The 72,089-nt window shown below is 41.0% G+C and overlaps 1 protein-coding gene across 1 annotated transcript; it reads right to left on the minus strand.

Annotated features, from left to right (window-relative positions):
• Positions 1–728: 728 nt before the first annotated feature.
• On the minus strand, positions 729–50,066 carry NDST1 (N-deacetylase and N-sulfotransferase 1). The gene is made up of 15 exons (XM_075210063.1): positions 49,914–50,066; positions 26,090–26,891; positions 21,768–22,250; positions 21,582–21,669; positions 19,732–19,886; positions 17,397–17,582; positions 16,057–16,185; positions 14,254–14,436; positions 12,593–12,689; positions 9,650–9,773; positions 8,871–9,045; positions 7,295–7,465; positions 6,014–6,123; positions 5,107–5,209; positions 729–3,135 (listed from the first exon to the last, which is right to left on the minus strand). The coding sequence occupies exons 2-15, from the start codon at positions 26,600–26,602 to the stop codon at positions 3,016–3,018; spliced, it is 2,637 nt and encodes an 878-aa protein (XP_075066164.1). The 5' UTR covers positions 26,603–26,891; positions 49,914–50,066; the 3' UTR covers positions 729–3,015.
• Positions 50,067–72,089: the final 22,023 nt, after the last annotated feature.

Consider the following 72,089-nt stretch of genomic DNA (forward strand, 5'->3'; position numbering starts at 1 on the left):
GTCCTTCTGGATTATGCCCAAAGACACTCACATCTCAAGATGTAGTGTAAACAAACAGAAAAACAAAAGCAAACATGTAATAGGTCATGATTATATCATCTGTTGACATTAGAAAATGGTGTTCATGCAAGTGGTAGTTTTCCAAAAGTCAATACCTGTGTCACTCCTACAGCCCCTCTAATGAGTTCCTCTAAAATGACTGTCCATTAATATAGGTATTATTGCTTAGGTCTAACCAAGTAGAAGGGGAAGAATATCCTTTTGTACAATTAAACCCGAAAATGATTGTGATTTGCTATAACATTTACCAACCTTTGCCATAATGCACCAATTTGAGCATTCCTGAACTCTTTCCCATAAGCATTACCAAATGCTTACAGCTGCAGAAACCATAGTTTGGAAACAAGGTGTCTTGAGTCATGTCCGTGCTTCATCAATAGGCACACAGGTCATTGTCAAGCTCACATGTGAGCTGGCCTATCAGATAAGATTCAGGGGCCTGATTCATTAAGGATCTTAACTTGAGAAACTTCTTATTTCAGTCTCCTGGACAAAACCATGTTACAATGCAAGGGGTGCAAATTCGTATTCTGTTTTGCACAGAAGTTAAATACTGACTGTTTTTTCATGGAGCACACAAATATCAACTTTTAATTTCAGTGTACAAATAGCTAATAAGTATTTGTGTGCTACATGAAAAAACAGTCAGTATTTAACTTATGTGCAAAACAGAATACGAATTTGCACCCCTTGCATTGTAACATGGTTTTGTCCAGGAGACTGAAATAATAAGTTTCTCAAGTTAAGATCCTTAATGAATCAGGCCCCAGATCTTTATCTCTTGTGTAACTAGATTAAGCAAAACCATTTCGTAAGGAGGATTCCTGAGGTACACATACACAAGGATTCCTGCCAGATTAAGCCATACCTGTACATACATGTGTAAGTCTGACAGATCGGGCAGAACATACGGATCAGATAAGACATCAATTAGCACACTTGCCTTAGCAATTGTTTTTACAATCAGATGTAGTCATTGTTCAACCCAACCAACATCTGATTCTGTCCTAATAGATTTTGATCTATATCTGTGGCTTTCTTGGGACTATACACACTGCAATATGCCCCCAATAAGCCACAATGGGCAAATTGGCTATTTAAACAAAACCAAAAAAAACTTGTATATATTGGCATCTCTACAGAAATCTAGACTCATTTAGTTCAACAACAACAAAGCAGGAGATGACAGCAAGGATTTAGCTCTCCCACTGCCGTCTACCTCTTGAAGCGGCCAACCGATACGGACTACAGGTGGAAAGTCAAACCAAAACAAATGTCATACATCAAGAGGATGCCAGGGGCGGGGATTCCATTAATGAATGAATTGCCCCCACCCTAAGTGGTTGAGTATCAATTTAGGGGTTTACATTTTTTTTTTTTTAAAAAGGTGCAGTTCCACTTAAATGGTAAAACAAGCTGATTTTACAAGATTCACTTAACCTTATAATGCCGATATAACAAAGTTAAAATGAAAAAAAAAAAATGGCAGGCGTTATAAAGTTGCCATCAATTTATGTTAAGCTAATGGCTACTATATTTTCAAAGCAACATGATCCATTCTGTGATATTCTTTATTAAATGATCCAGGACAAAAACAGAGATGAACATAGTATACGTGACCGAGCATATAGGCAACAACCTCGGCACGTACAGCGAAATGGAACTGCACCTTTTCAATCATTAGTGTTGGTCGTTAGTATTTGTGGGGCACAAGGAGCAGCATGTGATAGACCAGTGATGGCTAACCTGTGACACTCCAGGTGTTGTGAAACTACAAGCCCCAGCATGCTTTGCCAGTAGATAACTAGCTGATAGGTGGCAGAGCATGCTGGGACTTGTAGTTTCACAACACCTGGCATGTCACAGGTTAGCCATCACTGTGATAGACTCAATAGTAAAAAGGTTCACAGGGGGTATAGAGCAGGTTTAGGCAAACATCCAGACTTCAGCAGAGAATGCTGGGATTCTTACCATCTACTGTCACGAGGTCATCATTCTCGCCTTAAAGGCTTGCAAACTTTAATGTAAAAGTGACTTTTTTCGTCACAGAATCCCTGATTTTTTATTGCTACAGTGTACTCTAGTCAGATTTCCATAATGGTAGTCAGAAAATTGATATCCTGGCTCTTCGATTACTCCCCCCCCCCCCCCACCCCCCAACAGCAACGCTAAAAGGGCAAATGCTGCTGGATAATCTCCTTCAACCGTGCACAGGCCCTGAAAGCTTTTTTAAAAAGCCTCCGTACCTGCATCAATAATGTTTCCATAGAAGGCATGTTAATCAGTAAATAACTCAATACACTGGTAGCACCAAACTGTACACTAAATACAAAGATTCTGAGGACTGTATCTAACCAATCAAATGTGGTGGATTTAACCTCAGAATCTAACCTCAGGATTCCAAGAACCATCTTGGAAACGGCTGCAGTCTCTTCTTGGGAAGACCAGGAAATATTCTTGAAATACATGGTATTTCTTCGTTTTGTGGCACTTCCATCTATTGCAGAACAAGGTGTCTTTCATCCCACCAGCTCACATTTTCAGGCAGTTTCATTTGTTCAATTAATGTGTGGTGGTGGACCCTTTTCACACCTATCCAAAATTCACATATTGCCCATTTCATTTCAAATCATTGGGGCTTATTTCATAATACTTTATAAGTGGTTTAGTCCAAGAACAACAGTCAGACATGTGTGTAAGACCCTGTAGAGAAGAGGATCCTACATAAGATAAATGGGGCCTCTAAAACAGGCCATTCAGGATGCAACTAATGACTGTGCGATGCCTTCAGGAGTGAAGGGACCTTAGATGTACATCTCAAGGGTAGCTTTTCCATCAGTGACTGAACATCACTTGCCGAGTGGGAACGCCGTAGCTCCATGATGTCATCTCCACTTGGCTAAAACTGGAAAATTCTTAAGACCTTGTCCTCTTCCCAAAAGCAGCGGCCAACAGCTACCTCGTATTCTGCAGCTCCTCTCTTAGCCAGGTGGGCAGTGTTTGGCCCATCTTGTAGAGCAGTTTGGAGAGCTCGATGTTATGGTCCCTATAATAGTCCGTCAAGAAAGATCGGGACTGCAATGATAAAAAGTAGTAAAAGGTAGAGGTATTAAAGTGAACCCTTGCCAGTATTTTTAGACAAACTTAAAGTTGATCTAGGACATTTCCTACCCCAACTGTAAATCTGCCATCACATTTTAAATTTACCTCCCCCTACAATGCAACATTGCTTTGCCAAGGTGCTAATTTACTCCATTCTCTGTCTAACACACACACACACACACACACACACACACACACACACACACACACGGCGACATTTCTCTAGGTCTGAACCAAGTTTTATAAGAATGCAGCCTGGGAACAGTTGAAATTGGCCTTATGCATTTATTCATAAATCAAATCAAATAAAGTCTGTCAAACATCGCTTGAAATCAGACCTATAATAGAATATTTCACTTAATGATTGGTATCACGACAACAACAATATTCAAAACCCCAACTAGATTAAAGGCAAAACCAAAATATGGCAAAAAGCACCTGAGCAAAGTTTTATTCCAGTATGTAAAATATCTACACAACTGATTTCAATGAAAAGTTCATATGAACAGTGGAAGGAAAAAAAAACAAAAACATTTTATCTTAATCTGGGCAAATCAAATTTTATATACTGTATTTTGCAGTTTCTGCATTTCTAAAACATGAATTATTGAGCAATTGTAAAATCAGGAACTGTAAAATCTCCCACTAAGCACTTTTTACCTTTGCAATATGGCTGGACCAATATGTAGCACTTAACCTCATGTATCAAACTCCCATTGCCCAATAGATTGTAAGCTTGGGTGCAGGGCCTTCTTACCTCTGTATGCCTGTATTGCCCAGCATTGTTTATTACTGTGCTTGCCCCCAATTGTAAAGCACTACGGAAATTGGCGGCGCTATATAAATAAATTATCTATTTAGCACGGCTACATTTTCAAATGTGTGTATTAGACTTAGGTCTTCGTCAATATATCTCTGCTGCTCTGTAGGGCCACCTAGTGGATATTTCTGTTCTTATTCTTCACCAATATTCACTTCTGTTCTGTGGATATACACAATGGCCAAGGCTCTCTCCTCTTTTCGTTCATGGATTTCTTTATTAGAGAATTTGGGAGTCTCCACCATGTCCACTGCAAGTCTATAGTTGTGTATATCATTGTTATTGTAAGTTTCTATATAGAAGAAACCCTCTATTTGAAAGTGTTTTGCAGTGCACATTCATTGTTTTTACTTGTTACAATATATTGTGTCCTGAACATATTAATGAGAAAGAGAAGGTATTGAGCTTTCAATGAAATCTTAAGCGTATATTACTGATCTAAGCAAAATACAATAATAATATAACAAAAACGTATACTTTAATAAATCCATACATCATGCGATCTGTGATCTGTCCTATCGACAAGGGGATGGGACAGATCACAGACATGGGAACTTAAAGAGGACATCACGCAATGGGCCCGATTCATCAAGGAACGTAAATATCGATTTTGTGCGCATCATACGCAAAGTTATTCTGCGCACGTTCAGAACCAGGCCATATGCAGCTAAACGCAACAACGTTCAATTCATCTTCGTACGCAAAGGACACTTACTGCAGCCTATGAATTCTGGGAGGGAACGGGGTGTGGAGAGGTGGCGTTAGTCACTGTACAGTAGGGGCGTGTCAAACTCAAGAAACTCAAGTACACGCAGCCACCTCAGATTCAAACTTTGGGCATCTTAAAGTCACCTGGATTTCTGCCGTATCTCTTCCTCCAGCTACAGGGCTAGTCTAAGTCCTGAGTCTAGTTATGTCAGTCTCGTATGTATGCTATAATATGTTTTCAATCAGGAGCAACTGTAAAAATGGAGGGGGGGGGGGGGGGAAGAGTTGCGGGACCCTCCCACACACTTTTTTCAACTGTTTAGTCATTAATGCTTATATTATTAGCCTTTAGAATAATAATTGTCACATACAAACATAGCAAATGTACAATATAATAGTGTATAAAAATGACTTACATCTGAATCCATATCTGGGTACTTCCTCCCCTTGCTCTTGCCTAGGCATTTGGTTTTCCCACCATCCTGAAGTTGGCACCAAAAGCCCTTCTTGGCATCAAACCTGGAGAAAGAAATTAAACACAAATTGGCCTTTGCTGGTGTTATGGACTAATTGCACTAATCATACATCTTTTAAAATCTATTTTACAGAGTAATTAACAGTGTGAACTAAAGAAATGCTCGTGCCAGCATAATACGCCATTAAGACAAGCAACAAGAGCCTTAAATGATCTCATCTAGGCAATTTAGGTGCCCAGATGCCTTCCCAGCGCTTACGTGTAGGCGACAGATACTAGATAATGAGGAGTGGACAAAATAATTAAATAAAACACATTTTGAACATTTGACATGAATTTCTCACAAACCTGCAATCGGTGTATACAACTGTTCTGGTGCTTTAGAATCAAAATAAGGATTTGTTTAATTAAAAACAAAATTATTTCTGTAATGTGGTTTTGATTCCTTGTCTGAAAGCTCAAGTGGCACGAGCCATATGTTTGCTAAAACGGTTAGATAAGTCACTTGGTCTCACCAAAGGGCAGAATCTCAGCGACAATGGAGAGCATTATAAACAGATATGAAGCTAAATAGGCTCCAGCATCTATTTCAAGTTAAGTATATTTAAGGAGGATACAGGCACCATATACATGCCCAGCGTATGCTCACTGGTTCCTCAATCCAAGTCATGCAGACTCGCATTTGGCCAGACTTCAAATAGGAACCACACACACACACACACACACACAATGCAAATAACAGTCTACCCTGGTCCCCAAAAACATATAATTTGCAATATAGGCTTTTTTGTTTGTGTTTATTTTTTTTTTATTCTTTCTTTGTAAGAGCCGACAGATTGGATACTCACGCTAGAGCCTTATGGAAGTCCATTACATTCCCAACTCCTAAGAACTTCTGCACAGCTTCCATTACATTGGCGGGCTCAGTGCGCAGCAACTTGCCATCTAAAACCAGTATCTGGAATAACATAAAAGCACCAAGTGAGAATCTCTTCTAGAGACCAGTCTACTACATGTAACCTGTACCAATAGAATATAGACACCATATGCAATGTCAGTATCCATTTCTTTTCATCCTATAAGTTACTGTATTCAGCTTAAAAGGATGTGGACCAGGATTTTAGTTAGTCAGTGATGGGCAGCCTGAAAATCTTTGAGGGCTGCACATTATCCATAAAATCCGCGATAACTTAAGCCTATACATATTAATCAAACCTATCTGTAATAACATATCAGTTGGCATTTTAATGCAAGGTAAACAAGAGTTTCAGCTATTGTAAACAAATTCACTGGGACTTCTGGGTGACCGGACTTTCCACCAGCCTTTGAAAACTAGAAGAAAAAGTCAAAATGATTCCACAGAGGTTTCCATCGAGCGACCGATTACGGGACACTAGGGCACAGCAGAGCCTGCCTGGAAGCTCCTTATCATGCTGTAGTGGAGTAAACAGGAAACAGGCAACTCGGTCCCAAGAAAGAAGACCATGTGGTGCAGACTGTAGGTCCCTCCTCCTTTGGAATCAGCTGCGCCCCTGGCGCTGTGTGACCTCCCTGCATTGTGTCAAGGTCATGTGACGGGGAAGTTGGCTGCTCCGGGCAAATAATAAGATCAAGTTCAGTCGGAGGCCCACCTGTTGCCAGTCATTGGTCTCCCTTGTGGTTAAAGGGCTTGTCCACTGTAGGTGGACTGCAGACCACAGCACTGTACGAGAGCTAGAGATGGTGTATGTAACAAATACTGTGTATAGCGACTGGATAGGTGCCGTAGTCACCACACTCGGCTCCTTGTTCCTAGCTCTTCGGTGGTCCTGCAAGACCCTCCTCAGGCTTGAAATCAACAAACACCAAGAAAAGACAGAGACTAACAAGGGCAGCTCCTACAGTATTTAGAACGTACTGGGGGATAGTCTATGAAACAGGAGGGATTGACATTGACATGTTGCCTTCACTTTAGGACTGTCCATCTTTATATTCCATTTTTTCTGCCACTTGTGCCTCTACCTAGCTCCACAATCAAACATCATGTTTATAACATACAGGGATTTATTGTGTATGAATCCATTCTCTGAAAATAAATAAAATCTGCTTTCCTAAAACACTTTAGTTGTACTGTTTGAGTGTGCACTCACCTGGTTAGCGTGAAAGTGGTTTAGCCAGCGTTCTATATGAGTGGAATACCATCCTGGGACAAGGCACCTGTTCTGTAGAGCTCTTAGCTTCAGCGAGGTTTCAGGCCCAGCTCTTATGACTTCTTGGAAAGTGTATTTCAGAGCCACAGGGTCGTCATGGGCCCTCTGGTGCTAAAAACAAGATGGAAACAAAAAAATGAGGTCATATTACAGATGGTAAATACATGTTGTTCAACATCTGAATAAGTCAACAGTTCTTCTCAGCAGGTAGGAGGTTTTCCAGTAACTGAAAAAGTTCCCTGAAATATGGTGCAGAATAGAAACAAATGGTGAAGGTCTCAAGTACCTTGTTAATGTCGCTAGCTCTGTAAATTTAGAAGCTGCATTCCCATGTTGGGGGTGAACTCTTATGGACCCTCATATCCACGTTATCAGAGGCTTTCTTTATGGGGGGTATAGAAGGTGAAGAATGCAGTCCCCAGGGAAAGCTTTGGTCAACCTTGGAAGAGGTGGCCCACCACCAACTTGCTGTGAACGAAGGTCTGAAGACCCTGGCCTCCTGAGGGGCCTTATAGCTTCAGAGGTCAGGAAATAAACGTTCCTCTCCTAGCTGTGTTGGAGAGTCTGTAGACGCTCTTTTCCCTCTAAGCGCATTATGGCACCATGGGGTTAGGAGTACTAAGCCAGACATGAGTCCCACAACAACGGAGGTGCCAGACAGGCGCTTTCTACACCCAGGGGTAAATGTATCAAGCGGAGAGTTTTTCGGCAGGTTTGAAAAACCAATTAGATTCTAGCTGTCATTTATTTAGAACATTCTACAAAAATGAAAGCTAGCATCTGACTGGAAACAAAAGATGTTGCCTATAGCAACCAAACTCGCTGGAAAACTCTCAGCTTGATACATTTATCCCCCAGTGTGTATCTGCTCCAGGAATCCAGTGTCTATCCTATACTTCTACCTGGCCATTGCAGGCAGTGTAAACGTTCCTGTCACACTACCACAGATACAGTTTATGGAGTCTTCAGTATCCATAGCACATACATGCGATAGGGTAAAACGATTCCAGTGTTTATATTCCTTGTAAAGCTCAGCCAGACGTAGAGGACAGACACCAGGTCCGAAGCAGTTATACGCTGGGCACAGGAAGCGCCTGTCTGACACTACTCTAAACATATTCAGCTATTGTTTGCAGACTGTATAAAAATAGTGTACACTTAGTGAAATCTATTGAGAAATCTGAGGATTAACGGGAAGATAAACATAAAATATATTACTCGGACTCCTAAGCCTAAAAATGCAAGTTGACAATTATATTAGCAGCTTTCACAAAACTATACTAAGAATACTTTTACACATTTATGTTTACATTAGTCAAATACAACATTAAACTTAGGGTTAAAGAGCCTCTCAGAGTCCAAATTGGTTTACAAAAGAGGACACAGCTATGTAAGTGTACACACAACATGAAACATCTCAACTTCCATAAGGAAAAGGAACATGCAGATTTGTTCATGTTACACGATGGTTTGACCACCCACCCAAACAGAAGACGTGCACATAAATGAGAATTACCTGGTACCAGGAGTAAGCACGGTCTGCGGGATTAATGAGAATTGTAATGAGTTTGGCTTTGGGCAGAAGTGCTGCCACTCGCTGGGGAACTACTTCTGAATCAAAGTAATTGGCGCTCTTCTCGAAGTACAAGTCTGAAGTGGTGTTGGAGGGAATGGGGAAGTACTCCATGTACCTAGACAGCGTGGCAGAAAAGGATATATTCAGATACAAGCCATGCATTGTGCACCAATAAGCTCATCATTGAACAGAACTGTATTATTCTTTCCCTCTGAAGGTCTGACTGTATAATCAGGACGAACGTGAACTGTTGCAGCACAAAAAGAATTCCCTGCAATTACTTCCAGAGCGGTCTTTGAACAGCAGCATAATGCTTCTGCAGGGGCAAGGTAATGATTTCTAGGTGGAATTTCCAAATCATGTAGAAGATAAAAACGATCAGTGATAAATCAAGGAATTTTTATGGCCACCATTGCACTACTTTTGTCAAATGCTCCATACAATTTTTGATATATGCTCATGCATATAATATACACAAAAATACTGTATATAGCGTTAGTATGATACAGGATTTCTATAGCGCCTCCTGGTGGTAATGTGCTATAATGCAGGGTGTTATTTTTTTACACTTTACCATCCTTACGGTACATTTTGAGGCGTGGGTGGATTCCATGCCCCTGTAGTCCCCTCCCTCCGTAAACACACAATGTATGTATTACATGATAATAGGGTTGTGCCTATAAGCAACATCTACTGATAGGCATTGAGACACAACATACCAGTCAATCCCTCTGTGGTAATTCTGGCCATTAAAGAACTGGATCTCTTCAAAGGTCTCAGAGCTAGGGTAATTACTGCTCAAGTCCGGGTGCATCCCTAGGAAGAGATATAACGCAGTGGTTCCTGGGGAAACGGGACAAACGTTACGACTCTGCAGCATTCTGGGAACATTAAAGATCATTTACACCCAAAATGAACGATACCTTACATAAAATATCTACTAAGAATATTCAAACATATGTAAAATTTCCCACACGTTGATCAGACTTGGGAGGTTTCATATTGAAATACTACTGGCTGTGTTGTTGGGCACACGCCCTACTGTCACTCACTTGCTGCAAAAGAGACTGACTGTTGTGTCCTTCAACTGGGTTACTGACAGGATGTCTGCTATGCATAGGAAAAAAAACAACCTCCCCTTAACATAGTTTCAGTTCTGAGAAGCTTCTAAGTAATAAAGGTTATTAGTAGATCTTTTATAAAAGCCAGTATTTTAGGTTTAAATAAAATGTAGCCAGAATTAAGCTGATCCAGAACCCTAAAAAACTCTTTACTAGGTTAACATAAAAAAACAAACAAATCGCAAACTGTTGTAATAAAAAGTGTAACAATGTATCAACGTCTAAGAGAGCAAACATGTGACGTGACAGTGTTGATGCACAATGTATGGTGCACCATTAAATTGTACTTATTACACATAATATACCAGGGGTCGGCCCGGGGGTGGCACGCAGCCCCCTGAGTCCTGGCACGCCGGCCGTCCGACTGTTCTAAATGACAGCCGGAGAAGAGCTGAACTGCTCTCCGGCTGTCTTTCCTTCCCCGGCACTGAACTGCTGTGCAAGCGCAACAGTTCAGAACTTGTCCGGCTGTCATTGATTAAAAATGAGCCGGGGAAAAGCTGAACGGCTGCGCAGTTCCTCCTGGAAGAGGCAAGTATAAAATTATATAATTTTTTATTCATTTATTAGTGCCCTAAACATTTTTTTTATGCAATTCTGAGGCCATAAGAGTCATTGGGGGCATTACTGTGGCATACTATGTGTTTCTGGAGGCAACTGTGGCATACTATGTGTTTCTGGAGGCAACTGTGGCATACTATGTGTTTCTGGGGGCAACTGTGGCATACTATGTGTTTCTGGGGGCAACTGTGGCAAAGTATGAATTGGGGGCACAACTATGTGGCATAAGATGAACTGGGGGCACAATTATGAGGTATGATGTGAACTGGGGCACTACTGTGCGGCATAACATTTTTTTTGCTGGTCCCTTACTGTTAATATATTAGTCTCATAAAATGAGAAATATATATATATATATATATATGTGTATATATAATATATATAGCCGCCGAGAGGGGAAGGGGCGGCTACAAATTGCCTGGGCCTGCTTGGTGGCCCGAGTCCCCTCTGCAGACCTAATTTTGAAAAAAAAAAATTTTTTAAAAGTACTTTTTTTTATTGAGTGCAGGGGGATCGATAGTGGCTAAATCCCCTTCAGCTCAGGTACCTTCAGACGCCAGGTCATGTGACTGCAGCGGTCACATGGTACTCTGCGGGCAGCTGGATATCTTCCCATGCTGTGCAGTGGAGAATAAGGTAAGAAGAAGGTGTGTTGGCGAGGGTGCATTTGTGACGAAAGGTGATGGAGAGGGGCATGTGTCACTAAAGGTGCTGGGCAGAGGGGGGGGGGGCAAGTGTGATTAAAGCATGTGGGCAGAGGGGACATATGTGAGCAATGCATTTTTCTGTAAGAGGGTGGTCTGGTGCTTTTCACCTGCTAGACATGCCCCCAATGATGTACTGCAACACCCCCAATTGTACGAGCACTTGCGCGGCACAACATTTTTTTAACCATGCTTAGCTATAAGGGAGGACCCTTGGAGTTGCTGTACTCGGGCCATGAATTTCTCTAGGCAGCTCTGTATGTGTGTAAAATATATATATATATATACATTATATATATACATTATATATATATATATATATATATATATATATATATATATATATATATATATATATATATATATATATATATATATATATATATACACACACATACACACACCTGGGCTTGACTAGATTTTAGCCGGCACTCCGATAGAAAAAGGTTGCCAACCCCTGTAATATACTAAACATCATTGGGTGGGCTGCACATACCTTATAACTACTTGCAGGACTTATACAGTTTAAAAAAAAATAGATAAAAATAAAAAGATGCGCTAACTAAAGGGGCTGTATGTTCTGAGAGCACTGATGTGTTAGGGTCCTGCCATAGATCCATGGACTGGTCCTACTTGTCATTACCTGTATATTACAGCTGACTATATAAGCAGGACACACCTAGCTGCGTTTTCATGAGGGAGATGAAGAAAGGACAAGCACAAAACACAAACAAACTAGGTTCGGAGAATACTTTCAACTTCACTGTACATTTAAGAGTACACGCATAAATAATATGCTCATGACAGATTCCCGTTAAACTCTCGTCAATCCATGTCAGCACACTCATGCCGTATCCACCCTAAGGGACCTTCAGGTCTAGCTCATAACAAACATCCGTTGCAGCTGCCACTCTGTACACACGCTGCCCAGCAGCTGTGCCAAGTGAGACGCTACAAGAACGTGGGGTACCAGCTTCACATGCAGAATCTGACAACTTTATTTCCCACAGTTATTCCACCCACCTCCTGACATCCTGCACTAATCCCGGCTCCCACTGTGCCTGCACCACATCCTGGATTAATCTCCATTTCCCCTTCTTTCACACTCTGCAGCAAATAGTGATCCTTCCTGCCCCTTCCATGCAGAGCACTGGCTAATAATCCCGTCTCCCACGAGATAAGGAGAACATCCTATACCGGGAGGTGTTCTGGGCTCACACATAATATCACAAGGTCACACGTATAAGTCATTACTGGCAGCATGTCTCTGAGATACCTGTTTTCTGAGGTCCGATTATAAGTAGTTTAGGAAACCGGTCACAGGTTTTCTCCTTCGACCAAATGTCTTTATGCCTCTTATCCTCACATGGATCCTACAACATAAGCATACATGGTAACACACACTGAAATGTAATTACTTGTAGAGTCTGTGGAAGAAGGGTATAGAGATGACCACATTTATTAAGGAATCTCTTACTAGCAAACATAAGAAAAATGTTGTGATCTAATCTTTGTTCTGGGAAGAGACGAATGATTAGCCTGGTACGTAACCTCTTACCTTCCCTTAGGGGTTGTGGTTCGCAGTAGCCTTGGCTACTATTCAATTTCCACTCATTTTTAGCAGCCAGTTGGATAAATAAAAGTAAAAAAACACAATATGGACAACTAAAATCTTGCAGGGATGTATTGGGAGAAAGTATCTCCAGTGAGAATGCCTCTGGAGTACAGCCAAAGCTCTGTGAAGGGGACGTTGGTAATAAACGGGGTAACCGCCAAGGCAAGGACTTTTTCGGAAGACTGCGATTGCAAAATAAAAAGCAACAATACGAGATGAAGTAATAATACTTGGTGCCAAATCATGCTCACAATAGGACGAGATACACCACGTAGCGCTGTGGAACACCTCTTAAGGGATATCGCACTCAACGATTAAACATTCTGTAGTGTGGACTTTAGGCTGTCTGGATATGGTTGTAATCCCCCCAAAACAAGGATGAATGCCAAACGGACAGATGATTTCTGCCCTGCAGCGCAGTTTACTGGTATGTACCCTTCAAGGCTAAATTGGTCCAAAGCGCTACTTGTCCCATGTTGCATCTCGTTTGAATGCAAGTACCAAAAGATTTCGTAATGTGTAAACTTGCTAATGACAATGGCATCATCATATATTTATATAGCGACAACATATTCCATAGCGCTTTACAATTTGTATGAGCCGAGTATTACTGCCCTTCTTGCCTCTACCGCAGTTTGGGACTCCCTGCCCGATTAGCCTATCGCTATTCCCCAGAATTTCTTGCTCCCCACGCCCCATGCTGTGGCATGACCACTAGTGGTACGGTGGATGTCAGCAGCTAAGTTATAGGCTTAAAACATCATTACTGCCCAGGGACCCTGGAAGATTTATCTGGAGAGTTTCGATAAGCGTTTACTTATGTTATTTTACAAAATATCATACATAGATTTATTACAACGCTGCCCAGCTTAAGTGTAGAAATTTTATTATCTAAGCCGATTTAACATTATGTTGAATTAGCAACAAAATGTCACACTCCTCTTTGGATAGCATCACCCCTTAAAAATATTAAGTGGAGGCATTTTACTGCAGGGTAAGGGTTATTGTATGGACTGTATATTGGGATTGTTCTATTCTTACTGAATATGTGACCCAATATATATGGGCTAAAAACCCATGGCCCCAACACTGAGACAGCAATGCTAACCACTGTGCCACCCTAATGCTACCATTGGAACTGAATTATGTGCCTCTAAAGGATAGTGTGACCTGAACAGCATAGAAAGGGATATTTCCATACAATGTCAGAAAGAAAATGGTGTTAAATACACCTCGATATGAAACTAAGTTTTTTTTTTTTTTTTTTATAATGTGAAACAGGGGCTATAAATGATGTTCTATGATTCATGTTTTTCCCTCACCTGCCACAAGGGGTCCTTCTCCTCTGGGAATATCTGGAAATATTTGTGAGCGAGCTGTACAGGAGGCAAAGTCTGCAGCTTGAGGTTCGTCCAGGTGTTGAGAAACTGCACTAAGTGCTTAAAAGTGTACAGTCCCAGACGATCATTGCCGTAGTTAGACAAGTGGGTCATGAAAATGCTGATCTGAAATAAAAAAAAAAAAAAAAAAAAAAAAGTGTAACAGCAAATCAAGGAAGTACCAAACTAAAAACACAACATTTGTGTAATGCTGTAAAGAGTGAAATAGATGAATAAAACAAAAAACCAACAAACTAATCTGTGCACAGACATTGTTTCAGAAAAATTAAGTCTATAATTGAAGGGCAGACTTGACAGACTGAACGGTCGGGTGATGTGCAGATGTCGCTGCTATAAAAAGGTTTTCAAAACACAAGCAGCAACCAATGGTATTTACAATCTGTCTGAACATCCTACGTTACTAAGTCACGTCCCATAGAACACTGACATAACTCTGAGGAACTATTAAAACAATGCAACTTATAACATTCTCTTCTTTAAGACAAAGCATCATAAACATTTCTAAGCAATGATACGGTATTCATGGAGATCATCCTTTTAAACAGTCACTTATGTAAATACCATTGAAAAGCCTCAGGGATTTTGGGGAAAAAGCAGGTTTTTTTTATATCACAGCTTTAAAAAACAAACAAACATGGTAGCAGTGCATTTACAATTAGGATGGTATCACAAAGATCGCGACCACGGTATACATTTTAATATACTTTTATTTAGCACGTGCACTTACTAGTAAATTCGGAAGGTGGACTAAAGTAGACCAAAGAGGATAATTTTCAATTTGTCTTACGTACCCAGTGATCCCATAAACCAGGCTCTGGTCAATGCATTTTATTATCTACGATAATAACAATAATGCATAGTTCCCAGCTCACAATAGTATGGAGGCTTTTCCACTAGGACTCCAGTGATCGTTATGATTTAATATGAATTGTATAACAAGTGGAGGTTGAACACTATAATATCCTACCCAATATGGCAACTTACAGGGAGGTTCCACGGAAACACAACAAATGCTGCCCGTGCAGCTGCGACCCGGTACAGAGCAGCGGACAGAGAAAAGAGAACATGCGATGCTTAACGGAATTGTTGGGTTTGAAAGTCATTAATAAAAGCGTCATAACGGGTTGGAAGGGGCAACCCATAAACTTTTAAAATCTCCCCACAAAGAATCCTAAGCTTTAAACACAAAGTAAACATGACCTCAGTGTTTTCTCAAGGTCTGCACAGAGCCAGCAAGTTCATTCCTTTGTCTCTAATGACCGATAAACAAAATCCAGGAAATCAAGATCCTGTTTTCATTATCTAGCGGATATAAAGCGGGGCAGCACAAGCTACATGTCTACTGCACCAGGAAGAGGCTGCAGAACCAATGACTTCCTGATTAAGTATGGACACAGCATTACGGTGCTTTTTGCTTTTTCTTTTTTTTTATAGTGTACAACAACCTGGCAGTTTATTGATTTGATTGACTGGAACAGCTCAATAAAAGCACCTGAGATCCACAGCTGGGATTTAGCAGTGTCCTATATTCCCGTTTATATGGGAGGTTTAGCAGAAGGCTCAGTAATGGGCATCAGGCTGCAGCACTTGATCACAAATAACTGTACGGGGGACAGGGATGAACAGTACAAATGATGTCACGAGGGTTTATAAATACACACAGAAGATATACAACACAGCTGGTGGCCGGATCCCAGTGACACCATTATTTTCTTTTTAACTCACAGGGTTTAGGAGTACTGTGAGGAAAAGCTCCCCGCCATTAATAATCTTGTCCAGTTCCACAGGCCCTCCGGGATATTCATTATAGAATATGGTGTGAGTGAAGAGGCCGCAGGTCTGGCGAGGTAGGACCTGTGGGCAAGAAAGCAAATTATAAAAGATGAAGAACCAATATTTCTAGCGGTCATAGTTGTCTACATACAAGTGACCCAACAGTTAAGTTGTCTAGAAAGAGCATGTTGCAATTGAATATGGGATTGCAATCAAAAGGGTGTATAATTTAATCTTCAGTTTAAATGTAAAGCTGGGTAGACACTGCAGGTTTTTCACCCAATTAGTGTGTACGCTCCCACGATCATGTTTTATTGTACCAAAAGGACATAGTTTCCTTTGATCTGATTTTTATAAACTTACTAAAAACGATGAAGTGACGTTGGGGAAATCCTGCAGTGTGTACGCACTCACAACCAGCAGTGTAGGCAGATCTCTATAGAGTTTACAGTTATGATCTTTACAGCAGATGATTATGACAGATGAGGAGCACAGATCTGAAGGTAAATGGTGTAGGTGTGTACACATAAATCTGCATGCTCATCGGGACTTTCAGTTTTTGGTAAAATTATTACAGAAATCTCATCAGGAGGCATTTTCTGTAGTGTGCACCCAGCTTAACAATTAGAAGTTTGTAGCTCAAAGCTGTGTGGAATAATTTTGCGCAAAATGTGATTCAATTTCCTATATTGTGTTGTTACAGCAGAACTGTTGTGTTGTCATCACCTTTCTCCCTCAGTCTTAATGGTCTTTTACTTTTAATATGTTGCCAACTTTATGCACTTTGCATCATCATGAATTAAATGATAGGACTGTGTATACACCTCTGCTGTCTGAGCCCAGCTACATGAACGTGTCAAGCAAGGGGCATCACTAAGTAACCTAATGCATGGATGCAGTGTACCAGCAGAGTGACTCCAGGTAAATAAATGCTGACCACACGTAGACCACGTCTAATTTGCCCACAGTCATCTGGTCAATTCGGACAACGTGGCAAACTGTAAATATTTAAACAATCTGGCCACACGCAGCCATATATCAGCCAATGTCGGGCACTTGGCCCAATGTTGCAATGCTCAAAAGCCAATTTTATCTAATCATCAGTTATGTTGGTAAATGTAGTTAGAAGCCTCTGCTTGCAGTCATCTGCCCCCAGTAACGACCATGAACCACTGATCTCACCCCCGCTAATTGATGAAGAGGTTTTGCCTTACTACTTTAAACATACACAAACACAATGGTGAAAGCTGGATTTATTGACGCCAGTCCAATGAAGCTCATTTAGGATTTACCATAATTCCACTGTGGATGAATCCTCTTCTGAAGCGCGCAGGTTTCAGGTGGGGGTATTCCTCAGTACTTGTAACCTTTATCCCCCAAATCTGCTTCCACGCTTCATACAGCTGCACATGGATGGGGTAAACTCCCGAGTGGTGAGGGGCCACAGCATACCCCATATCTGTAGGTATGCCGTGCTCCTAAAACGCAACAGAGACCTTGTATTACATAAATGTCCCATTAATGGCTAATACAACATTCCTTAAGGGTCCTCTTGGTAATAACAAGCTATTCAAGTATTATAGTGGGATAGTGGAGGATTTAATTAGCAAAGTGTCTCCAGAACGTCCGTGAGAGACTTCGCAGTGGAAATTTCTACCGTAATTGCCGGCAGTGTGCGCGGCGTCATGCCCAAGCACCCCATCACCGCCAATTGGATTCCCTCCTAGGAGTGAAATTACTCAAGTTCTCTGAATGTTGGTCAGAACATCAGCTAATACATATATTTAAAATAGGTGATTATATAAGTAAATACACCGACATAAGTCTTCAGTAACACATAATGATAACACCCCCTATATAATAGGTGGCAGCCTGTTGATGCCCAGGTGTGGTGAATCTAGGCAAAAGAAGAGGAACAGGCACCATGTTTCCTTTCATTTTATGACCATGCTAGTCAAAGCCTGCAACAGAGGGAGCATTTAAAGAAAGGGACAGTCAGCAGCTGATTTCAATGTTGTGTAACTCCCATGACTGTTCACTAGTGCAGAACGCCAACTGAGGTAGAGGACGGTAATGCCCACAAATAGTGCGCTAGTTGGCCTCATTAGCATAGACATCCATCACAACCTCTCCCGGTCAAACTTAATGTTTCTGCTACACGATTTAAGTAGGCAATAATTCACAAGAGAGGACACGTTGCAAAGGTCTTTTAGAGAGCATCTGATGCCTATAATAATACTATAAAATGTTGGCACACATTTGCAAATTCATTAGGAACCAGTGAAATCATCAATTTATATAACGCCACTAATTCCGCAGCGCTGTACAGGGAATATGTCACTCACATCAGTCCCTGCCCCATTGGAGCTTACAGGCTAAATTCCCTAACATACACACACAGACACAGACTAGGGTTAACTTTGTCAGCAGCCAATTAACCTACTAATATGTTTTTGGAATGTGTGAGGAAACTAGAGCACCCGGAGGACACCCATGCAAACACGTGGAGAACATACAAACTCCTCACAGATAAGGCCATGGTTGGGAATCAAACTCATGACCCCAGTGCTGTGAGGTGGAAGTGCTAACCACTAAGCCACTGTGCTGAAATCACCAACAGCCATAAATAAATAATTTTTCGCCTTTATTTATAGGGCGCCACAAAATTTCTGCAGTGCCGTACAACACGACAATGGACCATACAGAGTAAGCTGTAGCGACCATTAAACAAAAAATACCAGTCTATGGGAAATACATTCCCATAGACCTCTATTAAATATTATTGAAGGGCGTCACGCCGTCAGCAGATTAAACGGTACTTGTAAATTTAACACTACTGAAATCAGCGATTTGCAGCTTTTTTCCTCTGCACGTCACACCTCAAAAGAAACCGACATCCACTTAATGTTTGTAAGGATTTTCAGAGACAAAAGAATTGTTTATTAAAATAAACTTTGTAAACTAAAAACCACCACCTTTGTAACACTAACTCAAGGAAAATCCCTAGAAATATCATCTCCTTACTACTAGGATAATGGAATCAGTGTATTTAGAAAGGGCCATTCCACTCTCTAAAGTCACAGATACTTCAAACACATGGATGTTCCCAAAGAAAAAAAGTGACAGAGGTGTTCAGATGGGGGCACATGAGGAGTGAGGATATCGGACTTGAAGCAGGTGGTTATACAGTGTAATTACACCCGCAGAGTGTTATGGTGGAATGAAAACAAATACTATGTTTACACTGATCCTCTTATCGGAATGCTATGATTTGCTGCAGTGCTACCTACATGGCTGAAAAAAAAAAATGTCTCTGTAGCTTTCTTCTTAGATTTGATTGTGATATATATCTCATGTACCATGTCAGCCTGTCCTGGGTGAGATCTGCCTTGATTTGTGCTCGCCCAGACTGTATATGATGAAAGCTAGGCAGAATGCTAAACGCCGTCTATTAAGCGTAAAACATTTCGGCTAGATTGATAAAATTCTGATGTGGGAGGGACCGTCACAGAAATGACAATATGCAGCAACTCAACTCAAACTCCGTTTACTCTCAAGTAGAAAATACAGGAAAAAAGGTCAACAGATAAAAAGAACGTTATACCATAATGAAAAGTGTTAACTCACCACTGCAAACTTCCTGTTCAAGGCCATCTGCTCCGCCAGCACTGATTGGTTGTGGAACAGATGAGGCTGCATGTGACTCCACATATGGGGGAACCACCAGAACTGCTTCACATAGGAGAGCAAGAGATCGTCTCCTTCATCCTCCGCGTCCGTACCTGGTGCCAGAAGTAAAAGCAGACGTAGAATAAAATCCTAAATAAGCAAATGCGCACTTCCGGAGTGTACGACTGCTTTTTATATGGCTGAAAGCCACTTTTACCAACAACACTGAACTTTTCATTTTAAAATACTTTCATTCTCCTTTAAAAGTTCTATAAACATATATGGGTTATTACTCAAGGAAGATAGAGTGCAAGGTTATGGGGACATGCTCAGGTTCACCCCAGTGATTAGTGGAACCTGCTTGTGAACAAATCAGTTTTACTTTATAAAGCTGGTGAAACACCAACAAGATGCACTACTGTGTGACATGAGACAATCAGTGCAAGGACACTGCACCCCTAAACCAGCCAACCAACCCACCCTCAAGCACACCAGGTAAAATGATTGCGTTTAGAGGCGTCCACCATGAGGCAGATACAACTAGAACAATAAAAAAAGATTAAGACTCCCAGGTGCAATGCAAATGTATGGTAAACCAAGGACAGTTATCAGCGGGTGAAATGCGTAGGGTACCCAGCATGAGCATCACTTTACATCTGGTTAGAGACGCCGCTCTCCCTACATCCACAGCGAGGACTTAACCTCTAAAGTCCGTCATCACTTCTTCCCTAGGCAGCCTTCTGGAAACAGCATCTGTACGCGGTGCACTTCAGAGCCTGAAGCAAGCAGTGGTAATCTCCGGGGAATACCCTGAGCGGGGGATAAGTACAACCCCGCACATCAAAAAGGGGCTTTAAGTGTCCAGATCTTTGGAGCACATTATTAATCAGAGACTTTTTCTGACATCAGCCCAATTATTCTGCCCTAAGAGGAACTTTGAAGCACTCTTTCCCCCCGACATGCTGAATACAACTGGTAGTGAGTGGCGATTATTATTTATCGGACCAGAGTACAGTTTTGATGAACTTTTCCGCTATATATGCCACCTTGTGTATAGAATATTGTTACTATGGACTCTGAACTTACACAATAGAGTTGTTTCTTCGCTCATCAAGGAGTTCCCTTTTGAACATATGCTTTAGAGTATGTATGTGGACTAACTGAGGTTTTCTGGATAATTAATCCTTTAACTCAGTTTGGTACCTAGATTTCACTTTGCAGTATTGTGTACTGCTATTGACTAATTTGAGGTCCGAACCATACAGCTGTTTGTTTATTTTAATTTTGGTATTGCCACATTAAAAGTGTCCTTGGTACACCATACATTTACACTGCGCCTGGGAGTTTTGATCCTCCTACTTGGAGGAAAGGGGCCCTCCCCTTATACACCACCTCCCAAATGGACTGTACAATACACAAAAGAGGAAGCTCGTTTTTTCTGCCTATATTTTTTGTCTTGGATACAACTAGAACATCTGTCATTACACAGATTCTAGAAAGAACCCACTTAACATGAAACCGAACGCGACACATAGTATGTTCGGGCAGTATAAGGACAGAAGATGCATTTACCAAAGAGATAAATGATTTCTTGCACAACAGACGTTCTAGCTGGATGGTTGTAGCTAGTGTGTAGGTGCCAATAGACAGCAAGAGCTTCAACGTATAGAAATTAAAGTTACGCTCTGTGAATGTTTACACAAGTGCTTACATGTAAACAAATTTATCTTGCAATAAACTACAGCAAAATGTCCTCCTTCCATGGAATGATACAAGTATTTATACCATATTATTCATCTCCCCCTCACCTGTGTGGAAGAACTTTCCAGAAAAGCCAAGGTTAAAGGTGAAATTAGGGATGTGCGCTCTTAACTCGTTCTGGGTGTCAAACAGTGCCTAGAACAAAATGGTGGCAGTCACTTATGGATACAAAATGGAGTCTGGTCACATGATACTAAACAAGATCACTAGCAATATTTATCAACCATTCCTACCTTCACATCTTCTACTTTCATGCGAGTTCCCTCCTTGCCAACAAATATATCATCAATGTCCACGAGCACATAACGATTGAGGGGAAGAGACAACCTCTTTCCGGTCAGGAATGACACAGCGTCCACAAACACCAGCTTGTGGAGCCAAAAGTTCAAGTTGTTGCCAAAAAGAACCCTTTGGATGCCATCGTGTAGCCCCAGATCCTGCACAACAGTGGTGTGGAGCGCGGCATCCACGCTCAGATGTGGGATGGTCTCTGCCGACTTAGTCTTGGCGAGGAGGACTGGTTCGTACGTGGAATGGTTGGACTGGAAGACCGTCCAGTCTTCTCCCGGTAGATCACCCTTTTCCACCTGGTTGGGTTTGGTTATATACAAAAGGGGGGACTTAGGGCTGATACTGCAGTCTTTGAGACCTAGATTGGAGTGGAGATAGAGGGGGAATCCTTTGAGCTGGGCACTCAGCAGACTGTTTTCATTGGCCTGCAGTGAAAAGAAACACAGTCTAAGAAATTAAGGTCTAAAGCAGTATTGACCACAGCTATTTTTTGGCAGAAGAAGATCAAGCAGTATATGGTCAGAAAGCCAATAACGAAACAGCATGAATAATACACACTCTGTAGTATAATCCTACTCTATACATCTAAAAGGTAATTCTATGCATGTACAAAATCCTTTATGTCCCATTCCTCTGGTCTCAAGCCCAGTCATATATTCCATCTACTCTTATACTACAGATCACCAATGACCCAATATACAGCGCAGCCCACCCTTCATGTTGTGGATTACAGACTGATGGGGTTTTTTTTGTAATGACTTTTAATTGCCAAATATCACAATTCAAAATATTAAATGCGTTTTGGACGTTTACATTAAGACAATTTTTGACTAGATGTTAAAAAAAATTATTTTAAAAAAAAAATGTAGTGACATTTCTCTACATAGGAGAACTTTGATAAGAGGAAGTGTTACAGAAATGTATCTAGTAAATTCTTTCATTACATAAATTAAATCAAATGCTTAATAGGGCATTTCCTCTTTTACATCTGCTAAATCTCAATTTAGGATCAGTGACATTCTGAAATATAACAAAGTAAAAAAAAAAATGGCCAAAGAACCACCACAAAATTCCTGTGGGGGGAGGGGGTTGGTGGCTATGCTGCACAATGAGTGCGAGTGTGTGTGCGCGTGTGTACTTCTAGGAACATTGATCGGTTTACACACCAACACTGTGGGGACCTCAGACGTAGTGGAGACACGAAACGAGGCCCCCACAAAACTGACTATGCTAGTCAATGCAGGAGATCTTTCCGATATAGCCAGCCTCGAAACCCGTCACGTCCCATAGAGTCACTTATGTCGGACAAACAGTCTATGCGTATTTATGCTTTGGAGGGAAGAGTGTGTGTACTCCACCAAATGGTCGCTAGAGGAACTGCAGGCTCAGGCAAACTTTCGGTATCGAGACCCGCACAAGTCCTCTGCAGCGTCATAGAACTGCCGGGGTCCTCTGTGCGCAGGAAGAGCAGGGGTCAGAGCGAGCCAGAGTGCCGTTGCCACATGATTGCCAACCAATCTCTCCACATGATTGGCCGATTAGATATTTGCATAAGTGAGCAGATATACCCAAGTGGCCACACCTCTACATCACCCCAAAAGGAGAGATGTTGCAGAATTAGGGATCAGATGTAAGTAATTAACTGCCCGCAGTGAAGCAGTTGTACATCGCTTGTGTAGTTAGTCTCTAAATAGTCTATGATTATATACTACTACTTATATACTACTCAAATATTCATATACACTAGGAGCAAATGCATGGATGGCAAACCTTCAACTTCAAGTGAGTGGACTCCCAAAAGAAATGAGAAGTATTAAATGTCCTTTATATTTCGGGAATATTGGAATCTTACTTTGGATACTACACGTAGCTGTTCTCCGGAGCCATATCTATTGCAATGAGCCGAGCAGAAATGGAACCAAAAAGAAATCCTACCTGGATGATATAACGCCACTGCTGCAAAGCAGCGGCAATCTATTAAAGAAAATCTAGGAGCCAATAAAATAAAGTAATCTGAAGGTGGTATACCATTTAAGGCAAACAGTCATTTCAATAATTTACTGTAAGCAAATCGAGGCTGTTTATTATAAAAACGGGTTACCATCTAGGCGATAAAAATGTGATTTATATAGGGCAGAAACATAACTGACCCCCCCCCCCCTACCAACCCCGCGCAAAAAGTGAAACCACATATCGGTGCAGTGGGGGGTTAAGCCATGCAGAAATACAGCAGCTTACGTCATGTTTATGGATTTCAACTATAAGGATAAAGTGTATTTATTTTTCCATCCGTAGAGCTGAATGCACAGGATTACATGGAAAAAGTTAAGCAAACAGGTGGCCCGTGATATTTCAGCCAAGATCACGTTACAGTGAAACCTGCTGACCTAGGCAGGCCTCCTATGCTGTGCAACATAAAATTATTACAGTTACAACGATTTCTTACATATGGCCACACTGATAATACATTTATCTATTCACTGCAATACAGCTGTATGCGCTAAATTTGCTGCATGCCAAGAATGTAGATCTGAAAGTGTCTGTTGTATTTCGATGCACCAAGGACTTACTGTGTAGGGATTTTATAGTTCCAAAAAAAATCCATAAATTGGAAATAGTTCACGCAAAAGCTTTGGTTGATGGCTTCAATTAATTTATTTATTGTTTTTACCATTTATAATATGCATGCTGTTACTACCATTATGTTATGTATGAAATGGGTTTCATTTTAACTTGATATAGAAGCTATATAACTTATATTAAAGAGCAAATGTTGCCATGTGTAACACAGGCAGCCATTCTGTGAGCTGAGGAAGCAGCCTATCAATTTACTAGGAACTAGTGTAATATCCGAGAGTCTGATCCACTTGTCGGAGTTTGCACGTGTCGATCCCCTGTACCCAAGTGCCTATTCCGAATCCTGCTCTGATTAGAGTGGGGACACAGAGACTAAGGGGGAATGGAAACTCTGAAAAGAGATTTAAAAAACAAGAAAAGCAAACAAACCCGCCCCCCCACCCAAAAAAACCCCCAAACAAACAAAAACATATAAAACAAACAAAAACTTAAGTTTCAGTTGCCTGTGGCTTTTAAATATATTGTATAGCATTTACCGATGACCCAGAACGCTTAACCCCATATCTAAATAATGTTTTGTTCAAGTGATACTACTCTATAAGCTAATCAAGTATAGTATACAATTTATTACTAAAAAGAATGTATTAAAGGTCAGTTTAGACAACGCTCTACAGTTTTTGTAGGACATCTATGGACATTATCTACTACAGATAAACAAATTTAAAAAGGTGAAAAGGCCAAAAGAATCTTGTCTTAGTTTAATGTGACCACTGGGGGCACAGTTCACACAGAGGTCTATGTGTTGATTCAGATAGCTGCTCTTAAGCACGCCATCACTGCAGTGCATACGGGTCGCATGTACAACACACCGAGAACAGAGCAGGAAGAATTGGGATCATCGTTCCCAATGCCAGTGCAGCCCCACCATTACCCACCACACTGAGATCGCAGCCTGCAGCCAGGTCTGCTATATTTTCTCTGAATACCCAACAGTAGATATCTGAACGAGCAATATGGTAGAACGGACTTTAACTTTGGTGAGAAAGTTAACAGTAGCTTCTATTCATGCAAATAAATACAACTATGCATTGATCTCCCTGTGTTTCACATAAAAAGTATAGCAAAATAAAGTAAACATAATTCCCATTGATATAGAGGGCATAATTTAATTTCACACGTTCTTTCTGTAATGACTCAAGTGTCTTACGGAAGGGGGGGTGGGGGGGATTACCAAAAAAACAATAGACCCCGTTGAAGATAAATGAGCTTAAAAGGCCATGTGTTGTTCAGCAGACTGGGAGGGGGGAGCAAGGGGAACTTTGTGAATAGAAAGACATCAGTTGAAAGAATATGTCCAGTAAGACCCCAGTCCAAGAACAATGGGCCATTTACAGCTCTGTCGGAGGATTAAGGCCACTCAACTGGACTAAATAAGTTACGTCTTAGAGGCAGCACAGAATAGAGAAAGAATGAATTGGCCTTAAAAGAGGAAACCAATGCCCGGCTTTTAGAAACCAAATATCCGAGGATTGCGGGAGGTCAGGGCGTCAGCCTAATTCTGTAACATTCAGAATTAGAACTTTATTGGACCAACACATAATATGAGTATTGTGAAACAAGCTCCCCAAAGCGGTGTAGAGAGGGCACAAATATTATACAAGGCTGAGCAATTCCATGACCGGCTTACCTTGAAAAAGCCAATGATCCCCACGCCATACTCCACGCAGTACTTGTCCAGTAACTCTCGGTTCCATGCATCTAAATTAACATATTTCAGAATGTTTTCATACACAATTAGTGCAAATCGCCCCCTGTCCTTATCGGTGAGCGTAGGCATATCACCCTTGCCTGGAGCTATCTCTGTTCGGTACTTAAAGCGACTCGACTCCAATATAGCCACTATTTCTTGGCCAAGTTGGGAGTAGAGGCTCTCTACAAAGACTAGCACCAGTGGGTCAGTACGGGAGGAGTCCACCGGTCTCATAGGCTTCACAGGAAGCAAACGTGAAGGACTAATCTTGGGGTCATCACAGTCCAGGGATTGTGCATCACCAACTGAAGGCTCCAGTCCTCTTTTCAAGCCATACAGATAATAAGCTGAGATGAAGACACTCAGAAGACAGAAGGCAAAGAGAAGTAGGAGAACCAGTTGTGGGCTTACTGGCCTCCCGAGCCTGCGTGTCTTCAGGGACAAGCTCATGGTCCTTGCACCTTCCCAGGAGTGGTGGTACAAGCACTCACAGACACAAGCCCGCACACCTAGCTTATGTTGTGGGTACCCTTAACTCATTCTGTTCATGTCACCATGGCATGTCCATCGAAAGTCCAACTCTAGGATGAATCGGGTGCGGGTGGCTGGTCTATGGAGGCGTTCTCCGGCAGCGTTGGAGAGATGAAGTGCCGGAGGGAGGCTTAGGTTAAAGTAGCTGTCATACATCATTTGAGGAATCAGGATTACGATGGTATGGGATATCGATGGAAATCATTTACTGCAAAGAAAAATAAAAAGTTGATCAACATATTTGTCCAAAAAAACCTTCCCAGTGATCAGTCATATAAAGTCCAGTACACAATCTACACAAGGCAATCATTCAGTAGCTCACAATCCTAGTTTAGAGAATGCCCCAGAATAGATATTTCCCCAGAAACACACAATATGGCTGAATCAGCAAAAGCAGAATACCACTTTAAAGCAAAGCACATTAATGCCGTTTTCAATGAAACATAAGAAAGTTTTAAAACAAAGTGAACATTCATAGTTTGAAGAAGTGTTTTCTATAAAAAAAAAAAGTATTTTATTTTGTGCGCCTACTGCTTACATATGGGGGGGGGGGGGGGGGGGGCAGTCTGTGTGAAGAACAAATATTCAAGTGAATGCAGACTGTAAATTCAATGAAAACCTACACAACAAAAAAGACAAAGATTTTTCTATAGATTCTGAAATAAAAAGGGAATTTTGAATGACCAGTGTTTAACTCACCATAAGAGTTCGTTTGTTCGTTATTATAACTTGCACTCAGATATTACACTATTTATACCATTTGTTTTTAAATTTCAAGTATCTTTTAGTATTTAAGTAGGGTTTTAGAGTAGTGCATTAATTTATATGTACACAATTAAGTTTTCTGTTTTGCACATAACTTTTGGCTCATTCTGTATTCTCCTACAGTGATGCGGTAAAGGTTCTCCTATAATTAGTGTTTACCTGAAAGCAACAAAAGCAGGTGTGAACTGCCCCTGGGTGTTTGATGGCAGCGACGGGCAGATGGGGCCAATCACACGCAGTTACCCAAATGTGGAAGAGATCTGACTTTACTGGGGTCTGTTAGAGAGGTCAGGAGGTACGGCCACCATAAACTTGCTCTTCCCATGAAAGTCCGTTCTCTCACTGACTACACTTGAATAATAAAACCCTTTGAAAAGACTTATTCCGAGTAAAAGATAAATCAGTGACCGCAGAGGAAAAGTACTCAGAGAAACAAGGAATACAATGTTAAAAAGAATACGATGTATATATTGTCTGGTTACATAGAGCCAACATATCCCACAGTGCAGTACAACTCACCATATCTGCTGTAGGATTGTACCATAGCTTTAAAAAAAATTATATATATATATATATATATATATATATATATATATATATATATATATATTATATATATATATATTTTTAACACATATATACATGCATGCATACATAATTATGTTCTACATATTCTAGAATTCCTCCCTGCAGCTAGAGGATGGTGTCAGCCACGTATTAACCCTGCCTCCACCGACACCAATGCCTGACGTTTCAGAACTAGCCCTCTTGCTGCCTACTCTGTTACAACTGATAGTTCCGAATCTCTATATATTACTATGGGTTACTATAGTAGCGATTAAGATGCACGTTTCAGCATGTATGCTGCAATCCTTCTGTCAGCAGCAAGGCAGTGCATCACTTCTAAGCTGCTATGTTTCAGGTTATGTTTATTTTTTTTTTTTAACATTACATTCAGTTCAAATTATAGTAAAAATACTGTCAGTAACCATCAAGCAAGTAAAAGCATTCAGAACTGAAATATAGGTTGAAAGAAGACACACAGGACAAACCGTACCAGAGGAATAGGAGGAGAAAATTAAAGATAAAAACATAGGCCAGAAGGGGAGTTGCTGAAAGTATTGTGACCGCAGTCGGGTGTCATTAATATTCGGTCACACTAATGCAAGGAGTGGCTCTTTATCTGAGCAACCCTTTTGCTTTTAATACATTCTTGGACTCCAGAATAGCCTCCATACATTTCACTGTGTCCATCATATCACCTTCCATCCTCATTTACAAATACCCTTTCAATTTTAGATTAGGCAAGGGGGGTGTGCACAATACAGCTCTGCTGGAATTCCTAAACCCTCATTACTTTAGGTTCATTTGCATTCTAAACTCCCAAAACAAATTGTCTCCTTTCTGCCTCCCAGTTCCTCCATATGAATCAAACCTGCCCAGTGACAAGCAGTGAGAAGACTCTTATCTAGGTCATATTCCCTCTGGGGAGAAGCCAGCTCCTTCTGGTTTGTGCTTCAACACCTTGACAGGTGCTCCTCCATGATCTAATCTTTCACTGCAGAACGGTCAGTCTGACTCCCCAAAGCCTTTCTAGGCGGCTACCTTACAACGCTTCCCAGAAAGCCAGGATCCGACATGACTAATGCGCTTTGCAAGGGCACCCTAACGCTGCCCTGCAGCTTCCAGCTACTATACTTACAGAATTAGCATTCTGCAGCACACAGTTCCATACTGAACCCTAATCCTCTCCTACACTGCTGATCGACCCTAACAAAATCCCACACACAACTATGCCAACGCACGACAAGTAACTCTTCCATATGTGGGGGAGGCTTGAGAGCGCTTCCCATGCTGCAGTGCACATCCTAGAATAAGACACATGATCCGATATTGGTATTAGAAGCACACAGCTCTGATCAATGCTCAGTATGTCAGACACACAACAAACATCCCTCATCGTTCTCCAGCAGATGAGAGGTGACACCAGTAATTAGCCCCTGGGGGGGGCCACTTTTCCCTCAGCATCATGGAGAGCTGTGAAATACTGTCACAAAACAATTTACACAAGAGACAGAAGCACAGTATTCAGCTCCTCTATCCAAGTATGTCTTTAAAAGCATCTTTACAGATAATACATATTTCTTATGCTTGTCCATTTTATAACTCACTGGAGAAATCTTGTAAAATAATCTCTAAAAAGGAGGGAGGAATTAAAAGGGACATTATACTGAATGACAGGTCATTTAAATGTGTTTTTCATAGAATTCTTGCAACTGAAAAAAAGGAGGATACCAGCATACTGAAGTCGACCTTCTACCATTGTAATGACAATTAGTACAACAATTTTTTTTTATAGCAGTATAATGCACTCTCTGAAGTGTTAGTCACCTAGAGGCTCACTCCATTCTTTGCACAATTCCATGACATCACAGACATGTCATAGAAGCATACTTGCCAACTCTCCCAGGGTGTCTGGGAGACTTTCAGGTCGGTCTCACGGACTCCCGGGAGAGCAGGCAAGTCTCCGGCATCTGCCTTCTCAAAATGACGCGATTCGCGGGAAAATAGCGTCATTTTGGCCCTGCCCCCGCGACAAAACGGCATTCCCATTGCGGGGCTAAAATGGCTCATTTGCCCGCCCCTGCCCTCCAGCCACGCCCCTCTACCGGACAGAACTTGACAAAAATAGGCAAATATGCATAGAAGTGACCCATCCTTAACTCCGCCCTTCCACAGGACTGCAGTCTCTCATGCAAATATTTACCCACTTGGACCTATGCCTTGAAAATATACTTACTGAACAGTAACCGGAATGTAAAATGAAAATAAACACTTTGGATCATCAGGAAAATGTTCTCTATGATTTATTGGGCATGCTCAAACAGATATCTTATGTGCATTCCTCCTCCATAAAATTATTCTCTTTGCATAAATTTAAGACATGTGATATGATTCGTTAAAGCAACCCCTCCCTTCGCTTTCAAATAACGTAAAACAGTTGTAAGATGCTATTCCTTCTACTTCTATTATCTAGGTGCACATTAGACTGGGGTGCAGGCGATAAGCAGCACAGTGGTCAGCATTGCTGTCTCAGAGCTTGGGGGGGGGGTTAGGCGTTCAATTCCAACAAGGGTTCTATCTGTGTGAAGTTTGTATGATCTTCTCGTGTTTGCATGGTATTCCTCTCGCAGTCCAAACTACATACTGGTAGGTTAACTTTCTTCTGACAAATTAGACTAAGGTCCATGTGGTAGGGAACTTAGAATGTAAGCACCAGTGGGGCAAGGAGAAATGTAACTATTTTCTGCACAGCGCTGCGGTATATGAATGGCGCTCTATAAATAAAAAAAATAAAAAAATAAATAATAAGTTAAGATACATGGGAGACAAAGCATCAATTCCCTAAATATCCGTGCAAGGATGCTTTCATTACGGCCGCGAGATGCCTTGCATGGAGATATATAGATATATATTTTTTTTTACAGAACACTGACTTTACTCACGCCCCATAGAGATACGAGCAAAACTCAGCATTACTTTTTACTGTAGTAATGGCAAAATAGTTGGTCTGCGATTTTCTTAGGAACATCGTGGACAATTGAATCTGCCCTTTAATATGTCATTTTGCTCAACATAATATTCAAAAACAATGAAAAAAACATGGACTATTCTTTGTAAAGAATCCTAGAACACGGCTTGAATGAATTCAGAAACATTTATAGGTAGGATGATTCTATAGTACGCCCACTGAAATGAAATCTGCAGTTGTACAAATCCTCTGCTAGTAATAAATAGATGGGGACAGTAATTACCTGTCCCATGTAGTGATGTCTGCTGTGCAAAACAACGACAAATTCAGAAGTTGGTAGATAAAAATTGTAAAGCTTGACGGAAAAGTAACTCATCAGAGCAGTAAAAATAGGCTGCGCAAGTGCAGGCGCCAACAGCAACTAAACCTCCAACGATACCCCCCAAACATATGACTCCGCCAGTAGGCGTTTTAAAAAGTTTTTGACAGCTTTTTACAATTCCCATCCATGGTAAACACAGTTAGAACTTGACTGGAGGCAGCAGAGAACCAGACAGCTCCAGAGATTGGGTACACAATCCAAACAGACTGGTATGGAAAGTGACAGGTAGTCCAGGTTATGTTGGGGGGGTATCTAATTAAAATACAAATGTTTAGTACAGCCCTGAGCAGCCTATTTCATGCCAGACAGGCGTGTAGTGATAAAATACTGACATCCCATAAAGGAGAGATATGCACACGGAGATTACAGCCTGAAAGCACAGGGAGCTGTTTTCTAACGTTATGTAGAAAAATAGCATCCGCAGCTTGTCAGACTTTACATGCACTAACACTCAGCACAATAAAAGAAATCTATAACTCCAAGGTGACAGATGTGGTAGAGCCCTTGAACAGAGCTGTTTTACAGGCAGCTTGTGGACTAGATTTCCTAGTAAACACCAGGGTCTACTGTACCACAATCATTTCTCCAACAAACATGGCTATAATGGTGAGGTTACAAACGTCACTGATGAAGTCATTAATAAAGCTGGTTAAAACCAGGCTACTAACAACCCGAATCATTTAAATGTATAATTCAGCCTGGAGATGAACAGCTGTCAACTACATGCTTTCAATGGACAAGAATCGCACCGACATCATCTCTTCTCCATATAACATAATAAAAAAATAAAAATAAACATTCTGAAAAGCAAAACAATAATATACTAAAATCGTACATTTAAATAAAAAAGAAAATAAAAAACTGATTGATAACGGTCAATGTAAGACGACTATTGAACATGAGACAGAGACAGAGACATAATGATGATATGAGCCTTCAGGCTCACTGCATGGAAAGCAGCCTTCACAGCCCATCCTGCTTTCCATGCAGTGAGCCTTCACGCTCATATCATCATTATATCTCATGTAGATCTATAACTCTATCATATATATATATATATATATATAAATAAATAAAACACATACCAGGAAAGGCACTCACGTTTGTAGATATTTCTACAGCCTGGGTGCAGGAACTCAAATAACATGAATGTAAAAAATAGTATAATTAGGAGGCACTCACAGGACTTTTCCAGAATATTAAAGTATTTATTCCATTAAAAATTGGTCAACGTTTCGGGCTCCACACAGTCCACAGCGCTGTACAGAGAACTCACATCAGTCCCTGCCCTATTGGGGACTACAATCTACATTCCCTAACACACACAGAGAGACTAAGGTCAATTTGATAGCTGCCAATTAACCTAATAGTATGTTTATGGAGTGTGGGAGGAAACCGGAGCACCCGGAGGAAACCCACACAAACACGGGGAGAATACACAGACTCCACACAAATAAGGCAATGTTTGTGAATCAAACTCATGACCCCAGTTCTGCGAGGCAGAAGTGCTGGCCACTAAGCCAGCGGGTTTCCCACATAAACACATCTCAACCCTTTGGCGAAGGATCATTCTGTATGTAGAAGGCGCTCACTCTGAATGTACGGTCTCTGGCCGCAAGGCAGCAGTGCTTGTGTGTAAGAAGCTCACGGATCCACCAGTCGCTATTATTGCCGTTGGATTAACAGTCTATGTCGTCACATTCCACGGTGACCTAGGACAGCAGTGCATCTCTATATTGCATCACTAGAAAACAATAATATGCACCCCTTTACCAGGCATCATTCATTTAATACTCATATACGGGAAGCATGGTGGCTAAGTGGTTAGCACTTCTGCCTCACAGTGCTGGGGTCATGAGTTCAATTCCCGACCATGGCCTTATCTGTGTGGAGTTTGTATGTTCTCCCCGTGTTTGCCTGGGTTTCCTCCCACACTCCAAAAACATACTAGTAGGTTAATTGACTGCTATTAAATTGACCCTAGTCTCTCTCTCTCTGTCTGTGTGTGCGTATGTTATGGAATTTAGACTGTAAGCTCCAATGGGGCAGGGACTGATGTGAGCTCTCTGTACAGCGCTGCGGAATTAGTGGCGCTATATAACTAAATGGTAATGATGAAATACACTTTACTGGAGTGGAAAGTCAGGGTAACAACAAGCAGTGTACTTTACCTACCTAAACGCAACACCGTTTTTGGTTTAATTGTAATTCAAAACATGTAGCTTGCCCTTTAAAAGAACAACCCGTACACTCCACTCCTAAAATAATTATAAATTTCTGGTGAAGTTACATTCTTTGCATATGCAACATACAAGGTCCATAAAAATAAAAGCTAGTTCTGTTACCATCTAAAACCACTTAACGCAGACTTATAATACATAATTGATGGTAATGTTTCATGCGTTTATATTATGACTCCTACAAGAAATATCATTTAGAGTAGGGAGCACATTATCAGATTATTATGCTTTGCAATACATAAATGTTCCTAATGAATTCTGCAGTTGTGTTATAGGAACCTGCCAATTACAGATATAAGGTACATGTGTTTATATATTATCAGTGTTTGTAAGAGAATTACATTCTGGTCCACAGGTCACAGATGCAAAAGACTCTGCTCAGTCTTCTGCTTCAAGTAGACACTAAACACAGAAGAGACAGAACTATTCTTATCACATGATATAGCCAGACTCTACAGAACAGGATGTCTATACACACAGCACAATGGTGTCTAGGGTTAAGTGTGCTGGATTCAAACAGGAACTCGCTACTTGATAGGTGAAAGAGACTATGATTCCAGGTGTTGGGTTTCTGCTTTGGATTCAACAATGGATGTATAGACTGGTGTCTAGTTATACAAGACAGAGACAGATCAGACCAAGCATTGCAAGTCATTTCCAGACACTCAATACAGAACATCTTAAAAGTAACTTTATTCCGATACATGACTTCTTCTGAAAGCAGAATGTTGCACGTTTATGAAAGCTGGTGTAAAGTAGTGAGGTGTTACATCCCCTTAGCAACCAAAGACTTTTTTTTGGTCCGTTTTCCAAATATCATAAGAAAAATGACAGACACTGGCTTTTAGAGCACAAGCTTCATAGAGGTCCCCCGATAGTGCTTATTCCTGAATATAACTGGTTCATGCATTTTCTATGCACGCTGTTCTAAGGTTAATTCATATTAGCACTGGGAAAAAAACCGTGTTAAGATCTGAAACACATTGGTGTGAACAGACCTTGAAGTATTACTATTTTTAATACAGTTTTCATGAGATAACTACAAGAATGAAAAGAGCATAGAACATGGAAGGATGTGAATGAGCTCTTATAGGATACAATTGGGGCAGTAGCCTAGGGCGTTTCCAACCATCCTTGGTAGTGCAGGAAGATACTTGCCGGAGTATTGACTGTGCAAGATATAAAGAGGTTAAGCCAGTGGTTCCCAAACTGTGTGCCGCCGGCCAGGGCAGGTGATACGCAAGACAGGAGACTACTTGGTAATTATTTTTGCTTAGGGGTGCCTTGAAAAAAATTATGGAGAGCCTAAGGGTGCCTCGAACTGAGAAAGTTTGGGATCCATTGTGTTAAGCAATATAACCCACAGCTATATTATGTACCAGAATTGATCTGTGTGGTTTATTTTGTTAATGTCGTGGTTTATTCACAAGTCTGCCCCTAGTGTGATTTAGCACAGTAGACCTCTATCATTTATTACTGTTGCGATTCAGACAAGGTATATATAGTACAGTATAATAGTGCAATAATGTATAGCAATCAGATAGTTCCACTAGATCAAAGACAACTGCTGATTGGTTGCTTTGGGGCATTGATTATTTGCCTTCTGCTCGTACATAAACAAGGGTCCAAATAAAACTTGGTGGAATACAAGTGTGGCATTGGGTGATTGTTATAGAGCAAGAAGATACATGAACCTAGGGACAATGTCGGAGGAGGGGTGCCACAAGCCAATCTGATTACACAATCAATGAATAGAATGTTAGCTCAGGGGCACATTGGCTAATTACTTACATTAAATACTTAAGTATAGACTGAAAAGCCCAGTTCCCAATTCCAGGCTGTCAGCGTACACAGTCCAGATGAACAGATCTTTTTTTAAAGTATGTGTATTTAAACCCAAAAATGGCAGCATCACACACGAAAGTTCAATCTGTTGTCTACACACAGTGAGAGTCCAATCATGATTTAAGAGAATACAGCCTATCCGTTCACAAGGAAGCAGTGACATCACGGAGGCACGGGGCATTCTGTGCCTCATGCCTCAGTGACAACACATAGGCTACAATTTCATGAAAATTGGCCGAGCCCACAGTGAGCCCACTTTGAAAAAAAAAAAAAAAATTAGGACTTTTTCTTACAGAACATGTCTGGCACAAACAGTCTTTTTTAACCTGTTTCTCTGCTAATTTCACACTTCATTGTGGAAACTATCCCCTAGTCATCACTTTCAGAGATTCATGCAAAGTAATATTTACAGGACTCATCAACAATAGCTACCATTGTACATTCTCTGTCAATTTTTATGTCTGCCTGGTAAGGGCTGATGAAGGGGGGGTGGTGGTGGTGGTGGTGGGGGGGGGACGGACAAATGCCTCATTTAACTCCATAAATTCCAGAAGCCGCTATCAAATACATCATTAAACCACCCCCGCCGCTACTTTTTGCCAGTGAAGAGAGTTAGAACCATTTACCACTTTTAAATCCTTCGAATGCCGCAGCACATCCTAGAGCAATTAGTTCCAGGCCTCCGTCAAACGGGAGACGCTCCGGCAACAATGCCTAAAGCAGATTATTTTTGTTATCACTCAGCAGGCGTCCGCAAGATGATTTCTTCTCTCTTTGCAGGTTTTATCATAAAGAAGACACACGGTTGGGAGCCTGCAATGTCTGGAAAGTGTTGCTACAGTAGGATTCCTAGGCTGGGATGTAGGATACAGTGAGATCTGTGTTCCCCGTCAATTAAGACGTGTGAACTGTGCATGAACTTGTGTCTCGGGAATCAGCAAAATGCATATCCAAACCTATACAGCAGATATTGTCTGAAAAAAAAAACAAACCCCAGAATAAATGCAGAGAGGCAGATCAGATTGGAGACTCAGAATCAGCTTTATGAATAGACATTAATGGTTAGCAGATCCATCTGTGCAATGGCAGCAACCAACCATCAGGCAGCACAAAAGGAGATAACCATGGTGCCTAAGAATATACTGCACAGGGGCAGCACGGTGGCTTAGTGGTTAGCACTTCTGCCTCACAGCGCTGGGGTCATGAGTTCAATTCCTGACCATGGCCTTATTTGTGTGGAGTTTGTATGTTCTCCCTGGTTTGCGTGGGTTTCCTCCGGGTGCTTCGGTTTCCTCCCACACTCCAAAAACATACTGGTAGGTTAACTGGCTGTTATCAAAATTGACCCTAGTGTGTGTGTGTGTGTGTGTGTGTGTGTGTGTGTGTGTGAGAGTGTGTGTGTGTGTGTGTGTGTGTGTGTTAGGGAATTTAGACTGTAAGCTCCAATGGGGCAGGGACTGATGTGAGTGATTTCTCTGTACAGCGCTATGGAATCAGTGGCGCTATATAAATAAATGGTGATGATGATGCACATATTGGGAAGGGGAGGGGGTGGAGGGGAGGGGAAGGGGGTGGTTAAGCTCAGTGTGCCTTGAAGGCAGGTTACCCACTGGCATTTGGGAGGTCACTCAAGTTCAATAGGTTTAATTTTTTGTTAAATGGAGCAGGCAGCATTTGGAAATCCACATTTCTGATGTAATGGAAGCAACATCGGAAGCGGGTATAGGGTCATTGAGAACAATGGTTTTCATTTTCAGAACAGTGGCTAGCAGGCAGCAGTAAGAATCATTTTGTATTGCTGCACAGAGCAGAGATACACATGTAATGCTGCTGGTATTTATGAAGTCAGGGCTGATTGGCGAGCCCTGGCAAACTCCTCCTCTACTGAAAACTACTTCACCAGCGAATGAAGGGTCTGACCCACATGGCTACTGTGCAGTCCAGATCCTGCATGCACCTAGCAATGGGACCCAGCACAAAATGCAGACAGGCTTCTCTGGCAGCAATGGAGTCCATAGGACTTTTCACCATTTGCTAAATTGGGTCACATCGCAGTCCCCATAGAAAACTATGGAGACTGCAGTGACCAGCGTTACGACAAGTCGATACATTACAAAGCAGCCATCGCAGCTCTTCTTTTAAAGAAATCATCACAGCTTAATAAAAAGAGCCCTAAATACATTCTGCCAACATTTAAAGCACTAGTATAAAGCAAAAATACTGACAGCAATGGGTATGAGGCATAAGGGAACACGGACAGCCACTGCCATTAGGTTTTTAAATAAAGGATACTCTGTTAGGAGTGCAACGGCAATAACATTACAGGCCAATTTTTCACTGGTTTATGGACTTGAAATCGCAGTGTGTACAGATCCATTGTTCCCTGAAGAGCAGCCTTGTCCAGCAGCTTGACCTCGCAAGATGTCTTACTCTGTCGCCTGGCTCAAGCTAGGATTCAAAACCACTATACACAGTTTTTCACTCCAATTATGTGGCTTTCAGAACCAAATGTCAACAAATGGCATCCTATGAGCACGATAAGATTGCAGATCCAGATCAGCATCTGAATGAAATGATTTAGAAGTCAAAAGTGATGGCTGGCAAATCTGGTTGGATGACCACTGGCCAGTGTAATCTGGCTACCGTGCCCAGCACAGAACGGTTTTATCATTCAGTATGAAAAGGTTAGAAGGAACAGTTTTTAAAAAAAATCTGCAGCTCCAGCAATTACAGTCATAAAAAAATTAGACCTTTGAAACCAATTTGCACAAAATGTATTGCTTATGGTGCATTTTAATTATTCAATTTTAAGGACGTCCCCCCCCTCCCCCAAAATAAAACATCCAATATCAATATCTGGTTACAGAATGCTAAAATAATAATATGTCCGATTCTCAACATATTAAATCGATGACAAATTTTTAAAAGGTTAATTGTATCTTTGCATTTTTTCCATTATAAGATACAATGTCAAAATATAATTTATTTCAGACATTAAAAAGAACAGTTAGCAAAATACTTCTTAAATGACTCAGTGGAATCTCAAGTGTCACTGTTTGAGCAGAATTTTTTACCCATAGATCCAGTTTCTCTCCAAGGAAAACAGCAAAATAAAGTAATTTTTTTTTGTAGCATTTCTTAAGCTTTACATTTTTGTTAAGAGCTAAAAAGGGCTTGTCCCCATAGCTGGGTACACATCAATGCAATTATCGTGGAGATCACACAATTCACGACCGCTTGTTCAGATAATGGCAAGCGCGTGTGCACTCCCACGATCAGGTTTTATCCTACAAAACACACATTGCATCTGTTGACTTGGTTTTCAAAACTTCCTAATAAATCTGTATTATCGCAGCAGATTAATAAATAAGCCCTTAACTGTCAATCACGAAACAAGATAAGGTAGGAAAATTATACAATGTGCCAATCTCTCCCATTTCATTGTAGCCTACAGCGTATCCATAACATTAAGGTTTGTTGTTCACACACATGATCTGGGTAAATGGATATAAACATGCACTTAAATAATTGGTTTTATTGCACTACACTTTCACCATCCTGAAGCATGATGGAGATGGGACATAACCAGACATAAAGTTAAAATAAACATTTTGTTTTTAGATATAGTCCTGCAGTGTATTTTTGTGTTGAGAGGCAGCAATTGGTATAAGTATATTATTAAAGCATAGATGCGAGTGTAGATACTTGCAAAAAAAAGAAATTATATATATATATATATATATATATATATATATCTAGCAAGCTTAAACGTTCCGATCAAAATATGGACCAATACCTCACTACTAATTTCTATTGTGCAAGATACATACAGTGATCACACAGTTATTGTGTGTGTCCTAGGGACCCATCATTTAAAATATTTAGGGTCCTACTTCACCATTTCTGGGTGCCTATATAATTGACCCAATGTATTTATTTTTAATACAGCCAGCGTGATCTTATTAAGAATGCTAGGTGGACCGTCATAAAGATGAGAGTCTATAACACTGGAGGGGTTAAATGTACTATTCTAAAAATAATTATCTTACCTGTGTATACTCGCAATGAGAATAAGTCTTGAGCAGTTACTGCTTGTGGGCACAAATGTATTGTAGGCTATTACAGGGGCTCCCTTGTTATGCATGTCTGCAGGTACAGTTGTTGGGCCCAGAGTCCGGCTGGGACTGGTGCAGATGAATGCACTGTATGCCTAGGACTCCTGCGGTCAGTGTCGGGAGCTTTGCTACACTTCGCTGCATGTCAGCTGCATGGCTTTGGGCCTATTTACAAGTGATGGTCGCTGATTAAGGGTGGAAATTAAGCTGCAGGCGCGAGTAGTCGTGGAGGGCAGTTACTGAGGTTCAGTACCAACTGCTTTGTGCTGGGAATCCGGTCATTTACTGTAAAATACGAGCCAACAGGTCAATACAATCACAGCACACAGTTTTGCACTAGTAAGGATAAGCACTGTTAACTTGTATTTAGAGTGCATTTAATGTTGTCGTGCAGCTGATCCCTTTAAAAAAAATGCAGATGTGGCCGACCGTGGGAATATAATCTCTTTTTATTCTCCCAATAGTGGTCATTGTTCTTAATGAACCAAGTACATCAAAAATAAACACAATTGTACACAGAAAGCAAAACTATTTTCAGGGACACTATTCTACAATTAACATACAATAGTATGAACTTTGTTTCACAGAGGTATGTTTGACAGGGCATCACATCACCATATTATGCTGTTGGGGAACCCTGCTCCCTCCGGTCTCCATGTGCGACTTCCACAGCCCACACCCCCCCCCCATTCCCCTCCGCACATAAACATGACACCACACCCCTATCACTTCTGCCAACGTTACCATTCTGATCATCTGATTGGCTACAGCTTGTTCTATGTACGAGATGAAGACTGAACGCAATAAGGTGATGAGAACCTTAAACAACGAAGCTTATCACAGGTTATTGATGTTGTGATGTACCAGCTGACACAGGTACCAAATTATTCATTTTCTGTGACACCAATATTAAAATAATCTAATAAATACGAGAATGGTGAAAATGAGTACATTTAAAAGACAAAGTAAATTACAAGTGAGCTGTTTTATATAGGATTAAAATATAGTTTACAAATAACCCCAATAGCACATCATCTGCAATTTGTTTTAGGAGTTTCCCTCTTCTGACCGGAAATTCCTGTGACACATTCAGCTAGATATTGCGACACACAAAACGTGTCCTGAGAACCACTGTCCAAGCATCCTATTTACACCAGGCTTCATACATGCACGTTCCACATAGTTACTGATCACATGTAATGTTAGGAGAGACCTCAGCCCACACAGAATATTCTTTATCAGTACCATGAACATAAATTAGATCCAATGGGCCACAAATTGCATTGTGCACAGAGCCCAAAAGGATTATAGATTCCCAATAACATCTAATCAGGACTGTTCGGATTCCAACAGGGATGCCAATGATGCTCTATCGGATCGGGAGGAGCCTATCAGATTTGGCGGCACAGATTTGTGTTCCCACGGGTGTCTCCAGTTTCCTCTCACTGTTCAAAAATGTATTGGTTGGATGAAAATTACCATACTGCTTGGAGTTGTGCGGTAAAGAATCTAAATAGTCAGCTCCACTAGAGCAGGGACTCATGTGAATGGTTAAATGTTCACTGTAAATCGCTATGCAATAGTGACTTACAGTGAACATGTAACCACATAAAAACACAATATAAAAAGGTTAATAAACATAATAAAAACACACATATATACATATATATATATATATATCTTGGCTATGTACTAGTTGTGAAGTATCACATGATTAAATATTACAGCTGTGCACCCAAATTTTCTGCATATTATTGTAAGTGGAACTTCTTGTACTTTCCCAAAATAGACAACGCTATTTGCAGAATAGGTGAAACTATGTCCGTTTCTTTATCAACTAAGCCACCTATTCTATATTTTACCTGTCACCAAATAAGAGTAAACTAGGCTAGCCACGCCCAGACATGTCTAACATGCAAAAGTATAGTGATAGATTATTACTTTGCATGAGAATTCAAATAAAAAAAAAAAATAAAAAAAAAAAAGCCGTCTAATAATACAGTTAAAACAGTGCTCAGGAGAGTATTTAGCAATAATAAAACAACAGCTCACTGCTTACAGTCTCCATGCTGTTAGAACACAATGCACCAGCTCGCAGTCCTCTATATACTATGTTTTAATACTCCGACTTACACAGCAAGGTCACTTGGGAAGAGCCTATTTGTAGAGGAAGTGTTTACAAGCATCCGCCAATCTCTCTGGATACCTGGAAAGTTTACCTCTCATCCCAAGGGTAGGCGCCTGGGAAGTAGGCTGTAGACAGTAAAAGCTAGAAGCCCGCAGTGAGCCGCAGACTGGTGATGACCTTACCTTACTCGACTATTTAGTCACAAATACCTTCACCGTTAATGTGAAAGACTAAGTGGAGGGTATCCAAAGTGAAACTAAAGCATAAACATTTAGAGCAAAAAAATAAAAAAAATAAATAAAGAAATCTCACTATATCTAATTCACTAGGAGCCAGTGACATCACCGCTGCGCTTTGTGAGGCAGCCATTTTGTTGACCGAGCCAATATCTGAATGCAACCTATCAACTCCCTAGAAACCAGTGATGTCACTGAGGCATCACTTACATAAAATGGCACCGATTACCATGGTAAACAACAAAAATATTATGCAACGTCATGGTAGTTAGATTAATATGGCAATCCTAAAATCTGTACTATTCATAAGGTATTCCCTGGTTCCTGACTGATAGGCTGCATTGTCATAAATAGGAGTTGTCCCTCCCCCCCCAAAAAAGAAGCAATTCAATTGTTTGAAGGCAGCAAGTATATTTAAAAATGAAACTATATCATGAAATAAAATTTTCCCAATAAGAAGTTTAATTGCAAATGAAAATAGTGTGTCATGTAGGCCACACCAAATAAAACCATCAGATTTTTTTCTTTTAACAGTCCATTAATCAGAAAGCTGGCAGCCACATTAAGCAAAATGCCACTGTCCTGTCATGTAAAGGCTGTGGAACATCCAAAAATATTGTGCACTACAAATAGTGTAATGTTTTTAATGCCATTTACAACTTAAAAACATTAAAAAAGGAAAGAGGACTTCCTAGGAAAAGTTGCTTTTAATGCATCCAGGTTGCAGGTGCCAGTCACAAGTGATACCACCTCTTCCTGAACCCCCCCCCCACCCCCAACAATTTAAATGTAACTTATCACTAGAGACCAAATCATTATCCTTATTTATAGCGGCGACAGAGAATGTTTAGTCATTCATGGCTCCTTCTCCTAGTTTAAGTTCCAGTCTAAATTCTCTAATACACAAGCACTAAGGGCTGGATTTACTAAGCTGCGGGTTTGAAAAACTGGGGATGTTGCCTATAGCAACCAATCAGATTCTAGCTTTCATTTATTTAGTGCCTTCTACAAAATGACAGCTAGAATCTGATTGGTTGCTATAGGCAACATCCCCACTTTTTCAAACCCGCAGCTTAGTAAATCTAGCCCTTAGGGTTAATTTCGACAAAAACCAAATAACCTACTAGTATGTGCCCTGATTGGAATAGAACCCATAGTACAAGAGCTGTAACGCAGCAATGCTGATCACTCTGCCACCCACATAAATGCCTGTGCGGCTTTGCAGCAATAAAACAGTCTTCTGCAACACCCTGAAGACTCTACAGAGCCAAAATGCAGGGCTGGCTTAGCAAGAGTTGCCTCCTGAGCATCTGCAGCTACAAGTACACATTTAGGGCTCATTTACCAATATGCTTTGGGGGGAAATGGGTAAAAGATGAAAACTAATGTGCGCTTTAGCCATGTTTTTGTGATGCGGTTTTAACTTTATTTTCCTTTGTTGCACTTATACCAATAAGATCTACTGTACTGGAAACAATAGCTAGCGCCGCATTCTAACATCTTTAACGCGGCGGTAACATTTTGGAGTGCAGTGGTGGGGATGAGCCCGTTAGGAAGTATTACGGCTATTTAAAATGCAGCTTTTAGGTAGATAGCAGCTGAAAAGCATACTAAGGGGGCTATTCCAGTCCCCCCATGAATAACGCTGCTCAAATTTAACCCAGATTAAACCAGCACTAAAGACTTATGTACTAACAGTAATAATGCACAAGCCGCGTTAGCCAATTGAATTCCCCTAAGAGCGGATAGATGTGAATGAGCCCTTCCAATTATGCTATATGGCTACCTTATAACTCTTCATTTTGCACAAAAATCAAAAACTATTTCTGTTTTCGGCATCTACAAGTGGCCTGTGAGACAGAGGCATAATAAAATAAATTGCTCCCTTAGCAAAATAGATGATAATGAGTTTACAGTAAGCACCAGCTGAAATGTATATATCTGGTCAGATCCCGTTTTGAGCGCACAGGAGGGGTCCTGATACACAACTGCTATATCTGATGACCGATACCTACTCCACCCGACGTCTGCTCGACCGTGGAGCCACTGCAGAATATCTTCCAGTGTCACACCTGGGTTCAAACAAGAATGTAATACATTCACGATTTGCTAGCAATCTCCCAGGATGACGAGTGCTGATAACTGTAATTTAAAGCCATTTGCAAACTACAGTCATTTTCAGCAACAGCGCTGCAATTAATGCTCACCTCTATTCGTACACGGGGTCTACCAGACATGGAACCTAAATTAACATTTACAATGTTATTACATCAAGTAGCGATGGCTCGGAATGCCATCGACCCGTAACGCAGAAGCAGTGACCCACACCTGGTCATTTCCCGGTTGTTAACATGTATGGAGCAGCCAGGGCAAGTAACAGATCTGTTTTTTTCTTCTTAACATATTTTCCTTATATTTATCTTTCCCGGGTACCAAAAATAACATTTCTTTAAAAAACAAAAAAAATAAATAAATAAATAATACAAATCAATACAATAAACAAACTAAATAAAATAAGGAACTCTAAAGGCTGGTATAAAATTGCACACACAGACATTTATGAAAAAGCCCCATATATATATATATATGTCAGAGCTGTGGTTCTGCTTTTTGTATTTTTGTTTAGTGAAACTGTTATTTTCTTTGAGGTTAAATTCTAATTAATTTTTTTCTGTACAACACATGCACGAGTGACAGTGTAATAACCAAGTTACAGTTATATCCACTCTTTTTTTTTTTTTTTTTTTAAGTCTAAAGGTTGGTCGTTTAATTAAGAGCACCGTCTAAGTATTTCTTGGGTCCTAGGGATACTGGACAACAAGCCAATTCTGGGTGACTAGGTAAGGGAAAGGATTTGATAAACTCTATCAAAATACTGAAAATTCTAAACATAAACTGAATGCATGGAAACACTGTCCAGCATATTCCATGTTTAAAATTCACCTGTCCCATTGTCTGCTGCAGCATCCCTTATGTTCTGACCAGTAAAAGCATTGCTCTACCTAAATAACTCACCTTGTGTTTCCAACCGGTGACTGAGGTATCTGCACAGACAATAACACTGATATCTCACTCTCTCAAAAGAAACACTGGCCTGCATCTCTATTATTCTTGATAATAGCCTCTGCAAATGACACACATAGCTGGAGAAATTGTTAGTCACGTCACTGCTGGACCAGTAATGCTTTGCAGTAAAAGGATTTAAATGCCATAATTGCCTCCGGGATGCAGAAGCATTAGATTTCATACAGTGCACTGCTAAACACTAAGGTCTGTGCTTGGTGGGGCTGTCATCGCACATTGTACCATAGGACCAAGATGCAAATGCAAATCATCTTTTATTCAAACAGAGCAAATATTCGGCGCCACCGTACAATGATGAACACTGCACGTGAGTCTCGGGAGAAGTTTGTATCAGGCTCATGGAAATCTGATTCAAAAGCATGCGATCTAAAAAGTCAAACCCACAAATTGAATGGGGAAGTGTCAGCAAGACAGTGGTGAAAATTTACTCCAGTATATTTTCACCTTCACTTCATTAAAAAACATGTGGGCATAAATCACTTATATACATATTTGTATTTATTTACATAATTAGTTGTCATATTGCTCATTTCTATAGCTTCCAAAAAACAGTAGCTAAGTCATCATAAGTAATAGGATATTTTTTTCATATACATACATACATATATATATATATATATAAAAATATATATATATACACATAAATACACAAGTTAACCCGTGCATGATTCTCATGCATTCTAGTCAAATCAAGCTACTTAAGGTGTTAAAAAGGTTCTTGTCATGCATTTGGGCCTAGCCCAGGCCTCCTCAGGGGTAGAGCGTTACTTCCTGACGTAAGCGCCCTTTTTTAACGTGGTTTTGTCCACATGTCACCACCTCATCATTCTTCTCCATCACCTCATCCTTCATTTTCATCGCCACATCTATCCAGATGTCTATCCAGACACAGGGATCTCTCTCAGCGGTCCTGAGTATCACACTCCTCTTGCTCTGTCACCCCCGGCAACCACCAACCACTCCCCACTGTCACCCCCGGCAACCACCAACCACTCCCCACTGTCACCCCCGGCAACCACTCCCAACTGTCACTTCTCCTTCAAGAAATATATATATATTTTTTTAAAATCTTTATAAACACTTTTAACAATTAACAAATTAAATTAACAAATTAAAAACATCTTAGTATACCAAATTTCAGCCCTTTCTGATTTTTTTTCCCACACACACTAAGAATTTAGTAGGTCAGTGTATAACTCCGCCCAGCAGGTGGCGCTGCAGCTTGGTTTTATTTTTTACACACACACACACACACACACACACACACACACACACACACACACACACACACACACACACACACACACACACACACAGAGACAGACTAACACAAGCCACTAAGCATTTATATTATAGATATATATATATATATTTTTTGGTAGCAGAAAGAAAGACCAAGCCCACTTATTGGGCCATACACAATGCTAATCACTAACGATTACAATGTCAGATCATTATCCTACTAAAAATAATATGATCATTATCAGGCAGGGCGAAAACCGCGTTCAAAAGATAACCGCTATCAACCTGCGTGTGTGATCATCTGGCTGCATTGAAGCCAGATATGATCTGAATGGATAAAATCTCACCTTATAGTGTGTACCAATCCTATTTCATCACTTAGGATTGGTACACAATATAGAAAATAGCCTACTAATATGTGCCCTGAAAATGTCTCCTGATGCAATATTAGTAATGATTTTACCTACGACTGAAAGTCACGATCAGCATGCTGATTCACGTGTACACACTAATTACGTTTTACACCATTTACCTTCTGATCTGTGCTCTTCATGTGTCATAACAAAGATCGTGACTCTGTACACTCCATAGACATCTATGGACACTGCTGGTCATGGGTGCATACACACTGCAGTATTGGAATGATATTGTTCCATCATCAAACGAAAATTTTAGTTCGGTTTAAAAATCAAATGAAACGATATGAGCTTTGGAATGATAATCGTTCATCGTTGCAGTGTACACACTAATGTGATATCAGGCCAAACAGTCATTTATCGGGCGATTGGCCCGATAATTGTCTGAAAAACCTGTAGTGTGTACCCAGCCTTGCACATGTGGTCAGTTTAAACTATAATTCTGTTCAGATAACTGTTGCAGCAGCAGGAACGCCCCATATGAGTGTTCCCTTTCCAGTAAATCTATTGACCAAATGGATAGGGATTATTTTCCAAAACAAAACTCTTTGAATGTCTAACCAAAAACAAACAAACAAAAAACATAAACACCTTGCTAACAGGTCAATGTCATGACCCCCTTACACTGTAATTTGGGAGCATATTAATTTTAATACGGATAATGCCATTATGTTTGGGCAGCATGGCGGCTAAGTGGTTAGCACTTCTGCCTCACAGCACTGGGGTCATGAGTTCAATTCCCGACCATGGCCTTATCTGTGTGGAGTTTGTATGTTCTCCCCGTGTTTCCTCCGGGTGCTCCGGTTTCCTCCCACATTCCAAAAACATACTGGCAATTTAATTGGCTGCTAACAAATTGACCCTAGTCTGTGTGTTAGGGAATTTAGACTGTAAGCCCCAATGGGGCAGGGACTGATGTGAGCGAGTTCTCTGTACAGCGCTGCGGAATTAGTGGCGCTATAAAAAGAAATTAATGATGATGATGATGCCATCAAGAACATAAAATACCCTTTCTTATGGTTCTCCATTAACACTTAGTCTAGCTGTGGTTCATCAAATGCAAAAAAAAACAAAAAAACACTTTTTACACTAGCAATCTGGTTGCCTTTCAGAAGGAAAAACAAATTAATACAAGCAACTTTCTAAAGATTTCCGCCTGATTAAAGCACAATGAAATATTTTCCACTAAACAAATATAATGTACAGATTCTCCCCGAATTTGGCAATTCACGCAATGGCCGGGCTAGATTTGATGGTGAGCCATTTTCTCAGCGGCAATACAAGGCTTCTGGGTTTTTTTTAAGAGTAAAACGCGTGACAAGTTTTCTCAGTCTATAATTGGCACCACTTGATTGTAGTTTTTGGTTCCCAACCTCACTAACCCTGATAACCGATATTATTAGTTTTATAAAACTAACAAAGGTCCCATCTAGGCCTGGACGCCTTTCCAACCCGGTCAGAGAGTCAGAGCGCTGGACGGATGACAATTCGCACGGGGCCAACATCAGTTATCTGCCAATGGGAGTTTTGAGCATGTCAGAAAGCATTCACTGGCACACGTGGTCGCTCAACTCAAACAATTGGCAAAAAAAAAAAATACATTTGTGTAGGTAGCTCCTAAATTCCACATCATTTTGTTTAACGCGTCACAAACTTTCCCAGAAGAAATTCAAAGTCCAAACCAAAAATGTCACTGTTCGCAAGAGAAGAGTACCAAGCATTTAGCACTTATGTGATCTCTCCCTGCGTTGTAGTTACGCTTGCACCCTTAAACTGCTTATACATCCAAGAGCCATCAACATTAAAATTACAGAACTAAAACAGGTATAGTTTTAGATACAGATAGCTACTAACAAACTTTACCCCAAAACAGTAAATATTTGTATTTTTTCTAACAATTTGAAAACAACAGACAAGAAACATTTAGAACCAAAAGATGGATTATCATCCTCGCTTACTGTCAAGTTACAATATTCACTGTCAAGTTATTTTGGCAGCCAATACTTGCGTTCAGATGCTGCACAAATACACCCCCGATACGATGACCTGTGTATCATTAATACATTTTAACATCTACTTATTCAAGATTCTTAGGTGGCATTCAATTCAACTAGAAGTCCCACCAGAGCCTTGTGGGTTCTTAGGGCATTAATACATTGCCCATTTGCAGTGATGTGCGCCTGCTGGCATTACGGCAAGTAAAACATCCCACAATGCTATGACAGAACTTTGCGTTGAATTGAATTCCCCACATAAAGTTTCCCCATTAGAATGGTGTTTCTTACAGCAAATACTGCAGGGATTTTAAATCACATTACCATATATTGTGACTGCACATTCAATTTTATTCATTCATCATGAAATTGATAGCCATAGATTATTCCAACACAACAGACAATATAGACATGGTGCATAATATACCCTAGTACTATATGTCTACAGTGTTGTAATAATGTATCATCATAAATTCCAGACTTACTCTACAGGTTAAGGCAGGAAAAAAATGAATTAAAGTGATACTCTATTACCTAACTAAGTAGCTCTCATTGTTAGCTTTTGAGGCTACTTTGATGCCTTCATCAGGCATGTTCTATTAATTACCATTGCTGTGCATTGCTATAGGGCATGAAAAGAGATCACTTTAAACACTTACAGTATGTGGCCTGGGCATTTTTGCACTGCAAAAAAAAACAATGCCAAACATGATTCATAATGCGAACAGCTGAGACAACTAAAGATTCTTGCCCTAAGTTTCCAAGCCAGAAGCTGACAGCACTGCCCTCCCCTTAATTGCCCCATAAATTATCCTCTGAATCCCAAGGCCTTCATGCCGTCTCCTCCAGCTCCCAGGCAGTGCTCCAGGGGCATCCCTCTCACAGCTCATCTATGTAGCCTGCAGCTATAACTTTATCCCCAGGATGTGGCCTAAACAGCCCCCCTTCCCCATTCCCACCTGCCCAATCATATCATGACACAGACACACAACTGCTGACACACGTGGACCCCCCTACCCTCTCCACATATGCTGACATGTGTCCCGACAGACATGATCAGAGTCACATGCATCTGTGCAGTGATATGTGCATGTGTGTCCCTGGATCTGTCGTGATCTGCAACACTGCTGTGACATAGGCTATGTGTGCAATACTATATATAGGCACACACTGTGTACATGCACCCAGGCTACACAGATATGCATTGCCTGCCTGCTCTGTGAGCATTAGAGGAGGACAGTCCCTGCTTACCTGTTGTGTTCATGGCTGCTGGGGTGCACTGACCGTCCTGGGCCCGTACCCCCGGCCTGGCCCGTGCTCCCTCTCCCTTCCCCTGACCGGTCCCTGTGCAGGGAAAAGGTTTCTCAGGCTGCGAGAGGGGGAATCCGGCGCCTGCAACAAGGAGAGAGAGAGGGAGGGAGTGGAAGGGGGGAGGAGGAGAGACTGAGAGGAGGGGGGAAGGTTAGCAAACCCTTCACAAAGGCTGATTCACATTAACCCATGGGGTGCTGCTGGGGTGGGCACAGACACAGACTGCTGGCAGGGAGGGGGTTAAAGGTGGTGGGCACTGTGGTCTAGCATGTGTCACTGCAGCTCTTGTTGTACCTGTCACCTAGTGTGCATCTATTTATAGCTAGAAAGTATCTCATTACCTGGTCGTCTGTGCCTGTTCTTCCTGGCCCTTATCTCGGTGCATCTCTCCGCATGAAATATAAACTATAAAATATACTTGCTAGGCTTTCTATCCATACAGTTATGTCTGCTGCCTGTTCTATAGACTAGACATGGGTCGCTTTCCATCAACGCAACTACATATAGTAAAAGACCCATTTAAGAAATATATATATATATATATATATATATATATATATATGTATATGTGTGTATGCGTGTGTATCTGTGTCTGCATCTGTGTGTGTGTGTGTATATATATATATATATATATATATATATATATATACACACACATACACATATATAGCATAATGTGTGTATTAAAAAGTACATATATAGATTTTTATCAGTGCGACAATGGTTCACATACTAAAAATGTTATATATGCAGCATTTCTATGTATTTACTTGCAATTGCCCATGGATTGTAAGCTTGCGGGCAAGGCCCTCCTACCTCTCGGTCTGTCTGTATTACGCAGTATGGTTTTATTATAGAGTTTGTTCCAAATTGTAAAGTGCTGGTGCAATATAACTAAATAATGATGATGATGTTGTCTATCTATCTATCTATCTATCTATCTATCTATCTATCTAGTGTATTTAGTTCTCCACAGGCTGAAGATATAAATATACCTGTGAGATTTGACAGTTTTACACATTATCCATTAGTGTTTTTGTGGCTGTGAGCTGGTACACAGTTTATGATCCTCATCAGGCTACGAGACAAAGGGTGTCTTTGGTGTTCAAACTCCACTGAACGCTTTACAAGGCTATAACTCATTGTGATGTTTGTATGGAATTGTGTTTTTAATTAAAAGGACACTAACAGGTAAAAGTTATTTTTTTTTAACCTAATGCTTACTGGTTTTGTATTCCGTACAGTTCTTACAAATTTTCATTGATGTGTAATGAAACAACAGGCACCTATTGTGCAAGCATACAGGTATTTTCTTGAGAAGTACTGTGCATCATTTATTTGGAAGTCACTTACAGGTAGCTCGCTGACAGGTTCCGGCAAAGAAGTGGAAGGAGAGAATTCAAAGTTAGTATTTAAGGAGCAAAGGTTTAGCAATTATTATGACATAAAATGTATTTGTGATGCACGATTAAATTTATGTCTACTTTAGAAATTACCAACATCTTCTATACTGTATTTGAGTAAAATGTAATTAGCAGGACCAGTGCTTCTTGTTCACGTTAGTTAGTTAGCAGTGTAGAGACAGAAGGGTACTGATATTTGATAGAGATGAACAAGTTTGCTACAAAATTTAGTTTCGCCGTTGCGTGTAGTGACATTCCACACATTGGGCCTGATTCATTAAGGATCTTAAATTAAGAAGTTTCTTATTTAAGTCTCCTGGACAAAACCATGTTACAATGCAAGGGGTGCAAATTAGTATTCTGTTTTGCACATAAGTTACATACTGTCAGTTTTTTCATGTAGCACACAAATACTTGATAGCTTATTTGTACACTGAAATTTAAAGTTGATATTTGTGTGCAACATGAAAAAACAGTCAGTATTTAACTTACATTGTAACATGGTTTTGTCCAGGAGATTGAAATAAGACGTTTCTTAAGTTAAGATCCTTAATGAATCAGGCCCTGTGTGTTGCCCATTTTATGGTGTGTCTGTAGTATGATAAGGCAGACGACTGGGGAGATCAGAAATAATCGGGGAATTCCGCATGGCACAAAAATCATAAGGGGAATTCTGTGCGGAACACTTAGGGCGAAACTGCGTTTGCATGCATACGTGCAAAATTCGTCAGCCAAATATGGAATGAGGCGAATGTTGTTTGGCAACGCTTTGAAGAGTCCATTCTTCTCTAATATTTGGTAATCAAGGACTATATTTGCGAGTTGTTTTAACAAAATAAATTAATACAAAGTAAACCTGTTTTTTTTGTTGTTCTTTTTTGTTTGGAGCCTTGGGCTATTTGTAGATGTCTTATATGGACTTCAGAGTCTCTTAAACTGTGTTTACAAGCAGTTTCAAAGGATATTTTACCCTATGAAAGTTAACTCAAAATAACAGTTTACAGTGTTAGAAAAAAAATAACATACAAAGAAAATGAAAGAGGCCATTTAGTGAATATTTTTGAAATGAGCAAAGTACCTTGTACAGATTTATCGATTAACAGGGCCAACTTGTTCAGACAAGTTCTCTCTCCAAATGCAAAATAGTGAGAGAAAACCGCAAGGAAAATTGGGTAAGCTAGTGATATATTGATTTTAATGACATGTTGCTTATGCTGTCTATACGGACATTAATGATATTTTCCAGGAGAAAAGTATGAGCAGTGTCCCTTTGCTAAAGTAGGAATAAAACACTATATATATTATTAGCAAGTGCACACTGAGACTAAACTGACAATCCGAGATGCCGTATCTAAAGCTAGGTACACACTACAGAATTTTCCACCAACTTTTTATGCCGATCGATTTTACATGTGATCGATGGTCCGATCGCTCGGTCCATGGACTGCATACACACTAGCCTTTGTTAGGACGATAAAGGGAAGAGCGGACGTCCCATTAGCGACTTTTTACAGCCATGTTATCGTGAGCAATGACTGTAATTTCGTACTGACTGTTGTGGATCGGTCGGAAGTTTATACACACTACACAGCGGAAACGAGATTGGAACGAAAATATTAAACGGTACGACCAACCAAATGAGGCGACAGTCGTCCATTTGGGCAGACTTTCGACCATCGTGTCACTGCACACACTGACCCGACTTTTGAACGAGCGGTCGTATGTCGGCTGATTCAGCCGATTATTGGACGAAAACCATGTAGTGTGTACCCAGCTTTACCCAGCTTCTCATTGTTTATCTCTATCATTTGTTTACTTGGACACTCAGGTGTTTTCTGGTGAATCACTGATACTACAGGTACAATTCTGAATAATACTACTGTATTGTGTTATCAACACAGTTCATACAAAGAAATTAGGTTATTGCTATAGTTTTCTTCAGCAATTCTTAGTGTCAAACCTTTTTAAAAGAAAAACTGGAGGTGTTGCCCATTTCAACCAATCAGATTCTAGCTACCATTTGTCTAATACAGTCTGCAAAATGATAGGATCTGATTGGTTGTTTTGGGGCAACATCTCCACTTTAGAAGTTTTAGTAAAATTACTAAGGATGAGCGGGCTCGGATTCTGCTAATCCGAGCCCACCTGAACAGCGCGGATCCGACGGGATCCAAGCACTGTTCGGGTACTTCCGGCCACCAAAGGAATCCGAAACGAGGCTATGACATCCAAGTCTCGCGTCGGATCTCGCGATGCTCGGATGTCATAAATACTCACCTTGCGGCCGCCATCTTCATTTCGCCTGACATCAGGGAAGAGGGAGGGTGTGTAGGGTAGTGGTGCTCCTGCGTGATCAGTGCTCTGTCCTTGCTGAGTCCAGTGGTGCTTTTGTCCTGTGCTCTGTCCTGCAGAGTCCAGTGGTGCTTTTGTCCTGTGCTCTGTCCTGCTGAGTCCAGTGGTGCTTTGGCCAGTGTCTGTCCTGCTGAGTCCAGTGGTGCTTTAGTCCTGTGCTTTGTTGTGCTAAGTCCATGCAAATTTTATAATTATTAAAATCTCTTAAAAATTACTTAAAAAATGTTATTTGAAAAATTATACAAAATTAATAAAAAAAAAAAATATTTAAGCAGTTCTAAAGAATAGGTACTGTAATCTATATTACATTTACTACGTTCATTGTTTAAGCAGTTCCAGAGAATAGGTACTGCAATCTATATTACATTTAATACATTAAATTTTTAAGCAGTTCCAGATAATAGGTACTGCAATCTATATTACATTTACTACGTTCATTGTTTAAGCAGTTCCAGAGAATAGGTACTGCAATCTATATTACATTTACTACGTTCAATTTTTAAGCAGTACCAGATAATAGGTACTGCAATCTATATTACATTTACTACGTTCATTCTTTAAGCAGTTCCTGAGAATAGGTACTGCAATCTATATTACATTTAATACGTTCAATTTTTAAGCATTTCCAAAGTGTGTGTGGTTTAGGGGTACACTCATTAGTGCTGCATATAATGGAGTACAAAAATTTGGAGGATAAAGTAGGGAAAGAGCAAGACCTACTTCCTCCTAATGCTGAAGCTGCTGCCACTAGTCATGACATAGATGATAAAATGCCATCAACGTTGTCTGCCAAGGCCGATTCCCAATCTCCTAGTAGAGGGCATGTAAAAGCCAAAAACCCAAAGTTCCCAAAAATTAGCAAAAAAAGAAAATTAAAATCATCTGAGGAGAAACGTAAACTTGCCAATATGCCATTTACGAGACGGAGTGGCAAGGAATGGCTTAGGCCCTGGCCCGTGTTCATGACTAGTGGTTCAGCTTCACCCATGGATCTAAGCACTTCTCCTCCCCCCCCTCTAACAAATTTAAGAGACTTAAGCTGTCATCAACAACTAGTCCAAGTCCAGCGAGTCCAAGGGTTTTTGGGGTTGCGAAGCCTGACCTTCCCATCACTGTACGGGAAGAGGTGGCTCCTTCAACCATTTCCAGCACGCCCTCTGCATATGCTGGAAGGATCACCCACAATCCAGTTACAGATTTGGCTAATGAAGGTGTGAATGTTGTACACCGGGAGGAGGATATTGATGTAGCTGGCGCTGATGAGGAACTTGACGAGGAGGATGCTGATGTGGTTATCATAAATGAGCCACCAGGGGGGGGAACAGTTGTTGTCCATGGGATGAAAAAGCCCATCGTCATGCCTGGTCAGAAGACCAAAAAATCCACCTCTTCTGTCTGGAGTTATTTTTATCCGAATCCGGACAACAAATATATGGCCATATATAGCTTATGTAAAGCTCAAATAAGCAGGGGTAAGGATCTTGGCCACCTAGGGACATCCTCACTTATACGTCACCTGAAGAACCTTCATAATTCAGTGTTTAGTTCAGGACCTGTGGCTAGGACCGTCAGCAGTCCAGGGACACCTAAATCCCTTGGTCCTTTTGGATACATTCCACCAACACCCTCCTCGTCAAGTTCCTCCACGATCTCCATCAGATTTAGTCCTGCAGGCCATGTCACCAGCCAGACTGAGTCCTCTTCAATACGGGAATCATCCGAGGAATCCTGCAGCGGTACGCCTACTACTGCCACTGCTGCTGTTGCTGCTGGTAGTCGGTCATCTTCCCAGACGGGAAGTCGTAAGACCACTACGTCTTTCACCAAACAATTGACCGTCCAACAGTCATTTGCCATGAGCACCAAGTACGACACTAGTTATCCTATGGCAAAGCGGATAACTGCGTCAATAACAGCAATGTTGGTGTTAGACGTGCGTCCGGTGTCCGCCATCAGTGGAGTGGGATTTAGATGGTTGATGGAGGTATTGTGTCCCCCGTACCAAATCCCGTCGAGATTCCACTTCACTAGGCAGGCGATACCAAAGATGTACAGAGAAGTAAGAACAAGTGTCCTCAGTGCTCTGAAAAATGCGGTTGTACCCACTGTTCACTTAACCACGGACATGTGGACAAGTGGTTCAGGGCAAACTAAGGATTATATGACTGTGACAGCCCACTGGGTAGATGCATTGCCTTCCGCAGCAACAGCAGCAGCTGCATCATTAGCAGCATCTCCACAACGGCTGCTCGTGCCAAGGCAGGCAACGTTGTGTATAACAGGTTTTAGTAAGAGGCACAACGCTGACAACCTCTTAGAAAAACTGAGGGAAATAATCTCGGAGTGGCTTACCCCACTTAGACTCTCCTGGGGATTTGTGGTGTCAGACAACGCCAGTAACATTGTGCGGGCATTACATATGGGCAATTTCCTTTGTGCCTCCATTATCCCAATTAAAAGGATTTTTACCTGTTGGTGTAATGATGTTATAAACACTACACTTGAAAGCTTGAGCCTTTAAATAAAAAAGTCACTTTTCATTGCACGAAGATTTGCAACAGGGACAGTTTTTTTGTTCCCAAAGTCAACAAATAACACTTCGACGCTGTCTGTCTTTGATATACTTGATGGGATCTCAATGATGAATGCTCTGTACCATGGTCGTCGAAAACAAGAGGTAGTGATGCGCTCGAACTACACCCTGTATATGCTGCAGAGGATGTAGGAGCAGGAGGCTGTGCAGTGGAATTGAGACCATTTGAAGGCGGAGGTATTGTGGCCCCGGTGCCAAATTGGGTACCGGGCCCACTCCACTACACAGTCCAGAAAGCTACCTCGGTGCAACGTTTTGGACTAAAAACAATATTGTGAGGTGTGAGGTGTTCAGAATAGACTGGAAATTAGTGGAAATGATTGTTATTGAATGTTATTGAGGTTAATAATAGCGTAGGAGTGGAAAAAAACAAAAAAAATTGATTTTTATGCTTTTTTAAAAATAAATCAGAACCCAAAACCCTAAATCAGAACCGAAACCTTTCGTCAGGTGTTTTGACAAAACAAATCAGAACCCAAAACCTCAAGCTAATCAGAACCCAAAACACTAAAAGTGCCCGGTGCACACCCTTAAAAATTACCTCTTTATCTCTAAGGACTTGTTCAGATGAGTGGGGGTTTTTTTGCAGAATTTTTATACGCTGCATTTCATACAGAACGCAACACGAGGAAAGTCGCCGTGAAAATCCTGCAGGCCTTTAGGATGATTGATCCCAATCGTCATCAATTTATATAGTGCCACTAATTCTGCAGCGCTGTACAGAGAACTCATTCACAGCAGTCCCTGCCCTATTGGAGCTTACAGTCTAAATTCTCTAACACACACACACACAGATAGAGACTAGGGTCAATTTTGATGCCAATTAACCTACTAGTATGTTTTTGGAGTGTGGGAGGAAACTAGAGTACCTGGACATTTTTTTTTTACCCTAGTCTCTCTCTCTCTCTCTCTGTCTGTGTGTGTATGTTAGGGAATTTAGACTGTAAGCTCCAAGGGGGCAGGGACCGATGTGAGTGAGTTCTCTGTACAGCGCTGCAGAATCAGTGGCGCTATATAAATAAATGGTGATGATGATGATGATATTTGGCCTCACATCCTGAGCATTGAGTAGATGGATCTTGATCGACTTAGTTGTGGGTACTTGGAAATTGTAGAGATTTTTCCATTTGGTGTTTGGCAGGATTATACTGGGCCCAGCACATTCAATGATGAGTACACATGTGGTTATCAACTGTCCAGATTTTCCAGCTGTCCCAATCCACACCCAACAGATTGCAATCAGATGTTCATCAGGATTGGAGGCGGTTGGGGCCAATACCAGTTGCATTTGCAATTAGTGTATATGGCCAGAGTGTAAAAAAGTTTCCACTTCTCATGAAAGCATAAATTGCTCTGTATTAAAATATCAATCATTAGTCATAAAAGCCTAGCGTGAACACTGGGCCTCATTTAAAAGTGCAAAACAACTGATGTACTGGATAAGACCCTCTTTAGAGGGTGTCGTGCACCAAGACATCCACCAATGGGCATAGGTTTACAGAGCAAGATGGGGTATTTGCAGAAGTGCAGAAGTCCTCACTAGCCGATGGGAGAAGTTGGGCGGAATGAGGGCACTAGGAGGGATGCTCCTAGTTTTGTTAAGCACTAAGTCTACCAGTCACCAAACAGTTTGATGGGGTAGCACAGTGGCTTAGTGGTTAGCACCTCTGTCTTACAGCACTGGGGTCATGAGTTAAGTTCCCGACCATTGCCTTATCTGTGTGAATTTGTATGTCCCCCCCGTGTTTGCGTGGGTTTCCTGTGGGTGCACTGGTTTTCTCCCACACTCCAAAAACGTAATAGTAGGTTAATTGGCTGCTATCAAATTGACCTTAGTCTATGTGTATATATTAGGAATTTAGACTGTAAGCCCCAATGGGGCAGGGACTGATGTGAGTGTGTTCCTTGTACAGCGCTGCGGAATTAGTGGCGCTATATAAATAGCTGATGATGATGGTACCTAATAAGGCTCATTTATGAACTACAGAAGTGTAAATAGGGAGAGCAAATACACTTTTGTGACATGCAGTAGTCTGCACCAGCCCATGGGAGAGGTTGGGCGTAGTAAGGGCACTGTTTCAAATTAGATAAAGGGGTGCAATGGGCACATCTCTAGTGGTGTCCATGGCCATTTCCATTTGAGCGGGTTCAGATCCAGGGGTATATTTACTAAACTGTGGGTTTGAAAAAGTGGAGATGTTGTCTATAGCAACCAATCAGATTCTAGTTATCATTTATTTAGTACATTCTACAAAATAACAGCTAGAATCTGATTGGTTGCTATAGGCAACTTCTCCTCTTTTCAAACCCACAGTTTAGTAAATATACCTCCAGTCTCATACCATACTTTTAATGACACACATTTTGTGCCCTACATTTGCACTTCAGCGGAGAACTTTGCCTGATGTAAACCAAAGCTTCAAATGCACACAATTGTATGTAATAAAGATAATTCCAATGCCCCCCTCAGTCTGATGATTAACTTGAGCCTTAAATGAGGTTACAATTAGAAGTATTTCTGAAGAAAAAAAATGAACAGTTTGATTTAATGAAGGGGGTAGTTCTGAAGTAGTAGAAGTTTGGCCTTTTTATGTAACGTTTACACCTTTGCAGCGTTGGCCCCTTTAAATTTTCTCACTTGTCTGCTGTCCTAGGTGCATTTCTAGTTTGGTGAAGAGTTTTCCTAGAGCAGAGAATAGGCAAAGCACCTTCATGTGCGCAATAGGGGGCCACCACCGTACCTTCATCTGCAGCCCCCAGCTGGCTGCTCCCGATCTGCCTTATTCTCTGCTTTGCTACAAAGCAAAGAATAAGACTGAATGGGTCCCTGCACTCTGCAGGGAGGTCACGCAACGCAGCCAATCCGAGAAGGAGGAGGAGTTAGTGCAGTGTATGCAGCACCATGTGCTCTACTCATTGCTCTTGGAATTTGGAGGCCAAGTCAACACCTTGAACTCTTTGTCATGTTCCTCAAACCATTCCTGAACAATGTTTGCAGTGTGGCAGGGCGTATTATCCTGCTGAAAGAGGCCACTGCCATCAGGGAATACCACTGTCATGAGGTGGTGTACTTGATCTGCAGCAATGTTTAGATAGGTGGTATGTGTCAATGTAACATCTACATGAATGCCAGAACCCAAGGTTTTACAGCTGAACATTGCTCAGAGCTATAATTCATCCTGGTGCCATGTCTTCCCCAGGTAAACAGCGCACACTCACCCGGACGTCCACATGATTTAAAAGAAAATGTGACTGATCAGACCAGGCCACCTTCCTCCATTGCTCCAAGGTCCAGTTCTGGTGCTCATGTGCCCATTGTAGGCGCTTTCGGCTGTGTACAGGAATCAGCATGGGCCCTCTGACCAGTCTGCGGCTATGCAGTCCCATACACAACAAGCTGCTGTACACTGTGTATTATGTGTGTTCTGACACCTTTCATAGCCAGCAATAACTTTTTCAGCAGTTTGTGCTACAATAGCTCTTCTGTGGGATTGGACCAGACAGACTAGCCTACGCTTCCCATGCACATCAATGAGCCTTGGGCACCCATGACCCTGTCACTGGTTCACCGGTTGTCCTTCCTTGGACCATTTTTGATAGGTACTGACCACTGCATACCGGGAACACCCACAAGACCTACGATTTTGGAGACGCTCTGACCCAGTCGTCCAGCCATCACCAGATCTTTACTCTTGCCAATTTTTCCTACTTCCATCATATCAACTTCAAGAACTGACTGTTCGCTTGCTGCCTAATATATCCCACTCCTTGGCAGGTGCCATTGTAACAGGATTATCAATGTTATTCACTTCACTTGTCAGTGGATTTAATGTTGTGGCTGATTAATGTACTTACCACATAAATAATCACATTGCAAATAATCATCATGCAGTTAACCTTTAATATAGTAAAATATTTAATAAAATAAATACATTCTGTCAGTGGCCATTACATTTCAGCTGCTGTAATGTTTTTCTTTTGTTTCCATTTCTACTCCCTCTTCTAATTTGCTTTCAATTCCCACATCTAATCATAACCCCAAGAAAAACATAATTTCTCATATTTCATTGTCTATTTTATCCTTCTTCTCCACCGTAAAAATTCAGTTTCCTCTTTTTTTCCTGAACTGCACCCTGTTTCTGGAATGCACAGTATCACATCAACAGGGCTTTCAGTTTTTGGAAATGTTGCCGTGAATAAATAGACTTGTGCAATATTCAGCTTGCTTGACAGTTATATAAAACGCTGTTGTAGACTTGATTCTTACTTCCCATGTTCTCTGTTTTTTTATAACGTTGTTAAAAAAAAAAAATCAGACATGATGGTAGTTGCCAGTGCTGATAATGACAACTACTTTCAATTCCTGGGTCCAAGATTTTGAAAAAAAGTCTCTGATTGGGTTTTTTTTGACAAATTATTTTTGCTCTCTTTTCAATTGTCAGTAGCTTCTTGTATTTTTTTTTGCAAAGGCTTAAATGTACCGAATGTAATCAAATTCTGTGACCTTGGAAAATATGAGCTAAGGATCTTCTCGCATACTCCCAGCAGTAATATCTCCCGCAATACAAACACAAGCCACATAAATCACGCTTTTACGCTGTGTGTGTGTCTGCAATCAGCTCTGCGGTGTCAATGATTGGGCTTCGTCCAATACTTATAATGGGAAATATTTTACACATTCCTGATAGAGAAGTACATGTTCAGGTGCTCCCTATACAGTGTAAATAAAGTAATCAAATACTCAAAGGGGACAAAATAAAGAGTAATGTCCCCTCATGATTATGGTAATTTTTATCTCTCAAAAACTCCACTGTGGCCTAAAGGGCGATGTGCAATTATACCTTTGGGATTCAGTTATTGTATGTACCCAGTGCTCTCCTCCCATTGTCCTACTATTTTTTGCAGCTGAATTACGATTGGCTGAATGAACTACACCATCTTTTGTATGATTATCATCCAGATGAATATAAGATGATTTCTAAAGCAGAATCCCGCGCAGCAGTGTAATCATTACATAGCCCCCCAAAATAACAACTACAACAAACAAATTTTTTAGTTGCTAAGGATATTTAAATGAATTTAGGGTATTTTATGTTTACTGAATTCAAAAAATGAAAGTAGCTTTTTTCGAATTGGTTCTAATTCTTAGATACCTTCAATTAATAGGGAACTTAGCCATAACGCATGCATATGGAAATCTACCATAACATTCTAGTAGGTGAGACACGCTAATATTGTAGGTGTTCACTCCATGATCATTCTAGAATATTCCCCCTCCGTATATAAGTGATCGGTCACCCAACCAAAAGTCAGTTGACCGTGGGACAGTATCTTATGATAGTGCCATCTGCTTGTGGGATAATAGGATGAAACAAGATCATCAGTGAAAAGTGACGGGCTTCTAGAGATAACATCACTGTAGGTGCAGCGAACATCATTAACGATTGGTTGACGGGAAAAATCATTCTCCCACCACTCCATATTAAGCTAGGATTAATGAAACAATTTGTTATTTCCTTGGACAAAGATTGCGATTGCTTTGAATACATTTGCAGATCGTTCCCTGGGCTAAGTATCGAAAAAATAAAAGCTGGAATCTCTGATGGTCTTCAAATTCGTAAAGTTATCAAGGATTCTAATTTCACAAAATATATCAATGGTTAAAGTTCTGCCTGTTGCAGTCATGTCTTAGTTGTCCAGAAGTTCTTGGGTAACCACAAAGCAGACTCTTATGAAGAACTGGTGTAAAATTTGCTCATAAATTTTAAAAATGTGGGTAGTAATATGAGCATAAAGGTACACTTTCTTCATAGCCACTTACACAAATTTCTGGATAATTTTGGAGATTTTAGTGAGGAACAAGGGGAGAGGTTTCATCAAGATATATGGTGGAGGCAGGGGTGCACGCAGGGGGGGGGGTTTCTAGTTCTCCAGAAACCCCTCCCCCTCTGCGAAGCACAGTGTCCCTACATAGCACTTTACTATATAGCAGCCGCGGCGCTGTCAAAGAAGCATCCGCGGCTGCTGTTCAGTGCAGTGCCGCCGAAATGGAGCTATATGTTTTTTTTTGGTGAGGGAACCCCCCCTGGGAGGGAACTCCCCCCCTTAAAAATCCTGCGTGCGCCCCTGGGAGGAAAGTTAGCAAGGCAGATGGGACAGACACATGATGGCTGACTATTGCTTGAGCCTCCAATGTGATTTTCCTGATAACCTTCATAAAACAAATTGTACAAACAGCATTTTGCTATGCATTAATTGTAATTATCCGAATCGGCTTACTTTGTTTATCTGTTATTATAGCGAATAAAATGTCATTATGTATTTCATGTGTATACTTTTGTATGATTTGAGACAACTTCAGTACGATTTGTAAGTAGGTTCTGTATGAACATTACATTTTTTGCAATTTTATGTTTTTAAATGGGGTACCAATTATCTCAAACATTAGAGCCAATCTAGCAAAACCAATGTCATATTTGGAATCAGTACCACAAAGTTACCACAAAATTAGTTTATTATGATTGACAATAAAATGAGTGTTGACCAGTGTTATATGTTGGAAGGCGGTAAGCCACCAAAAAAATAAAATTGCTGGGATTGATCCCATGGCTTCCTTGTATGGATACTCTGAACTCATCTTCAAAGGTTTCCACTTGTCTTTATCTATTATGACTTTTGGTTCAGGTTTAACTAATCCATTTGTTTATGAGTCTGAAATAAGATTTTCAGTGTCCACTCACCCTTCACTTTTAACATTCTAAGCTCAAGAAAAATAGCCTTCCCCACAGCAGAGGCTCGGAGACCTCATTGCTCTGGGGCCCCTTCCATTGCTTTACAGTAATTATTTAAATTGGAGCAGGTACCATTATTTTCTGAGCCCTGCAGGCACTGGAGGAGTTGAGCCAATCAGGTGCCTCCTTCAGCTTTTATACAACATTGTCAACCGTTTTAAATTTACCTTGGTTCCAAAGGTCCAGGGGGTAAATGTATCAAGCTACAAGTTTCCAGCGGGTTTGAAAAGTGGAGATGTTGCCTATAGCACTTATAGTCTTTCCTCCCCCTCGCACCTCGCCCCCCTCTGACCTTTCTATCACCGTCGACAACACCTCTATCTCCCCTGTCCCCCAACTTCGCTGCCTCAGGGTCATCCTCGACTCCTCTCTCTCCTTTGGCCCCCACATTCTCTCTCTTGCTAAATCCTGCCGATTCCAGCTGCGTAACATCGCTCGCATCCGGCCCTTCATTTCCCAAGATGCCACTAAATGTCTTATTCACTCTCTGATCATCTCCCGCTTGGACTACTGCAACCTCCTCCTTACTGGCCTCCCCCACTCTCACCTCGCTCCCCTTCGATCTGTACTTAACGCAGCCACTAGGCTGATCTTCCTTTCTCAACGCTCCTCTTCTGTCTCCCCCCTCTACCAATCCCTTCACTGGCTCCCCTTTCCCTTCAGAATCCTGTTCAAGCTCCTCACTCTTACATACAAGGCCCTCGCCAACTTCACAGCACCCTACATCTCCTCCCTCCTCTCTACTCATGCTCCATTCCGCCCTCTCTGATCGGCCAATGACCATCGCCTCTCTTCCCCCCTGTTCACCTCCCCCCACGCGCGGATCAAAGACTTCACCCGCGCTGCCCCCCTCCACTGGAACAAGCTCCCTCCCTCCATCAGAACTTCCCCTAATCTGTCCAGTTTCAAACGGGCTTTAAAAACCCACCTTTTTCTTAAAGCTTTCCAGTCTCCCACTTAACTTCCTACCTTTTCTTCTGACTCTTCCCCTTCATTCCCCTTCCCTTATCCTTATCCTCCGTTCCTCCTTCTCTCCCCCATGTCTCTCTGTCACTCTACCCCACCCCTTAGATTGTACGCTCCTTTGAGCAGGGTCTTCTCTCCTCCTGTCTCCACCACTTTTAACTCTGCTCGCCAGTTACCTAGCCTTCCTCCGCGAGGACCCCCTTCCCCCGTCCCCTCTCGCTCCCTCCTCTTCCCCCTGGGGGTCTCCCTCTCTTCCATGCCCTCCTTCCTAGGTGCCGCTGTTGGCGGACCTACCCCTCTCCCCTCCCCCACCTCTCTAGCTGTGCCCTGAGCTCACTGAGTTACTGTGATTATTGTTTACTGTTCTGTGCTGTCTCACCTCGTATTGTAATTTTGTTTGTCCCTGTAAGGCGCTACAGACACCTAGTGGCGCCTTATAAATAAAAATTAATAATAATAATAATAATAATATAGCAACCAATCAGATTCTAGTTATCATTTATTTAGTACATTCTACAAAATGATAGCTGGAATCTGATTGGTTGCTATAGGCAACATCTCCACTTTTCAAACCCGCTGGAAACTCGTAGCTTGGTATATTTACCCCCAGGTCTCAGATTATACCGGCACTTTCTTCAGTCCCTGGCGTGAGTAAGGGATTGGGTCCCAAGGCAGGATCCTTCAGTAGGGATGCATGAACCAGCTGCATTTCATTTCTCAAACTGGGTAGTAAAATTGGTTTAAAAAGTTGCAGGAATTGATTAAAAAAAGTTAAAAATCAAGTTCAAATAAGTCGAAAGTCTCACAGGTCCGGCCACATTTGAGCCAGTTCAGCCATGTTTGAGCCTCATTGATTGTGTTTGAGCTGGTTTGCACATAATTTAGCCGGTTTGCACATGTGTGAACCAACTCAAACACATTTGGCCTTTAATTCATACATTTGAACTGTTTTTATTGGCAAATGGTGGACCTTGGACGTGAACTTTGAAGGCACTAGTGTTCACAGTTTGAATAAAATAAATAATAAAATATTTTATATTATTTCAAAATATTATTTGTGTAGCGTTTAAAATTATTTAAAAACACTCATTTTAATGCGCACGGCAAATCTCGACTGGGAATGTGAACTGCGAACCTCAAATTTCAAACCATGTATTTGAATCAGGATGTTTTGGAGATTCTACCGCAAACATGTGCAAGGTCTTTAAGTCTGTTAAATACAATCAAATTTCCATCTGGTTCTCACTTTTTAAGCATCTCTACTCACAAGTTTTTTAACTAGGTTGAAGGCTTCCTTAGGAGGGAAATTTCATTTTGAGTGGAGGTCTTCTTTAAAGTACCTCTGACTTGTAAAAATGTTATTTTTTCTTTTGGACAATTTTAATGGATAGCGTAAGCTGGGTACACACTACAGAATTTTCCACCAACTTTTTATGCCGATCGATTTTACATGCGATCGATGGTCCGATCGCTCGGTCCATGGACTGCATACACACTAGCCTTGTTTTAGATGATAAAGGGAAGAGCGGACGTCCCGTTAGCGACTTTTTACAGCTATGTTGTCGTGAGCAATGACTGTAATTTCGTACTCACTGTTGTGGATCGGTCGGAAGTTTATACACACTACACAGCGGAAACGAGATTGGAACGAAAATATTAAACGGTACGACCAACCAAATGAGGCGACAATCGTTCATTTGGGCAGACTTTCGACCATCGTGTCACTGCACACACTGACCCGACTTTTGAACGAGTGGTCGTATGTCGGCTGATTGAGACGAATATTGGACGAAAACCATGTAGTGTGTACCCAGTTTTAGTAACATCTATGAAAAAGACATGATTGTATTGTAGAGCCATGGTTAGAAAATATTGGGCTTGACTGACACAACAAGCTCGTGTCCAGGCATTCAGCTATGATGTTACTTACAAACTAAACCTTGTCATCTATAGGAGGAGAGATGTTAAAGGAAAATGGAACAGTTAGGGGAGAAATAGAATATAACAGCATTGTGAAAGTTCCCTCTGCCTGCCAAAAAGATGATGAGAAGTATGCTGGTAACAGTAGCAGGTAAGGAGAAGTGGTTCAGTTTTAAATGCTATGTCTATAAATGTTCACAGATTAGGAAATAATCTCTCTGAACTTACTTCAACCATATCAAAGGGAATAGTTTAGACCTCACAGCTATTACCATGTCATGGTACAATGATAACCATGATTGGGTCATAGTTATTCCTTTGTGCAAAAGACAGACTAGGAGAAAAGAGAGACGGGTTTACATATGTAAAGAATGAGATAAAACTAACTTACTTACATACATACAGGACACTGCATATAGAACTGAGAGTATTTGAGTAACTCTAATTGAATTGAAGAGATATAGTTTTTTAAAAATAAATAAATAAATAATAGGAACAATATAGACCTCCAGGATAAGATAGACAATTGTATATTAATCATACTTGGCTACTATAATTTTCCACACGGGGTGATTCTGGGGGGGAGGTGGGGCACCAAGAACCGCCGCAAGGCGTGATGGGCTTCGCTGCGGAGGATCGCAGGTCGCGGTCCACTGGTCTGCCTCTAGAGGTAAGGATGCGGGAGATATAGACGTGGTCAACAAGCCGGGATCTGGTACACTGGAGCAGAGAAGCAACGTAGTCAATCAAGCCTGAGTCTGGTATACTTGGAGCAAGAGGTGACGTGGTCAAACAAGCCTGGGTCTGGTACACTGGAGCAGAGATTAGACGTGGTCAGCAAGCCGGGGTCTGGTACACTGGAGCAGACAAGCAACGTAGTCAATCAAGCCTGGGTCTGGTACACTTGGAGCAAAGAGGTAAAGTGGTCAAACAAGCCTGGTCTGGTACACTGGAACAGAATCTGGAAGGTCAGCAAGGTTCACTGGAGATCACAGGAAACGCTTAGTCAGGAACAAGAAGAAGTTGCTCTGACGCTGCCCAGGCGTCAGAGCAGAGTTTTTGTAATGCATCTTTGAATTCCCGGCCTGCAGTGTCAGGTGACAGCGCTGCCGAGACCCGGAAGTAGCGGAGATCGCGGCGCTGGAACGGGGACAGGTAAATGTAACACCTACACGCGGTGAGGGGGGCGGACAAAATTACTAGAATCGCTGCAAAATGTGTCATCAAGGACCCTCTCCTGCAAGATGATGGAGAATGGCCTGCTCTCTCAGGAGTCTGGGAGACCTACCCGGAATTCGGGAATCTCCCGGACATTCTGGGAGAATGGACAAGTATGATATTAACTGTATTATTAATAGAGGAAATCACTGAGATGTCAATAAAAGGTGAAAGATTAATATGGGAAATTGTAATATGTCTACTATGGAAAGGAATTTTTCAGTTGCTGAATAAGTCTGAAATTCCGGATTGCTTTTGTGGGGCACCTCTCAAGCAATTAGTTACTTTAAGTCTTTGTTAAAGAAATGGTGCAAGAAAGCAATACTAAATTTAGGAGGCAAAAATAGTTTCTTAGTTTATCCCTATACATCAAAGGGTTACTGTAGTTGATATCTCTTTACATGGGATATCACAATACCTGTTCTTTTATCACCCGGGAGGGCGATAAAAGAACATGTAAAATCATTGAAAAATGTTTTGCTTTTTGAGTAATTCTTTTTTTAATGAATACATTTTTTGAAAAATATATATTGAATTTTTTTTTTCTAATAAATTGTATATATTTTGAAAGTTACTCCCCCCCCCCCTTTCCCTCCAACATTAGTGAAAGTGAAAGCCCAAATCTAGGCAAGCTGTATGCGCACATCTGCAGAGACTTACCCAGTGAGGCTCTACGTTAACCCTTTCAGCTGCGGGCCATTATCACCTATGCAAAATACTAGCACTCAGCTGCCCAAGTGATAGTATTTTGTTAAAATGTGGCGATAAGTGATTTTTAAAAATAAAAAAAATCAGCTTTATTTCTGCGATTGTTGCTCTATTGGTAAATTGGCCCATGCAAATAAGTAACACCAATGGAGATAATGACTAGAGATGCTCAGGCTCGGTTCCTCGGGAACCGAACACACCCGAACTTAATGGATCCTAGTACTGAGCCGGCTGCTTCGCGATTTTTCGGATTTGAAAACGAGGCAAAACGTCATTGTGACGTCGTCGGATCCCAGATCTCGCAAGTTTTGAATTCCTTTTTAAGATCCAGCATAGCGGAGGGTGGAAGGGAGGACGGACCCCCATTTATCTTTTCTGCCACTGCTGTGTGCCAACGTGTCCTAGTTGTGCTATGAACTGCCGTGTGTTTGTGTCATTGCTCTGTCGCTTAGCATCCAGCCAGGTCGCTGCAGTATTTGTCCGAAAGTGTATGAAAATAATATTGTGATCTGTGAGGTGTTCAAAATTGACTGCAAATGACTTGAAATTAGTGTTATCGAGGTTAATAATAATGTAGGAACAAAAAAAAAGAGCAAAATTATGTGATTGTAGCATATTTTAGGATTTTTTCTAAAAAAATCCAAAACCAAAAGCAAAAAACACGAGGGCTGTTTTGCCAAAACCAAAACACAAAGCTAATCCAGATCCAAAACCAAAACCAGTTCATGGGGGTCAGTGAGCATCTCTAATAACGACTTATGTGCTGGTAAGAGACAACTTGAGGTCTAGTGATCATCAGTCACTATGATTTAATATCATAGTTGCTTACTCTCCCGGGATTCCTGGGAGACTCCCGAATTTTTGGGAGTTCTCCCGGACCCCCGAGAGAGCAGGCAAAAATTCCGGATCCAGCTGTCGCCATTGTTTAAGATGGTGGGGGTGGGGCTAAACGCACCGTCGTGTCCCCGCCCCCTACTGCGATTGGTTTAAACTGCCTAAGATTGACAGGGGCGAAGCCTAACGGCACACCACTCGTGGTCATGCCCCCTAGACGGACCCCCTCCCAGACAGCTGCCTTCAAAAGTAGGCAAGTATGTTTAATATACAGGCAGCAGTAAAGCGAAACAGAACCAAAACAAAAAGGTTTTAGATTTAGAAAGTGATTTTAGTCAAATGTGAAACCATTTATGTGAATCTCTGGCAGGGAGGGAATAAATGTTGTAGAGTGCAGGAACAGTAGAAGAAACTAAATAATGCATTATTAAAAGCAACAGATCTTTGTGCCAGAGATGTTAGTAAAAGCAAAAGGAAGAGAACAAGCCAATATCGTTCTCCATGGAAGTGTCGGTTGTTATAAGTGCTAAGAAAACTGCATATAAGAAATATAGACAGACCCAATTAGAGGAGAATATAAAAGAGACTAAACACACAAAGAAATATGCTAAAGTGCAAACACAAGAAAAGACTGTCGGTGAATAAAGGTGACAAAACATTCTACAGTTCGAGAATGTAATGAGAATTTTTGAACTTTGGAGCCGATTTCACAAACCAGTTTGAGAACCACTTTGAAACAATTCAGAGCATCTGTAATGTTTAAAGAGACAAAGAACTTCCAGACTGCCTAAGTGACTATTTTTGCTCCACATTTACTATTGAAAATTCAAAGGGATCGCATAGAGGGAAAAGATATACCGTATTGTATTGTAGAAACAAATGTTTTGGGTTTTTTTAATATGGAAGAGGTTTTATTTGAACTCTTGGGGCTAGATTTACTAAGCTGCGGATTTGAAAAAGTGGGGAAGTTGCCTATAGCAACCAATCAGATTCTATCTGTTATTTTATAGAAAGCACTAAATAAATGAAAGCTAGAATCTGATTGGTTGCTATAGGCAACATCCCCAGTTTTTCAAACCCGCACTTAGTAAATCTAGCCCTTAGAATTAAAAGAGGATAAGTCAATGGGCTCAGATGGTACACATGCAAGATAATTAAAAGAAGACTCTAGTGCCATTAGCCAAACTTTTTTAAACAAATGGCTGCTGTCAGGTATAATTACAGGTGATAGAATAGAAAATATGTATAGTTCCACTTCACAATGATGACTATGACTATGAGAACTACAGACCTGTTAGTCTCACATCAATACTAGGACAATTTATTGAATCACTTTTTAAAAAATACATTTTTAACTGCTTAGAGCAGTGTTGGCTGACCTGTGACACTCCAGGTGTTGTGAAACTACAAGTCCCAACATGCTTTGCCAATATATAGCAGCTTGTTGCTGGAAGGGTATGCTGGGACTTGTAGTTTCACAACACCTGGAGTGTCACAGGTTAGCCAACACTGGCTTAGAGTTTAAAACATTACAAGATCATGTCAAGGAGATCATGTCAAACAAACTCGATAACTAAAGTGATAGATCAGGATTTTTTTGTCAGTGGATATAGTTTATTTTGTTTTTAGAAATGCATTTGATAACGGTATCCCATAATAAATTAATTCAGAAACTAACATTTTTTGAATTTAACTAGAAGATGGTATAATGGATAAACTTTTGGTGAAAAAACAGGAGACAGGAGGGCATCTATCAAGCAATGATAGGCAAAAACTGTGGCAAAAACGACTGAAAGGCTCTGTCACCTCTTTGCCTAATTTATCCCCCTCCCCAGCAGGCTGCATTCTCCTCTCCACTTGTCCCCAGTAAATGTCTGTAACAACATCTGACAAAGTGTGACAGAAACACTGGCAAAAACCATAGAAACATAGAATTTGACGTCAGAAAAGAACCGCTTGGCCCATCTAGTCTGCCCATTATTTAACCTATGATAGCCTTAAACCATATTTGATCCTTTATTCTTTGTAAGGATATCCTTATGTCTATCCCAAGCATGTGTACATTGCTCTATTGTATTAGCCTCTACCACCTCTGATGGGAGGCTATTCCACTCATCCACTACCCTTTCTGTGAAGTAGTTTTTCATCAAATTTCCTCTGAGCCTATTTCCCTCCAGATTCAGTGCATGTTCTCGTGTTCTAATACTTCCCTTCTTTTGAAGAATGTTTCCTTCCTGTACCTTGTACAGGAGGGAAACATGATATATATGAAACTTTCTATCATGTCCCCCGTTCCCTTCTCTGCTCCAAACTATACATATTAAGATATTTTAGTCTTTCTGGGTAAGTGTTGTGTATGACCATGCATCATTTTAGTTGCCTTTCTTTGTACAGTCTCTAATGTATCTATATCCTTCTGGAGATATGGCCTCCAGAACTGAACACAGTATTCTAGATAAGGCCGTACTAATGACCTATACAGTGGCATTATTACTTCATTCTTTCTGCTACTGATTCCCCTCCCCCTTCCCCTATGCAACCAAGTATCTGGTTTACCTTCCTCACTGCTTTGATACCATGTTAAACTGCCTTTACGTCACCTGAAATAATGACTCCTAGATCCCTGTCCTCCACAGTAGTTTCCATTATAGTGTCATTCATATTATATTTAGCATTTGGGTTTTTGAGACCCAAGTGCATGATTTTGCATAAACTGTAGTTGCAACTCTCTTGACCAATTCTCTAGTCTGCCTAGATCATCATTCATTTGTTTTACCTGTTGCATATAACCATTGATGGAATGTATGTTAGTCCCAGGTTTTTCCAGGGTAAATTGATGGTATTGGAAAGACAGCTTTCCAAAACCTTTGGGATCAAGTAAAAGCCGGATGAAGGGTTTCCTGGAGTGATTTGAGAGAGATGGCCTCCACCTATTAGGCCCATTTCGAGTCTTCTGACCTGCTAGTCAGACAACAGGCTAATTAATAGTTGCAAAAGCAAGACGTAGTTTAAAAGGGTGTCGGTTTGCTCAGTTAGTCTCTCTCATTACCTGGGGAAAGAGACTGTAATCCTCCATAAAACTTCTATTTGTTGTAAGTGAACCAGGTTCTTCAACAGGGATTGTCAAATGTATTTGTTAGAGTCAAACAGGTCAGGATTTATTTTGTTGTTTTCTTTTGTTTATCATCTTTAATAAAACTAGCTGAGGCTAGTTATACCAGAACATTGGACTGCTATTACTTTTTATGGCTGCTGTGTGGAAAGTATCCCATTTTACTCAGGAGATTGTACACTGAGCAGCATGGTGGCTTAGTGGTTAGCACTTCTGCCT

Source organism: Mixophyes fleayi, chromosome 4 (genome assembly GCF_038048845.1).
Source record: "Mixophyes fleayi isolate aMixFle1 chromosome 4, aMixFle1.hap1, whole genome shotgun sequence".
Taxonomy (NCBI): domain Eukaryota; kingdom Metazoa; phylum Chordata; class Amphibia; order Anura; family Limnodynastidae; genus Mixophyes; species Mixophyes fleayi.

Bases quoted from the DNA above. Each gene is read 5' to 3' on its own strand.
- NDST1 (XM_075210063.1), bottom strand. From the start codon at position 26,602: ATGAGCTTGTCCCTGAAGACACGCAGGCTCGGGAGGCCAGTAAGCCCA. The intron at 17,583-19,731 runs GTGAGTTAACAC...GTTGCGTTTTAG, and splicing joins TGAACAGGAAGTTTGCAGTG to GAGCACGGCATACCTACAGA. The intron at 14,437-16,056 runs GTGAGTTAAAAA...TTTTTATTTCAG, and splicing joins TCACAGTACTCCTAAACCCT to ATCAGCATTTTCATGACCCA.